The 70,226-nt window shown below is 42.5% G+C and overlaps 6 protein-coding genes across 6 annotated transcripts; 4 read left to right on the forward strand and 2 right to left on the reverse strand.

Moving 5' to 3' along the window:
* Positions 1-2,796: 2,796 nt before the first annotated feature.
* Positions 2,797-12,618, forward strand: cstf2 (cleavage stimulation factor, 3' pre-RNA, subunit 2). Its single transcript, XM_080502529.1, has 13 exons — positions 2,797-2,910; positions 3,141-3,219; positions 3,726-3,895; positions 3,970-4,106; positions 4,988-5,107; positions 5,240-5,362; positions 5,657-5,804; positions 9,707-9,806; positions 10,153-10,352; positions 10,546-10,670; positions 11,478-11,552; positions 12,085-12,229; positions 12,456-12,618. Exons 1-12 carry the CDS (start codon positions 2,814-2,816, stop codon positions 12,208-12,210), a joined length of 1,500 nt encoding a protein of 499 aa, XP_080358655.1. The 5' UTR covers positions 2,797-2,813; the 3' UTR covers positions 12,211-12,229; positions 12,456-12,618.
* Positions 12,619-12,654: 36 nt separating this feature from the next.
* Positions 12,655-21,019, reverse strand: nox1 (NADPH oxidase 1). The gene is made up of 13 exons (XM_080502679.1): positions 20,950-21,019; positions 20,689-20,784; positions 19,881-19,991; positions 19,436-19,520; positions 18,362-18,507; positions 17,209-17,402; positions 16,998-17,124; positions 16,832-16,924; positions 16,491-16,732; positions 14,933-15,095; positions 14,691-14,837; positions 14,480-14,604; positions 12,655-13,593 (listed from the first exon to the last, which is right to left on the reverse strand). The coding sequence occupies exons 1-13, from the start codon at positions 20,992-20,994 to the stop codon at positions 13,467-13,469; spliced, it is 1,701 nt and encodes a 566-aa protein (XP_080358805.1). The 5' UTR covers positions 20,995-21,019; the 3' UTR covers positions 12,655-13,466.
* Positions 21,020-21,553: 534 nt separating this feature from the next.
* On the reverse strand, positions 21,554-31,057 carry xkrx (XK related X-linked). Its single transcript, XM_080502570.1, has 3 exons — positions 30,208-31,057; positions 23,689-23,948; positions 21,554-23,160 (listed from the first exon to the last, which is right to left on the reverse strand). The coding sequence occupies exons 1-3, from the start codon at positions 30,555-30,557 to the stop codon at positions 22,298-22,300; spliced, it is 1,473 nt and encodes a 490-aa protein (XP_080358696.1). The 5' UTR covers positions 30,558-31,057; the 3' UTR covers positions 21,554-22,297.
* A 5,653-nt stretch (positions 31,058-36,710) lies between these two features.
* On the forward strand, positions 36,711-41,743 carry arl13a (ADP-ribosylation factor-like 13A). Its single transcript, XM_080502774.1, has 10 exons — positions 36,711-36,738; positions 37,942-38,058; positions 38,794-38,864; positions 38,941-39,193; positions 39,328-39,433; positions 40,192-40,397; positions 40,509-40,617; positions 40,891-41,164; positions 41,244-41,363; positions 41,444-41,743. The coding sequence occupies exons 1-10, from the start codon at positions 36,719-36,721 to the stop codon at positions 41,500-41,502; spliced, it is 1,335 nt and encodes a 444-aa protein (XP_080358900.1). The 5' UTR covers positions 36,711-36,718; the 3' UTR covers positions 41,503-41,743.
* Positions 41,744-43,249: 1,506 nt separating this feature from the next.
* Positions 43,250-44,478, forward strand: tmem35 (transmembrane protein 35; the record flags this gene model as incomplete). The annotated part of the gene is made up of 2 exons (XM_080502254.1): positions 43,250-43,369; positions 44,113-44,478. 2 exons carry the CDS (start codon positions 43,250-43,252, stop codon positions 44,476-44,478), a joined length of 486 nt encoding a protein of 161 aa, XP_080358380.1.
* Positions 44,479-47,747: 3,269 nt separating this feature from the next.
* On the forward strand, positions 47,748-58,805 carry cenpi (centromere protein I; the record flags this gene model as incomplete). The annotated part of the gene is made up of 20 exons (XM_080502400.1): positions 47,748-47,907; positions 49,060-49,197; positions 49,773-49,891; positions 50,118-50,225; positions 50,400-50,448; positions 50,720-50,766; positions 50,997-51,086; positions 51,184-51,315; positions 52,088-52,228; positions 53,722-53,842; positions 54,008-54,102; positions 54,283-54,400; positions 54,646-54,710; positions 54,857-54,966; positions 55,869-56,004; positions 56,963-57,087; positions 57,602-57,650; positions 57,971-58,189; positions 58,531-58,575; positions 58,683-58,805. The coding sequence occupies 20 exons, from the start codon at positions 47,748-47,750 to the stop codon at positions 58,803-58,805; spliced, it is 2,190 nt and encodes a 729-aa protein (XP_080358526.1).
* Positions 58,806-70,226: the final 11,421 nt, after the last annotated feature.

Below are 70,226 nucleotides of genomic sequence, written 5' to 3' on the forward strand. Positions count from 1 at the left end.
ATAGCGGTGGTGATGGCATCTTGCAACATGCACACTCAGCACAAAAAGGACCCCAAGTCTTAAAGTTCACCTGGAACTAAAAGACTGTGGCAACCCATAGGGGGCTGCAGGGTTGGATGCAACATTTCCTGTCAGATTTTTTCCCAAATGGCAATTGCAACATCTTTTTATATCCAATGTGGTTTTTTCACTTCAATCAACGATTGTAAAATGTAGTTCACATTTTGACACATTAGCCAGGAAAGTCATAAAAAGCTTACAGAAAAGTTTTATGCACCTGAATTTTCTTTTTGTATCAGAAGGAAACTGACTTTCATATAATTGTGACACAATGCTTCATGAATATTCTCAGAAGTTGCACACTGCCTATTTCTGTGTGATTGTTAGATGCCAACATCTTTATTTTATATCACCGCGGGTTCATTTGATTTTTATTTATGTGCTGTTAACTTTTATTACAATTTTTTTTATTGCTTTAATTGACCCCCATGTGACAACCAGCTTGTAAAATTATGATTGTATTTACTACAAGGTGAAAAGTAAACAACCAATCAGTGACAGGAAACAGACATTGGTTGTGAAGAAATGAAAAATAGTCAACAAGGGGCAGAAAGGGACCGCAATTAAATGCAAATGATCACAAAGAAATGCAAAAACCTCAAACTGAAACTCAAAACACTAAAGAAAGACTAACAATATACACAGAATGGGCAGAACTGCAGAACGACTACAACTGGATCACAAAAGTTTAGCAATTATGTACAACAACCAAACCAACAACACTAATAACACACACACACACACACACACACACACACACACACACACACACACACACACACACACACACACACACACACACACACACATTTGTTCACACAAAATGATGCAGAACGTCTTCAAGTCAGCTGGAGACACGATGCAGCCTGAGTGTGTATTCAGATGTTGTAGTGATTTAGTCATTTACACAGAACCGAGCAGAGGTGACGTGAAGCCGTCATATGTGAGATTTCCTTGAATAGAGGTGAGACAGAGCTGCTGATGTCGGTAACTAATGCAAGGAGAAGCAGAATAACTCAAACCATGACATCCTGCTTCTGTGCAGGATGCAGTCAGAAGACAAAACATGTGACACCTTAAAGAAAAACAAAATGGTTCTTTTTGACATTAAAATTACTTTTTTTTTGTTAGTTTATGTTGCGGGATGTAACAATATAATAAGATAACATGTTGAATTTCTGAGGTATGACAACCAGAATTCCTTATTTCTAAAAGTCTCTGTTATATACAAATACAGTCCTTGTTTGTTCAGACTCCAACCTTTGTATACTCATGGTGTTGATATTATTAACATTCAACATGGTTTTTTTAATCAGGAAGTCCCTTTTTCTATTTGACTGTATATGTATTTTTTTAATGGAAGCTGCTTATATTTTATTGATATGTTTGACCAATCACTGTATCACACATCACCACAATTAACATGTTTAAAATTCTGTGTAAATAATATAAAACTAAGCTCTAGTTCCCCCTGTCCTCATGTCAATGTGTCAATGTATGTTCAATGGAACAAAGACATTTATTTCTAAATGTGTTTTTCTATTATCATTCCAATACAAATAGAAGTGTATGAATACCAAAGTCTCTAAAGCAAATCCATAAGATGAGAAACAGCACCACCCCCAAAAGACACATATGTGCAGTACTCGACTGCAAACTACAGTAGCAAACAGTAAAGTCTTTGGCAAACATTTATACACCCGGCACGATTCAATACGACCTCAGTCAAAAAATAGCAAAATAAAAGCCTTTATGTGCTGGTAAGTCATGATTACGTTCTGTTGCATCATTTCAGACTAACGATTGGCAATGCAAATGCAGACACAACAGAATATCTAAGAACCTTTACGAGATATGACATTATTGCAGAAAAGGGTCATAATCATTCACAACACTGGTGGCAGAGATCACACAAATCCACCATTCCTAAAAATCCAAAACATTACAAATCACCAATATTGTTAATTCTCAAACAGCACAAACCATGTACAAAGCATCAATTAACTTACTCCCTGGGAAGATTCAGAACATTTTTTTTAAAAAGACATGAATGAAGGAGGAAACTTACTTGTACACATCCATGTACCAGCACAACTTTGAAAACATCGATCATTTTATTTATGGAGGGAAAACTGTGGAACAGACGAACAGAGATGCTCAGAAAGTATCGATGCAAACAAATGGGGTTCACCAGGTACAGCAAAGAAGAAGGGTGGAATATGTACAATATTTACCTATTTATTTATTTGCTCATTGCTTTCTTGGCTTTGCAGTTATTTAAGTTTATGAACGTTTGTGTGATTGGTTGGAAATAAAAATCACAGGATGAAAACAGACTGACCTGAGAGGGAGTAGGTTTTAATAAGCTTAACTTAAAACTCAAAACACCTAATAAAATATTTGGTTAACTGGTAACTGGGGAATTCCCACCTTTAAGAGATTTTATCATTCTGTTTGTCAAAGCTAAAAATAATTTTTTTTTTACATATCTGAGCACAAAAGTTGTTAAAACAATAAAGTTTTATCAAAAATTATGACCGTAACGACATCATTGATGTCAAATTAAAATACTTTTTTTTAATGGGGAAAAAAAAAAGACTCGTCGTTTTGTCGAGGGGCGCAAAAGGCGACGCACCCTTGTCGTCATTTGATTTATGCCCCGCCCCATAGATATATGCCCCGCCCCTCGTGCAGCCACAAACGGAATCTCTCCCTTCTCGCATCCGGGTGTCGCACTGTTCTCTGTCCCCAAAATGGCGAACGTAGCATCCGCTGCCGCTGTGGCTGCAGCCGCGGCCGCTGCTGCGAACAGAGATCCAGCGGTGGACCGCTCATTACGATCAGTCTTTGGTATGTTTGGTATTGGTTATTATTTCAGTTTGTCCCATTTCTTTTGGTTTATATAAGCCTGCGGTGGATGAAGGAAAGCTTTCGGGCGGTGCACGAGCTGATGGTGTTTGCTGTTAGCGAGGCGCCGACTGAGCACAACTTAACAGAAAACTCTGAATACACTGAATGAAACGATGCGGGTTGTCTGTCGAAAATCCTAACCTCGGCTTCGTTCCTGCTTGTCCTTGCAGTGGGAAACATTCCGTATGAAGCCACGGAGGAGCAGCTGAAAGACATCTTCTCAGAAGTGGGACTTGTCGTTAGCTTCAGGTAATGAGATTACTGAAGATGTAATGTAACTTCTGCAGGTTTTTAGCGACCAAGCCGTGCACTCCTTCTGTGGCTTTATTTCTTTCTATTAAGACACATTGGAGAGAAGGTCTGAGCAGTGGATTGTGGGTACGAATATGTATGTTTGAGCAGAGATAACATTGTTATAGCAAACATCAGTGCCAAACTGGTGAGGCACATGTGGTTGGAGTGGGTTAGGGTTAGTGTTCCAGACAATTCCGGATGTTGATCACCTTTTTGTAGTTTGGTCATTGGAACTCACACTAGATTGTTTATGAAGCATTGTCCACCACACAAGTGTTCCACCCATGTGTATTGTGAAAATACTGCGTTTCCACAGTCCAGATGGTTGTTGACAAATAGAATTGTGAGACAAGTCCCTGACCTTTGCCTATTAAGGCCTTGTAGTATGGTTCTCCCATCTTTTTATAAAGTACTTTGTGGTTCGTTATTGTGCCAATCATTTCGTGCCTGGTTGTTCTCAGGTTAGTATACGACAGGGAGACGGGGAAGCCGAAAGGATATGGCTTCTGTGAGTATCAGGACCAGGAGACGGCCCTCAGTGCTATGCGCAACCTGAACGGGAGAGAGTTCAGTGGCCGAGCCCTCCGCGTTGACAACGCGGCCAGCGAGAAAAACAAAGAGGAGCTCAAAAGTGAGTTGTCGTTTGATTGCGAGATATTGGCGCAGTGCGATGGGTTTCCCTCACGCGTGTGCCTTTTTGATCAGGTCTGGGAACCGGAGCGCCCATCATTGAGTCTCCATACGGAGACAGCGTCCAGCCAGAGGAAGCTCCAGAGTCCATCAGCAGAGCTGTGGCCAGTCTGCCGCCTGAGCAGATGTTTGAACTTATGAAACAGATGAAGGTGGGTATATTTATTTGTGTAAAGAGTTACTTTAACACTCCAGTTTTAACTGGCTGGACAGATTCTGCTTTGTTTCAGGCTTTTCATTGTAATGGATTTAACACATCCACTGATTTTTTTTTTTTGTGTGTGTGGTATTGTTGATGAGAGGTGTACTTCCACATCAGAACCACCCGCGAAATGGGCACTTATGACATTTAGTCATTAGTATTTGTAATTATCTCTGGAGGTGGTGCATTTATGATGTACAACTCCCTAAATTGGGACGAATAATAGAGCATTTCTATTTTCACAAATTGCTTTTTTTTTTTTGCATTTTGATGATTTTGCTTTACCCGCTGCTGTTATCGCGCAGACAAACAACATCTTCTCAAACGCTGCTTAGACTTTGTAGTCTCCGAGAAAATGCGCCGGCAAACGTTTCTCCCCGGTCTGAATCACCTCCAACCTGACAACTGTACGCAGATGCTCTCCCTTTCCTTTCATTAGCGGCGGCTCTGCTGTGCAGTCTCTCTCTCTGCTCTGTCAGAGGAGCTTTATCTTTGCACAGCTGGCAGTCTGCTTCATTAAGCTCAAAGAAACACCACGCTGCAGACATCTTTCCCCCAACTGGGAAAGTGTTTTGTTGCACTCAAGCTTGTGTCAGTAGGACAGCTCCATATGCTGATCAGTGTATCCGCGCACATCTCGTTAGCGTGCATATTGTTGCACTTTTTTTTCTTCTTTTTTTTTTGTGCTGAGGTCACAAAATTTGGGAGTCTGGTTATGTTTCTGAGTATTCGTTTTGTAGTTTCTTTCCTTTTTTTAAAAATTTAGTTTCAGTTAACAAAAAAAAAAAAATTTCAAGAAATTTATTGAAAGAATGATTTTTCTCTCTCCAGCTGTGTGTGCAAAACAGCCCACAGGAGGCGAGAAACATGCTGCTGCAGAACCCGCAGCTGGCCTACGCTCTGCTGCAGGCCCAAGTGGTGATGCGGATCGTCGACCCCGAGATCGCCCTGGTGAGAGGACGCCAGTTCTAAAGAGTTCATTTATTCAACGCAAATGTTAGCTGTCAGTAGATGTGAATTGTGTTGGGTTGTTTTGTTTTTTTGTATTTAATTTTTTTAAAGTTGCTTTCCTTTTGCTTCCAGAAAATGCTCCACCGTCAAACTACAGCTCAGCCTCTGATTCCCAGCGTGCAGGCTGGAGGAGCGCCGCCGGTGAACACCCCACAAACGCAGTCCAGCGTGCCCGTGGCCCAGCCGCAGCCCGTGGTAGGTTCTGTGAAGGTTTCTCCACACGCGGCATCATGACTGAGACAGCAGATACGAGTAGCGTTTTTAAAGTGGGTGTTCATAAACAGTGACTGCAGCTCCTTTATGGTGTTAGTAAATGAGGTGTAGCACTGAAAGACGGAGGGTTTGAAGAAGATGCAAGTTAATTTGACATGAAGCCCATGAGATTGTTGTTCCAATGTTGAAGAACTAAAAGTTGCTTTATACAACATAAATTTAAAAAAAAAAATCTATATATTTATGATTTCTGTTCATATTTCCTCCCTCTATCAGCCTGGAATGCACGTCAACGGAGCCCCTCAAATGATGCAGCCCCCCAACATGGGCGTGGTGCCAGGGCCGATGGCTGTAGCAGGACCAGGACCTGGGCCTGGACCTGGACCAGGACCTGGACCGGGACCAGGACCAGTTGGGCCACCAGGTGACTATCACATGACATGCTTACGTTTGTGGATAAGAATCTTTTCCATCAGTCTCGATGCGACACGTTTCATGTGCTTTCAGTGTTTAAATGTTTCTTCTTTTTTCTCCAATGTTTTCAGTAGTCGTATAAATTGCAATTGAATTAATTTTTAGTGCGTCTCTAGTATTCTGTCCTTATTGTATTTGTTATATTTCGTGCAAATGAATTGTTTAGACCTCCTATTTACAATTACATGGCTCACTTTGATCCCAGAAAAATTTGGTTGCGGCCTTTTAATTTGGATTTTTTTTCGTATTGTAATCGCCTGAAGCAAATTGAGTGAGTGGGCGTAGTTTACAATAGGAGTTCCTATAGTTCACACCGCATCACTACTAAAATATATCGAGGGATGAATTTGTGAGGCTTTAAAAGTGTTCAGAGGAACACGGTAGCCTCAAGAAGACGCATTCAGGAGAAACCCAGAAGGTTTAAGATACTTTCAGTATATAAAAGTTTTGCACGTGCCATGACTGGCTGTGATCACTAGGTGTCACCAGAGCCTTTTGATTAGACGATCTTCCTCATGCATCAAGCGCTATGTGTTCATCGCGACTGGCAGCGATCCCATCATAACCACAGCTTTCGTCTTCTTGAATTCCTTAAGCGCTTTACATTTTCTCGCCTCTGCGTGCGTTTGTCTTCTCCTGCTCGCTTTGGAACGGTTCCCCGCGCTCGCCTGCCTGAGTCTTTGTGTGTGCACGAATGAGTGAGATGACTACATGAGCGCGCTACAAATGCTGCTTTGCCCTCTTGAGTCTTTGTGTCTCCTGTTCTCTTCACTTTAATGCTGGCTCAGGAAACCTTCAGCATTCTCCCACAGGAGCGTCTGGCCAAGCTGCTATCGAGCGGCCTCAAGGTATCACTGTACTCCCGGCGTCGGCTCTGTTCGGGAGCCGCGCCGCGTAGATGTACGGCCCGTCGAGGAGTGTTTAGACGTGCACGTTTTTTTTGTTTGTTTTTTTTTTACAGTTTGTTACACTGAAGTGTCCCGACAGTCACAAAGCAATGTATAATTAAACACATTGCATCTTATTTTGATTTTGTTGCGCAAATGACAATCTTTTAACAAAATCAATGTGATGGAAAACTTCTAAAAGCCCCATATGAGGGTGAAATGTTTGAAATGGGTAAAACACCCACAGCGGCTTAAAACAGTTCGAATCATTAAAATGGCTAAGAACGAATAAAAAGGGTCGATCTTTTTAAATGTCTGAAATAACTAAACGTGGAAACAAAATGTCTAAATACTAGAAATTTTTACACGTCTCAATTCTTTGATTTCATAAACCCGAGCTTCAGGTTTTGGTGAAAATACTGTGGCAGCATGTCGTTTTCAAGGGGGGTCCCTGATAATGTACAAAAAAAATAGGAGCACAAAACGGAAGCAGCTGTACATGAAACTAATAGACTACAAACTATATCGTATAAAAAAACAATTCAAAATATAAGAAACCTCACACGCACAATCGCACTCACACCCAAACACGGCTTCAGGAATTTTTTCTGGTAGAAAGTAAGCAAACACAAAAAAACCCCGCACAGAATAAGATATCAGATGAAAAAAACCATCCGTAAGCAAAGTTGTAAAATGTGATTTAAAACAGGAAGTTTAGGGTCTTTGAGCGAACGGAGGAGGCTCGGTCACGCTTGACAGGGGGTTCGGTAGCGTTTTGGTCAACTTGAGAACTTTGTGTTTTATGTTTACCGATACCGGAGTCGATGAATTTCAGAAATTCTATCGAGCATGAATGTTTTCAAATCAGCAGAGCCGAGGAATGATCTGATCCCGAAAGCACGACTCGGGTCCGTACAGACGTTAGTGACTGGGTGCCTTGTGCAATTGTGAATTCTCTCATTGTCCCTGGATTTTGTTTGAGATGACATGAAGAGACTGCTTTGCTGCAGAACTTCTTAAATATGTCACATTCACCCAGAAGGAGTGATGCAATATTTTGGATGCGGCGCCAATGCACGGGTGTTTTTATGCATAGATTCATCACCAAGTGGCTCCGTCACGCTGTCCCCTCGACGATGCTGGCTGCTCTGATGTGGCCGAAATGAACGATTTGTCTTTTTTTAGAACCGCGCAGCTCCAATTCCGCCGAAGCCAGTTGGTGCAGACTGTGCAGGCATTCCTCCTCCAGCGCTGCTTCGTGTGACTACCCGGCAATCAGTACAAAGAAATACTTGAGATGCTCCGTAGTGCACTTTTAGATTGAAGGAGGCTCAAAGCGCCTCCACAGCCTCATCAGGTCCAGTGGCCGTCTCCGCAGCGAGTGTGCAGGTGTGACTGTGACGGAAAGCTGCCAGATGTGAGGCGCAATCTTGTCCAAAGCGAGAGTTTTATATCCTGCACCGTCGAGGCAAGAGACCCGAAGACAATTCACAGATTCTAAAAGGCCAAAATATCCAACATTTACTTGCTGTCACTTTTTGAGTCTGTCGAGGACATTCGGGTGACGCCGTGTCTTTGCCCCCCGAAAAAACCCCCATTCATCCTCATCTTCTGTGTTTATCTTCTGTTTTTAGCCTCGGTGCTGTTGCCATGGTGCCGTGGGTAAATTTGGGTCATCCAGCTCGGGGAGAGCCGTTTCTTCAACATAAATATGCACTTGTGTAAACAGTGATTATTTCAACCAATAAAATAAAAAAAAAAAATTTTTTACTTTAACGACGAAATAAGACAAGAGTTTACAATTATTTTCTGATTTTATAAACAGTCACTTTAATGGGGGCGATTTTCCCAACATCTTCTTCTTTTGTCCGATCCAGTTAAAATACACACGAAGGTACTTGATTAAAACCTGGGGTGTTGCCAAGACAAAGATAAATTGTCATTTTGTTGCATAACGAGAACTCAGTCACGTCTTTGTCATCGGTGACGTCCACGTCGCTCTCGCCGCACGTGAAGTGAAGCATGTCGCACAGGACTCTCCTCACCCCTCATTGTTCCTGCTCGGAAAGGCTTAAATTCGGATCATCTCATGAGAAGGTTGTTTTGCTTTCTAACAAGTGTGAAAAGTCTTGAGGAATTTTGTCAAGTCACGGTTTTTTTTGGCATCTTCCTTATCGCCCGTGTCTGTCAGTCTGCCCAGGATCTTATGATTTCACTCACAGTGTTCTAGTAACGACAGCCCACGCCCATGTCGGTAATATATGGCCTTTATAAATCTGCTTAGCCGTCAATCTTATCGATTTTACTGTAAAATGTATTGCGTGTTGTTATCTTTTAAAAGTAGGTCCACCGTCATTGGGCTGGCGGGAGCGAATCACAGCTGAATCTGTTGAAAGGCGACGCAGAGTTCACGAAGCAGTCGCAGAGCAAAACGCAAAGAGACAGACGCATTTATACCTACAGGCTAATTAGATTCGCCAATTGGCCTCAAACGAATGGTTTTGGAATGTAGGAAGAAGTTACTCCGGAGAAAAACACAAATTACGCAAAGTCCACATAGAAAAGATCGCCTCGTGTTTTCTAATGATACTGCCATTTGGAATACGTGCGTCTCGGCACACGTGACTCGTGTTCACGCTGCATTGATTCTCAAATAAATGAGTGACAAGACACGAGCAGGATAATCCTCTCAGCGTTTCCCGTGTCTGCGTGGGGAAACAGGTTCTATGTTTTGACCCTTTTCATTATAAGAAGTAAACCACGCTGTTATCGTTCCGCCTCAGTCGGCGTCTCCCCGATCACACCCTTGTATGTCCCGGCATGTTGTGATGTTGAGTGTTGGCAGATTGCGGTGTTCAGTGTGTTTTTAATCGTCTCCATCTCGATGCATTACTCATTGAAACGGCCCGTAGAAAGACGCAACGCGCGCATTGACCAGGCTGAATATACGATGCTCTCCTCTCAGGACCAGGCGGCATTCCCCCCAGAGGCCTGCTGGGAGACGGGCCCAATGATCCCCGGGGGGGAACCCTGCTGTCCGTCACCGGGGAGGTCATAGAACCCAGGTAAGGCGTTCACTCGAATCACCTCGGCAGAGTAATTGCACAAGGCGTGCCTTTTAAGGAGTGCCTTTCAAGACGATGACTATAATCCTAAAGAAAAGTCTGTTGACACTGGTGGTTAAAATGGTAACAAAGAAGAGATTATTCCACAGGTCCTGCAATTAAAAGCCCGACAAACACTTGTTGAACACAGTCGGGGTGCATTAGTAATCAAGTAAAGGCTGAATATCAATATATTCTCATGGTGCTGCTGCCAGGGATCACTTGTGTATTATAAAGATTGAGAATTACAACCTGTGCCAAAGTTTCGATGTTCAAATAGCCAAACGGTGCGTTTGTGTGCATGCAGCCGGGGATACATGGGCGCTCCGCCGCCACATCAGGCTCCACCTGTGCACATGCCCCAGATGGCAGGAGGACCCCCTCCAGATATGCGAGGGCCTCCGATCGACATGAGGGGCCCACCTATGGGGGAACCACGGAACATGATGGGCGACCCCAGGGGCCCCCCGATGATGGAGCCGCGGGCCCCGCCGATGGAGACCAGAGGTAACCGCTCCGTCCTTTAATGCGCCGATTTGTCTGTGTGTGTGTGTGTGTGTGTGTGTGTGTGCGTTTTGAGCCGCAACTGCACTTCCTCACATTCAGTGATCCAGCCAAGCGAGTTGCTTCCTCCACACGGTGACTCGCAGCAGTTTGGTAATGGAGTGTGAACGGCGTCCGCCTCTTTTTCCTCCTGCAGGTCGCGACCCGCGAGCGATGGACGCCCGCGTGCCGGTGGCGGCTCAGAGGGTCCCCATGGCGGCGGGCATGCCGGGCCCCGTCCCTCACAACATGGGTCCGAACGCCCCTCCACCCGCCCGACCGGTGAGCCCTCCACCCGACTCCCCAGTCCCCTGCGTGCTCAGGGTGGCATTAATATGGGGATTTTTTTTAAATCTGACTTGTACACTTGCAAAAATACAACTCTGTGAAGCCGCTGGAGTTTTCTAGTTTTTTTTTTAAATTTTCATTTATTGATCATAAAATGGGATCCAACGTACATCCAGGGGAATAAGAAGAACACAAATATCTTCACTTGCGATTGAACGTATCCAATTGCGCCGCACATTAGGCAATAAACTCCTCGGCTATATAAAGAGTGTTAAGCTGCACGAAGCAAGAAGTGATTACAAAACCACTTCAAAGACTGTAGATATTCACCAAGTCTACAAAGATGATTTAATACCGTGGCTTCCCATTATTTAATACAAGAGCTACGATTTCCACCAACACTGTGCATGCTTTAAAAGATTAATAAAATTGTGTGCTGTTAGATTAAACACTTTTCTTTACTTGTGGCTAAAAGGGAATCATATCACAAAGCAAGACGAATCAATTGAGAGTGAAAGAGCATTTTAAGGTTGTTTTTTTTTAATGCAGCGTCTTGACGCTGCATGTTATGATTGTGCAGCTGCAACAAGAAAACAAAGAGATTAGTGTGTCACTACTGAGCGGAAGTCTTCCTGCTATTTAAACATATTACAATTTACATTTGATACAAGTAAACAGATCTAAGTTTCAATGATTCAATGATGTAACAATGTGACTTGAGGAAGTAAACAAGCTTTTTGCTCAGACTGGATAATTATCCAGGTAAAGATGAGCAGGTGTAACTGGCTGTTTGTCCTGCAGGGTCCTGGTGTTCCCCCATCAGGAGGGGGCTTCAGCCCGGGGCAAGGGCAGGTCTCCACCCAAGACCAGGAGAAGGTAGGTTTTACGTGAGAGACGAAAACACATTTCTAGTTTTTATCAGTTTTTTTTCTAAGTTTAAAAAGTAGAAACATGCAGCTTGTTAAGCGTCCTGATGTTAATCCCATTTCGCGTTTTCATTCACCGAATGCTTGGATTGCGATCGTTTGGCTCCAACAAACGCCGTTTTAGCACGAGACCAGCTTCTGAAGGCCTCATGCTCGTCATCTCAAGGTTCAGCAGACGATTTCAAAGTATATTTGACACAGAACAACCTTGTACAGTTGAGTCTATATCGACTGTTTGAATAACGGCGAGATATAAGGTTATAATTATGCACCTTATACATTACAGTGTATATTAAGTTCGACAATATTTCCCCGTATTGCCACACCGTAACTCAGACGAACGAAGATTCAGGATATTTAAAAACGGCATCAAAAGGATTTCTACCATTTTGTCTCGTGCTGAGGCTGTGACTACTAAAAGTTCAAATCGCACAGTTGAACACTTCACTTTTTATAAAAAAAAAAAATGTGATTCCCCTCAGGCCGCCCTCATCATGCAGGTCCTGCAGCTCACCCCCGAACAGATCGCCATGCTGCCCCCAGAGCAGCGGCAGAGCATCCTCATCCTCAAAGAGCAGATTCAGAAGACGGCAGGAGGAGCGCCGTGATGGAGGAAATGCAGCAGAGGTGGAGTTCTTTTTTACATCCTGGGGTTCACACGAGTGGCTTTGCCTGCTCTGGTAGTTTTGTGCTTTTGAAATGAAAAACACTCCAAAAAAAAGTCTTATTGCTTCGATTTTGAATATTGATGGTGTTTGGAGAGGGGCTCCGCCTTTAAAAGGTTGCTTAACTGTTAGCAACATTCAGGTCTTCAAATTAATGGCTTTAACAAATGTTTTTACCATTTTTCCAGGGGCGACATGAACCAGCCTGACGACGTCTCATCTTTGGAATAGTGTATAGTTTTGTTTTTGTCTTTAAGTGTGAAGCTGATTAAAACAAATTACATTTGAGAGCGATTGTCGAACAGGTTTTTCCATTCCAAAGCCAAATGTCAATAAAACACTGAAGGTCTTCATTCATCATTTTATTTAACAGTTCAGGATTGGACAAGTAAAACAGGTATAGTTAAGAAATCAATCATTCATCACAGCCTACGTGACCGCACATCTTCCTTTTTCATTCCATCACTTCAATAAGGAAACACTCGAGTGTGGCAGGTTATAATCACCCATTGTCTTTTTACAAGAAACCAGTTTCCTCGTAAGACCAGCTCTGCATCCTCGAGTCTCAACATTTTACAACTCTGTAGTATTGCAGTCATAAAACAAGCTTTATACACTATTTACACACATCTGAAGATATTCCAAAAGCCTTAATGGAAGTAATAGAAATTATTCAGAAAAACAGTTTTAGATTGTGGAATCGTCATTTTTCACAGAAAAATTCACGCAGTTTGATCTCGCAAGTATTTTAAGGACAATAAAAGTTCATTAAGATATAAAGTGACTAATATTTTAATAGTAACAAATTGTAAAAAAAAAAAAAAAATGTAATCTCTTCCAGAAGGAAGTGCATTTAAGTGCAGTCGTACTTCATTTTAAAGTGTGCAAAATGCAACACGACACAGAAACCCCCCGTTTTTAACGCTGAAAAGAGCAGAACAGTAACAGTAAGAATCTATGAAGTAATGGATGGTCAAAGGCCAACGCCGTTACGATTCACGGGTTCGTGTTGGTAAATCCCTGAGCAGTGCCGATAAAAGTAACGTGCCACACCTCTGTTTTCCGGGAAAGATAGAAACGCAACAATCCCGTCACACAGCCTTGTCATTAATTAACAGACGACAAAAAAAAAAATTCCCACTTGACAGCCTTCAAATATTGTAAAACGGCGCCTTCTTATCGGCTCGACTCCTTCCTGCTCAGAAGTTCTCCTTGTTGAAGTAAAACTTGGTCTTGCGAGGATCCACGTCCGAGTACTTGGCACACTTCTTCTCCAGGACTGTGGCCAGAGCTTCGGGGCCGCACAGGAAGGTTCCAACCACAGATCTGAAAAAGACAAAAGGGAACACATGGTGAGTTTGATTTACGAGGTCAAGCTTCACGTGAAACTGAGCGTTACTGTGCAGAGCTGAAGGTGGCGTGGAGATTTACGTGCTTCACTTCTACTCCCTGCACAAGTCAGCCCTTGATTCATGGAAGGTTTTTGGAGTCAGTCGAACGGAAATGACAATTGGAGGACTTGATGCCATGCATACTGCGCAACCATTTCAAGCCCTGGGGATTACCAAAATGGCCGTTCTAACAACCGAGGCAAAGCCACGCCTAGATTCACTCAATACGCAAACGTGATTCAGACCTTTAACAAATATATGTGAAAATCCCTTTGGTTTGTGCATTTCTCTAATAAAGTGTCCCCACTGCCAATCAAATCAATGCATTTGTAACTTTAAAACATGTTTTCAGTTTGTTTTTCCCTCGCGTCACTCTGGAATAATGAAATATTTTTAGAATTTTTGAAAGAGATTCTGAATTTAGAATTTTATTTTTTTTAAGTATTCATAAACTCAATATATATTCTAAAAACAAACCTGCTATACACATTGGACACCTTGTTTTAATCTGAATGCATCATTTTTCATAAAACTATATTAACAAAAGATTGTCCTCGATACTGGTTCAGTAAACTAATAATGTTTGGCATGCAAAACCAAGATGAAACATCAAGCAACCTGAATAAAACAAAGGGTGCGTCTTAAATCACAATTCAAGACATTTTTGAACACTAAACACTGCAAGAAGGAAATTAATTTTAATTCCAAACATGAATACTTTAAGTCCCTCAATCTTTTGCGACTTGTGGTAGTGGTGACAATGTGCTGTATAAGTGAAGTGTTTTTTTTTTTTCGTTTGTTTGTTTTAAATGGCCTCTTACGTGGGGTTCTCTTTGCGGATTTGTTCGAACTCCTTGTCCCAGATTGGTCGGCCGTAGTGAGTCTTCTGTTTGAGCCCAGTGATCACGTCGGTGTCGTCGTCGAAGTGAACCATAACGTGCGTGGCCTGTGGTGAAACACAGGAGATAACGCAGGTGAGCTTCAACCCCGACTTTGGCCGGAGCGGCGATTGACCCGAGTCGCGACACTCACGTGACTTTGATCCCAGCCGGTCAGGAAGAGTTTGTAGGTGAGGAAATCCCCCAACCCCCGCTCCTCCATCTCTCGCTCCAGCCCCTGAAGGAGGTCTGCGAACCACTCGAAGGCGTGGGTTTCCCGGCACAGCCAGTAAAAGTAGATCTGAGCCGGCGGGCGGATGAAAGCATGTCAGCAATGCAGCGTTCACAAAAAAAAAAAAATAGAGGGAACAGACGAGACGAGCGCACGGCTGTTACCTTTCTGGTGCGCAGTTTGGGGTTGGAGTTTTTGAACTTGTACCAGATGGACTTGAGGATGGAGGCGAACGGCGTGATGCCGATACCAGCGCCGACCAGCATGGCGACCTCGTAGTCGAACACGTCCTCGCTGGCCGTGCCAAAAGGCCCATCCACACCCATCCTGTCAACAGACAAGCCATTATTTAGGACGTATAAAACTACGAGAGACAAACAAGTTACATGTGGCTTCAACAAAAAACAAGATCGGTGTCGTCGATGGTCACACGGCTTGAATCAATACCACAAGTCATTGACATGACCATGTGAATCGGCCAAACGAGGGTGAACAACACTTTAATGACTTCAGCAGGCTCAAAGCCCATAATTCACATTAAAATCAGAGAAGCTTCATTCTGTAGTGCCCCAATCTGATCATTCTAATCATTTGTGGTGTACCACAGGGTAATGTCTTTAGCCCTTTTTTGTTTTTATTGCAAGTGATTTTTATTTTATTAAAGGAAAATGAAGTCGGCTAAAATCAAACAAAATGCATCTCAAGTAAAGTTACTATAAATCAAACTCCCGTTATCAGTCGCCTCCAGCTTCTTTCACAGTTTGTCCAACAAGATGCTGGAGCCAATCTGACCAGACTACATGTGTGAAAGGAGGTTACGCCCTGAACAGGTCAAAACAAACAAACACTCATTCAAAACAATTTGTCGCCAATTAGCCTCAACTGCACGTTTTTCCAAATGTGTGAGAAAACCGGAGAACTCAGTGGACACATGCTGACTATTAACACCGCGACGAAGCCTCTCCACTCCTCAAAAGTCAAAATGTGCACCACGCAACAAATTTAGCAAAGAGTAGAAAAAAAAAAAATCTGACACTTTCACCAAATCATGCTTCAACTATGGCAGTGACCATCGTCACCGTATCTTTACGAATATCACTTCCACGTCAGTTTCACTGCAGGTTTATTTTAAAACCAGATGAAATCACGCTTACCCATGTTTCTCTGATCTACACTTGTACAAACGTTGATGATTCAGTCTGCCGTCTGACTCAGTGTTGACCTTTGAAATAATTTAACTGCATCTTTATTTAACTCGTTTACGTCTACACACGGGCAAATATGCAACCCGTGCCGCTGGCACATGCCACTCCGCTTCATTCATGGCCTGAATTTCATACCAATGACTTTGTTTAAATAAACTACACCATCCGTGAAATAATAGTAAGGTTTGTGTGTGAATATTACGCAGCTGATTATTAGTTTAGCCATATTCAAGGTACGATCCATGGCCGATTCAGCATATTGAAGATTTGTTTTTACCGAATGACATTTGAAGTCTGTTTTACATAACAATTTACCCTCAAATGCTTGTTTTTTGGACTATTGGAGGAAATTGGAGAAAACCCATGCAAACTCCACATGTTAGTGTTTTTGTTGACTTTAACACACCGATTAGCAGAACAGAATTTTAAAAATAGACCTTAGTTAGGTTATCACCATGTGTGTATTTATGAAAATTCGCCGATGCAACCAAACACCCATTCAAGTGAGGGCACTCACTTGGGCCCCTGCGATCCCTCAGGGAGCTTCTGCATGATGTCGATGAGCTTGTCGGTCCAGTCGCCGGCCGAGCGGATGTGGACGCTGAAGAAGTCCTCCTCGGGGGCGGAGGTCATGGTGAACGGGTGCCACTCCAGCTGCGAGATGCACGGGCAGTTCAGGAAGACGTACTGTCCCACCTCCATTTTGAAGCCGGACTTCACCAGCTGCAGCTCCAACACTTTGGATGGCCGCATCACGATCTGAAATCAAAAGAAAAAAAAAAAAAAAAGAACGTTTAAAGTGGGTGAGAGGGCATCAATAGAAGGATTGAAGATGCAGCGGATCGTCGTCACACGCACCTTCCTGTACGAGACGTGTTGCATGTAACGGATGAAACGCAGCAGACGCTCGCAGACGTACAGAATCATGGGAGCGATGACCCACATCCACGTCTGGAAGAAACAAAGAGCATCTGTGATTACAGAGCGTCGGCGGGTGAAGCCAAGCTTTGCCAAGAGGACAAACCTGTGGGAAACCTCCAGCGAACTGAGGGACGGGACACTCGGGAGTCCGCCCCCAGTCGTCCATGCGGTCCTTACAGAGGGTGTAATTGTGCGGCGGATCCGTTGTGGTTTGACTCCTCACGATGCGTCTGCAGATTTTAGACACGCGAGTGAGTGAAACCCTTCCGTATAAACGATCCCTAATTAAGATCAGATACACAAGGTCCCTGTACCCGGCTCCGTGAAAGACGAGGCCAGCGAAGAAGATGATGAAGAGGTGATGGGTGTACCAGAAGACTTCAAAGTAGCTGCGTCTGATGACCTCCATGGAGGAGGTGATGATGAGGATGAGGCACAGAGTGATGATGACGCCCGTCAGGCCGGCAATGGTGGTGAAGACGAAGTATGTGGGAATCTGCTGCGGGTGCTGAGACAGAAGAACAATGAGATTGTCAGACTGAAGCGTTGGACTCTGCTGCCATCTCAGTCATGCGCTGCCTTCAAGATAATGCACCGATTTCCAATTCTGGTCTTTCATGTTTCCGCCGAGCTTGATCATGTAAAGTTATCTAAACAACAACATTCCCTAGTGCGTCAGACTTCGTTCAAGATAGTTGGTATTGTTTTTCAGCCTGGATTGAACAGGAAAAACATTTTCTGGAATTCTCTCCACCAGTAATTTAACATTTGAAGTGTCCAAATAATAAAGTGCATACAAAACACCATTTGTCACAAACCAGAAATCTTTGTTCTTGCAGGGTTTGTATAGACCGTAAATAATCATGGGTCATGTCCAACTAGTGGATGTGACAAACTTAAGAGTTTCCCCAAAGTCCTGCATGGTTTGGAAATTCCTGCTGTTAAATGATGAAACCTGATGCCAACATAAACTATGAGGGAGCGTTCCTGCTTCTGGAATAAGACAGTCAAACTTGTGCAAATGGAGGACAATCTAAAAAGATTCAAGCAGCAAATCACTTACTGCCGTGTTTGTGCACTTACATGAAAAAAGGTAAACCATAAGCAACTAAATAACCAAACCCTTGAGGAAAGGCTGAAATATCCAGACTTATGTAGTTTACAGTTTGACTTCATGTTTATCAGTATCGATTTAAAAAAAAAAAAAAAAAGTCCCATCATGTAATTGATTCCTTTTTCAGGCAATGTCATTCATCAGGAATTTCTATTGTGAATAATAAGAGCTTGGAAGCTCTTATTATGAAAACACTGCACCGTCGCTATAATACAACTGCTTGGAAGTATGCTTTGAAATGACAAAACGCAAATTCCAATTGTTTTGGATACAATTAAATGAAACAAAACATCTCCTTCCTCCACTTGAGGGGATTTATTTTCTTTACTCCATTGGGAATTGAATTGACTTACGAGGTCGGTGATACGGATTGGGTTCAGGTAAGTGGTGGAGTTCGTGTCGTCCAGGGTGGACAGGGCCATGCTGAGTTTGTCGTAAATGCCTTGTCTGCTGTTGTTGTACCACTCCACGTTCAGCAAGTGGGCGATCATGTGAACCGCTGTGAATGCACGCACACACACGTATATCGGAGAGAGAAACGCGTCACTTCAGCTGCGATTTAGTTTACGAAGCAAGAAGTTAACCAAAATAAAGAGGCTGCAGGATATTCTAATGGGTTGCACCGTCGCCTTATTGCAAGGAGGTCACTTGTGACTCGATAGATTCAATTGTTTTCTAGTTTTAACACATTGCCTCAGCGTTACCCTGAACTGAACGACTGTGTCCCACTCCAGTAAATCTCTGATAACTGCTGGGCTCTCCTCATGCCGATAGCTCCCGATTCGACATGTTTGCACAGTGTGAAGTACAGTGAACACACCTCAAAAATATTTGCTCGAGTTCATGTTATGACCTCGTTTTGCTCTCCTGCACAAACACTCAGCTACAACAATGGCAAAATATAAGATTGAATTACAGAAAACTAAATTCTGGTTTGCTTTCTGGTCTTTTCACGTGTTTTCTTCTGATCCTCTCCTCATACAGTCCAAACATGTTAGGCTAACTGGTTAAAATTGTCCCTGATGTACCCTTTATAAATCAGATTAAAAAAATATAAATCCAGATTTAATAATATGCATGTCACACATAAAGTTGACAGTACCCACAGTCTTTCAAAATATCTTCCAGTGGATCTAAAGGCCTTTATAGACTTTTTCCAGATAACATATTGAGGGATTGTTATCTAGTAGGGTAGAATTTTGTCCTTTAGTGAAATTGCTAAACTAATTGTAATTCCGAAAAGTTTAATGCCTTCAAATTTATTCTCCATATATTCCATTACAGACAAATAGAAACAAATGGTACCAATGTCATAATAAAACAACTCAAACGTAATAATTTTCATTTCAATGTTTTTGTTCTTCCTTCAAAAATACTGTACAGAGTTTGTAAATGAGACTGCGTGAGAAATCTACACGTCGGTTCACCTGTCATCAGGCCGATCATGTACGCCACCAGCTTGTGAAAGCTCAGATTTTTGTCCACTTGTTTCCTCATTGTTCTGCTGCAACACTGAAAACCAAGGAGGAAGAGGACAAGAGTCAAACAAGCCAAAAACATCTTTCCAAAACCTACCAAACCTGTGTCATGCAATGGACCCGAGTGATGGGAGTGGTGCGGTGGAAAAAACACGAGCTGTGCAGTTCAGACGCTCACAGCATCACGGGAGATTTATTTTAGCATAAGACATGTGAGTTTATGCTCATTTGGTGCACGTAAAGCACAAAAATACTGAATAGGTTGACGACAACATAAATAATATAATGATTCCCAACTGGCAGTCAAACTGGTGGAAGGCCTGGAAGAGACAATGACTAGAGCGAGCCTTGCCCTGCTGTGAAATGTAAACGTGAGTAAAGTTGTAAAACGTACCACGAAGTTGCCGCGGACCAGAGACAGCAGGTTCCTGCACACTGGCAGCAGAATCAGCAGGCAGTTGAAGTTGAGGACAGCAGCTGGAGCTCGGGCCCACGCCAGGGCCGGCTGCGACACAGGAGACAACACATTCAGAGGAAAACCCGTGGAAGTCATGAACTGTCAGTGCCTTCAATGTACTTGGTTCAACAATCAGCAATCATTTGTATGATTATATGGTCAAAAAAAAAAAGTATATACATATATAGTTCTGAAAGCAGGGGGAAAGAAAATCCTCTTTTAGTTACCTTTATAAAAACAAAAGAGAATTGTTTCTCTTGATTTGAGTGACTGCTTCAGGCTCAGGGACTTTTATTCTTTTACCCCCCCCCCCCCCCCCCCCCCCACAAGAATAGCACACTACTATATCAAACATTTTATTCAGAGCATGGTCGTCATGTGTCGGTCTGTAATACTGCAATTATTGGAGGACAGATAATTATTGGTGGAAGCCCCAAAATTGAGATTAAGAAATGTTTGTTTACGTGGCTTTTGGCGCTTGATGCATTTATACAATTAAGCTCCAGCTGTTCGGATATCTCTAAATAAAATCACATTTCCACATTACCATTGCAAATGTCAAATACTACAGTTTAAGCATAAAACCATTTTGAAATGTTAATACTTTAATTCAGGCAGCGTTTCTTTTCCTTTACAGTGCCTCTTGTTTTTTTCAGAAGTACGAGAGCCTCCTCTGCCAGTAAATAAAAAAATGATCCAACAGCCACAGCACATAGTTGCTGTATTGAGACCAGTCTGTACTCACTCCTAGAAGATGACGGGTGTAGTAAAACTGTTCCCCGAGGTCGTAGAACAAGTAAAACCAGACAAAGAGAAAGATGTTGATGCCCATCCAGACCACCTGCAAACACAATATTCCGTCACAAAAACTCGAGATTTTTGGACATTTTGCGCACAGAAACTGTGCGTAAAATCAGGCGTGTTCCCCGCAACAACAACAAAATAAAAAAAAAATAAAAAAGTCCATGGAAAACTATACCGTGGACAACTGTGACTAAAAACTCACCAGCATAAAGGACGTGAATCCATGATTGATAATCCAGTTCCCCATGATGGATGTGTTCTCTCCACCCGCCGGCGGTTTACTCGACTCCCCTGCACACCTGCGCCGGATCCTTATAGCTGCAGCTCAGGCCCCGCCCCCTCGCAGGTGTGATGCGACGATGAGCCACGAGGAAGCAAAACCTGCAGCGACTGCCCTGTTGAGGAAGTTTCCCGTCTCGGAGCTGAATGGCTGCATTCCTGCAGGCTGGAAAGTCCAAGGAGTGGATGCACTTTACGCAGGAATGAGGAAGACTCAGTCATGCTGCATCCAAGAAATGCAGCTCTGCTGGCTGGTGATGTGATAACTTTCATTGGATGAATAAAGTTTTATTGCACCATCATATTTTCGCGTATGTGAAGTAGGTTACACCCTGGACAAGTGTCGGGGCCCTTCCAGAGAATCAGATACTCAATTAGATTTATGAATATCTTTATCAACGATCAGCCTGTTGTTTTTTGACTGTGCAGGGGAACTGGACTCATGCTCCTTATTTGCTTACACAAAATAAAAGGACAGTATTCTCACAATCTTTTATTTAAGGTTCAAGTACAATAGTAGTCAAGGCACAATATCAAAAGACAAGGCAAAACATTTTTTCCAAAAGCACTTCATTAAAGTCGAAGCTCATTTAGTGTCAGTCTTTTAATGCAGCTTTAACCAACTTTATGCTCGGAGGACACGCAAATCATATCCTCGAAAGCCTTTTGTTACATCAACTTTTGACTTGTTATGTTTTCCTCCCCAACAATAAAATCTCCAAAAATTAGGCAACTGGTAGACAGTGAACAACGAAAGGCATTCATCGCAGCAGGAGGGTATGAGGAAGATGACTGGATCTCCTTCTGACCTTTTCTTTCCTCCTTTGCAGTGGATGTGTGTGTGCGTAGTGCAGAAACAAACATGTGCAAAGGGGCTTTCACGGTTTGAAAACCCAGAAGGACGTATACACGAAGGGTGGTGGGTGGGTTGGGGGGGTGTCCTGGTCAGTGTTTTGGGCACTTCAGGCAAACTTGGCACATTTCCCTCACACCTGGCTCCGTACTGTCCTCTCTCAACAGCGGGGCTTTGTGCGTCGTCGCTGCATACCTGGACGTGCTACATTCTTTGGTTTACTGGGGCCCCACGGTGCCCCGAGTCCGCATAATCGCACTCGATGAAGACGCGGAGAGTTCGCCTGAATGCCGGACGCTTTAAGTTCCGTGCACCCCGGAGAGAAAAAGGCACATTGTCTATCCTCGTCGCTCGCTATTCCCAGGTTGCACTTCTACGTGAAACAGTTTCTGACCCTACGTGCCCACGGTGACCCTCTTCAGGCCGCCTCCATGATGTCCTCTACGATAGCCGTCTCTCGCTCTGCGAGCCGGCTGCTGAGGTCTGGGGGTTGGGAGGGTCGAGGGTCGAGCAGCCGCAGCGGCTCTTCCGGCGCCAGCACCATGGTGGCCGACGTGGAGTACGTGGACGGGTTCGCCCGCCCGTGGCTCGCCGCGCTGTGCCCGCCGCGGCAGCACACGCAGTGCAGGCAATCGTGGATGTTGTGCTTGAAGAGCCTCCTGAACGGGTGGCAGAACTGGTAGAAGAGCAGCATGAAGAGCACGGCCAAGCTGTAGCAGATCAGCAGCTGGACGGCCAGCAGCGGCGCGCACACGTACTCGTAGAAGTCCGACTTGAAGTGGTACCAGAGGGCGATGAGGAGGAAGTTCTCCAGGAAGCGGCAGGTGTAGTACAACGCCAGGCGGTCCCAGCGCTGCTTTCTCTCGATGAGCTCGCCGTGGGTGAGGTCCAGCTGCACCGCCGACCAGCAGAAGATGTTGATGCAGGCGTAGAGCAGCGTGAACATGCAGAGCACCACCGCCGTGCCCAGCTTGGAGAAGTTTTTCTCCACGTTGTCAGCGAGCGAGCCTTTCCTCGCCCAAAACTCGCCCCAGGGCATGAAGAAGAAGAAAAGCAGGTTGGCCATGCCGACCAGGATCACCCAGTGAGTGAGAGCCGTGCTGAAGAGGACCAGGACCGTGACGCGAGTGGCGATCTCCAAACCCCTCCACACGATCATGCACAGGTAGGCCACGGGCCGCAGCCGCACTATGTAGTCGTCGTATCGGATCTGGATGGCCAGGACGCTGCACACCAGGGCGCCGTACGTGATGGAGATCAGGGTGATGATCATCAGGGCCACTGTGAGCACACACACAGACACACACACATACATACACGTCAAACATCAAACAAAAAATATCACCAATTCAAAGTCTCAACATAAACAAATATCGTGCACATAACTATAAAGTTCTAGAATTTAACAAGGATTTGAAAACACAACTTTATGTTATAGCCCGAATAACTTTATCTTAACAGAAGGTGCGTTTCTTTTATTTATTTTTTTAGATTATATTTATCAGAGGTTCAATCAAGCAAATCACATCTCCCGTCATTGTTCGGTTGTTGGCAGTGGCTGTCATTCTTCTCCTGGTGCTCGACTTTGTAAGCATGAAGCTCTGCTTCCCGTTTCATGTGAAGTTCTTACAACTTTCCGATTAGTTTAGTGAATTTGCACTAAACGATGAATAAATCGATCAAGAAGAGTTGGGAGTTTTTTTGTCTCTGGAAAACTGACAACTTCAATAAACGAATCGAAGCTTGTCCAAAAAAAATAAATAAATCAAACTGCAGTGACTTTTTAAGGATTCTGTGAGTGATTCTTACGTCGGAGCGGGAGGACATATTTCTCCTGGATGGTGGCGTACAGCTGCAGGGTCAGCTGAGGTGTCGAGCCCAGAAACGCTTGGATAACCGCCGTGCGCTTGAAGGCGTTCCTGTGCATGGCCAGCTTGCGCTCCGCTTGGCCGATTTCCCACTCCATGGGCGTCTCCTGGCTTTTCTTCAACCTGATCTTTCTGGAGATGGTGACGTAAGGCTCCTCCTTTTTACCGGCCTTGAAGTAGACTACCAGGGCCTCAAAACACCTGCAGAGACGAGATCAACTTCTTCATGAGTTCCCAGTGGTGCTGCAAAATCTTGTGATCTATGTAGATTTAGGGGCCTTTACTGAAATCTCAAGCTGGTCCATTCATTCTTTTCCAACTTCAAGGCTTTCAGTATTATTTTCACACCAATAGAGGGCAGCATGATATTAGATTTATAACTGAGAAGTCCACAAGAAAGCCCAATTGTACAGGGATCTCTGCATTTTTCACTACATACAGAAAAATAAGGTAAAATAATAGAAGCTTTTAAATCAAGATAATGGTGCAATTAATTGCAGGTTAGGGGTCATCGGGCACCAAAAGCATTGCTGTGGTTGGTTTTGAGTTTAGGAACGTTAAATGGGACTTATAGGAGTTTGACTGTGATCACACACCAATCTTAGAAATGTCATGTGAGCGTAAAGCTCTTTAGTTTGTGAATCGCGGTTAAACAAATGGAGGCAGAGCGACGGGGCTCCAGCAGAGGGCAGCCAGAGGAAAAGAAAACACAGCTCCATTCAGGCCGGAGTGGATTAGCTGGGAAAACTCAGGGTGTGGTTCCCTTCGTGTTTGCAAGGTAAATGCTCTCTGTGTTTGGCCACAGGAAAAAAGAAAAAGAAAAAAAAAAGACCTACACTATTCATGAATAGGTTGAAACTCAAAGAGGCTAAATAAATGTCACAAGTGTGACAAAGTTGTTGCATGTCGCAACGTGCGTTTCTCAAAATATCACCAGAATGCAATTACAATGACCCCAAACACAAAGGGCAGGGCATCTGTATTCAGCGGTGAAACCCCCCCCACCCAGAGCTCTCTTGTCCCACCACAGCACTAAATCTCACATCACTGTGCTGGAATGTGTTTTCAGGCTTCAGCTGTAGTCTTAACTTACAGTGCAGCACACTGCCAAGTCTCCACACTGCTCCCTGAACTGTTTTTCGACCACATGTCTGAGGCCGACCGCAGGAAATCTTCTCATTAATCACACCCCCCCTCTTATTTTCACACTTATACCCCATCCACTTATAGCCACAAGCAGATAAAGGTAAAAAAAAAAAAAAATCTGCACCAATTTCTAGAGAAGACACAAAAACCTGATTTACTGATGTCCTTTGCCGAGAAGTCTTGGCAGCACAGAGGGCTCAGGACGCTATATATGATGACACTGAACTGGAGCCAGTGTGCACTTAGGAATCTGTAGAACGACTGCGAGGCAGACTGAATTTCACTTCGAGAGAGGGGAAAAAAAAAAAAATCCCAGCTTGGCAGATGAATGCATTAGCTCGGGGAATCAATATTCCGACATCCAAGACGGCTTCTTCTGGATTTATCAAAGGAAACCCGGGCGGCTGCTCTGTATTTGCAGTCTAAACATGCAATCTGCTCCCCGCGTGCAAGAACACAGCAACATGGTGTGACAAATAACACAAAAAAAGAAGAGGAACGGCCTTCAAAGGGAAGTTGAGAGACTCGGGGAAATGAGGATATTCTTCACCGAGCGTTCAGGAAATATTCACACCAGCTCTTTAGCAACATTATCTTGTTTGTGGTGGCTTGATGTTACTCCATCAAGCCCGACAGGCTGTGGCAACACAACAAGAAGCCTGCGTGTCGAGACTGGTCTGAACAAACAGGGGTTATTATGTAGTTTGGGCCCCTGCTCCGGGAAAAGGATCAAGTTGAGGAGACGTGTTGAGACAACGACACCCTGGAAATCCTTCAAATTCTCTGTGTATACTCTTTATCTGATAGCCGCAAAGATATTCTTAGCTACGAGAAGGAAAAACGCACAGATCCTCCGGCTCCTCACTTTTCATTGTTGCTCAATGTAGAACTGAAACATCTTGTGATGCTGCTTTCAGCCACGACGTGACAAACCACTGGAAAAAACAAAAACAAAAAACAAAACATACAGAGGATCCGAGACAGGCCCGAGAACGCTCGCTTGAAACGCAAATCCAAAAGTCTGCCTGTTACACTTTGTCATTTATCATCTTTCACCTGTAGGTTTGTCCATTTACCTTAAATGGATGTTTTACTTCTATTTCAGCTTTATTTATACACTCTCACAACACAATCAACTTATTGAGTATTTCTTTCTTCTCTGAGGCTGGATGTATCTTTCATAAACACTAAACAAGGAGCCCAATACAAGCTGAAATCGGCTGGATAAAATACACCGAAAGAAACGTTCTGAGGCGGTAAATGACATAAACGAATGTCTTTTCAAGTGTGTATATAAATGTCTGTCTGTGTGATCAGAACACAAGAAGCACCACCGTCGTTATCCAGACGACACAAGCTGAAATTCCTCTGATAACAGATTCACGAGATCAGCAATTACAGAATCCCCGGGTCACACAGGAAGCCTCCCATCGGATGCGGAACGAGCAGGAAATGAAGGAGGGATGGCGGAGGACAGGATGAGCCGCAGCAGATTAACAACCCCGTCGCCGCTTCCTGGCCTCTCCGCCTCATTACATGCGTGCGCCGGAGACGTTAAAGCCGCAGCGGTACAGACGAGAACTGACTGCATTAGAGATGCAGGCCCGGCGCTGCTGCACGGTTTGGACGCCGTTTCACATCACTGGCACCGGGCGACGCATTCCTGGGCGGAGACGAGACGAGTGCCGGGTGTAAACCTCCATACGCAGCTGCTTTTGGTTTCTCACTTTCTTTCAGATAGTTTTGTCTTTTGTTCGACAGAAAATAATTTCACCGTGTCCACAGAGGCTGGGAGTTATTTCTCTAGCTTCTTCTATGTCACTATGGTGACATTATTGTGATTTATGGTGAATGTCAGGATAGTTTCTGTCCTGCTCCAGTTTAGTTTCCCAGTATTGATTGAATTTTCTGGTTATTTCTATCTTGTTTATGGAGACTGCTCCCCTGCACGACATGCATCAACCTCCTATTTCGTTTTGTCTGCAGCAACATGGAAAACAAAGACAATTTTAATTTAAGTTCTATGAAATTTGGGTCACAGTTCAACTGCAGTTCGCTCAAGGCGAGTTTGACTCAGCCCAGTGAGACATCCATCCATCTTTCACCCACTGACACTGTAATATTACTGAACTGATTTGATGTGTTTTTGCAAACAGCACTTCTGCATGCAGAGATTTCTTTTTTTTTTTTTTCAAACATCCTCAAATAACAAACAACACACAGGTGCTGCAGAGGAGGACGAACTGTATGAAAACCCAGATGACCGAGTGAACAGTTGGATAAGCAGAGTGAACGTGTGGAAGCTGCTCCAGCTCGACGCGGACATGCGTGACTGCTGATGACATCACGTCAGAGCTGCTCATTTGACCCCCAAACACCCAAAAGAAACTGCTGGAGGCTTTCAGTCGCAACAGGACATTTTTCAGTGTCACTCTTAAAGGAATAATGAATCTGAGGCTCCATCTTTCGACACCTCTCCGGTTACGAGGTTTTGTTGCAAGCCCTTTTGATTCTCAAGGCCCAGCCTGGCTTGAGCACAAGCTATATATGTCATATTCATATAGCAGTCCCAAAGAAATAAACATTTTAAATAAATCTACCACCACTGATGCACGTTTCCTGCAGCAGATACGTGCGGCATGCTTCATCGAGGTATTTTAAGCTCGAGGCCACATCACTGTCATGGAACAAATTAAAAGCGAACCAGTATCCATTTTTTTTTTTTTTTGTTGCAAACTCCTTGGCTCCCACAGCGGCAGGTGGTCCAACCGACTCGCCTCCACGCGGCCTTATCGCTCACGTGTTAATGAATGCCTTCAGACCAGACGCACTGACCTTGGGCCAGTTATTATTGTGGGAACTGTAAATCTGCAGGGCGGCCCGGTTGTGTAGGTAAATACTCTCCTCGTGTGCAAAGCCTCTGTGGATCAAATGGTAACCATCACAAGCGGCTTTGATGCACAGCATGACACAATAACGGAGCTTGAATTGAATGTTGTTTGTTCAGCACTGAAGATATGATCATTATCTGCCCTGCATGGTATCACAGACATAACAGACAGCTGCCGAGATAGATCTAGATTTATTAGATGAGTATTTAGTCTTTTTTTCTTTTTATTTATACAATTTTGAAATGTTTTCACTGGTTTAACTGAAACTCGCTCCTTCACATGCATTTCGGCTCCCGTCTCCCCGGCCAGGCCTGCAGCAGAACACAAAAGTTGTCATTCTTTTTACTTGTGAAAGCACACACGCCCTTAAATTAACTCTTACAAAGCCTTGAATTCACTGTATCGGCCCGGTCTGTGTTGACGAATCAAAGTTCAGAGTGAGCGAAAGGCTGGGTGAGCAGTGTAGATTTGAATAAGTCTCCACCGACGGCTGCCTTCATGAGTCACAGTCTGTCAAACTGGTATCGCTGCTGGATCAACTGACACCGAGGTGCTCAAACAAAACTCCTCCCATAACCTGAGGTAAACTCCTCACCGCCGACAGAACTTTGTTTATAAGGACAGCTTATCTGGTGAAATCACTCACTTCTATGCCGACAAACCGTCTTAGGCCAACTCACATGCGCGTGAGAGACGTGTCACTGAGGCGTCAGTCATTTGACTTGAGTGACTCCAGGGGTTTTAACCACATCCACACTCTGGTTTCCAAGTAAAAGACACGGCGACATGGTTGGGGGGGAAAGAAAAAAGAAGTCACCAGTTTGAGGCGCTTCCCTCTTTGAGCGTGCCGTGGGAGGTTGCTATGTTCAAGTCAGGCTGTTTGTCGCATCGAACGCGTTCTCCATCTGGACTGTGATTCGTTTCACAAAACGTCTCGTTTATATTCAGCCCATCATCCGAGCTATTAATGCCGCAACGTGCAGACGGACTGGGTTTATCTGGAGTCTTATTTATGATGCCATTGATTAAAAACAACGGCAGAAGTTTGAGGCGACACCTTGGTCAAAGGTTTACGAGATACTGTGAACTTTTACAAGAGCAGTGGATCTATTTGAAAGGCTGAACATCATTTGTATGGTTTGTCATGGTTACAGTGGTCCAGGTTGGAGAAAACAGTGTTTGCATTCGCCAAAACACAAGTCGTCTTCCGATTAAAGAAGAGTTACCAATACAGTTTGTGTTTGCATTCAACTGTTTTGCATTACTTGCTTCAAAAAAAACTTCAATTTTTACATAAATAAATGTATTTTAAGGTAAAATAAACATACCAAACCCCCAACAGTGATCCTTGGTTGACTGTCATCATAAAACATCTCTACAACAAATACTGACTAATTTCAACTGTCATAATTGTAAAATATTAATCACCGGAAAAGCAGAAATAAATAAATAATTTGTCTCTATGCTGTTGAGCTGCTGCTGCAGCACCGAGACCAGAGATCACTGCAGGGCTTTAATGCACTCTCCAGAGACACTCAATTTAGCTCCCATTAGCTCTCCTGCTCTGGTAATGGGAAATGGCGGCTGTATGTCCAGTTGCTGTGAACAAGCAGGGCTTTCTTTTTTTTCTTTGTCTCTGTATCGATTACTGTGCAAATGACGTCTTGAAAAAGACGACAAGAAATAATAAACGCTCATTTTTTGTGGTTATAAAGGAATCATATATATATATATCTTTGCTCAAAATATCCACACAAATTCAGTTAGTCGTGAATCTGATTGACTGTTACTCAAAGTTTATATACAGATCCCTGTCAAACACACTTTTGCTCAACGAGAACTGTCATCCTGAAGGTTTTTTTTGTTTTTTTTTAAGACTTTGTCATTGTGATGGTGCTGAATAGGCCTGGACATGATGGACAAGAATCAAAAATCAAGGTGCTTGTGAGGAAAAACAGATCATTATTAGGAATCGTGACAACATTGTATAATGTGACCGCTGGTGCTTTGACAGTATGTTTTAGTTGTGGGGTTTCAGATGAACAATTATCAGTAATGTGAATGCAAACAGTAAGCGGGTGAAGACAAACCAGACGGACAGAGAAATGGCATCACTCTGCTGAATAGCAGCCTTCAACCACTGCAAAGAACACTTGTGCCACATCATATTATTCAGGCTCAAAAGACCACTTAGACTGATGTCACAACATCAGAGTGAGATCATAAATCTTCAAGTCCCATTTACATCCAATAACAGTAATGGCCTGCAGCAAAGTCAGTTACTATTTCTATCAAATACAGTGTGAATGGAAAAATCAAAGCTTCAAGGGAAAAAAACTACAGCCAATTATGCCAGAAATACTTTGTGACAGTATATGTGTGTGTGTGTGTGGGTAGTATCTGTGTGTTTGATCCTGGCCCACCTGATGACAGGCCCGAGCAGCAGCAGGTGCAGGAAGAGGACCAGAGGCCGGTCTCGACCCAGATCCCTGTGGATGAACGTCAGGGTCAGCTGGATGAGCACGGCGGGCACCAGCATGAAGGCGATGTTGAAGCCCAGCCAGATGCCGTCTTCGTTCTTGTGGTAAAAGCCGCAGAGCACCGCGGCGGTGACGAACTCGGCGCAGTACAGCACGGTGGCCAGCACGACGCTGAGCGGGGGGCGCACCCGGCTGTGCCTGACCACCAGCAGGACCCCGCTCTCCGCCAGCGCGGAGCCCCTCTCCGCGTCCGAGAGCTCCCCGTCCTGCCCCTCCACGTCCACCTCACACATGTCCGCGGATCGACGCGTCCCGCCACGCGGGCAGGGTTGATCCGAAATCGACGCTTTATTTTCGCTGAGCACTTCCCTTGACGCGCCGCCGCCTCTCCCAACTTTCCACCAAGACGATCATCGCGTCTTTCTCCTCATTTCGCGCAGCGTCGCCGGCCGGCCGTCTGCAGACCACCGTCTCCCCTCCTCCGGGGGATCGTCTAATTCTTGCCGTCAGGTCCCGCGGTGATCCGTAAGGGAGGGTGGGGGTGGGGGGGGGGACCTCAGTGGGGTTGGCACAGTATTGCGCACTGACGCCGCTGCGCCGCCGGGCTGCAGGAGTGGAAAAGTTCAGCCGTGTCACACAATCAGACCCTCGGAAGCCCCCGAACCCGGTCCCGGGTCCTGGTCCGGGCTGATCTGAGCTGTTCCGGGTTAGAAACACAGCAGGGAGGGGGTGTCGGGCTGGGAGGTTTTGGGGTGTCTCCGGGTGCGCGTAATGTGCCTCCGCTGACAGCGTGCTTTTTTTTTCTTTCTTTTTTTTTTTAAGAAACAGCTGCGTCGAGTCGCACAAAAACACACAGCCACACAGGAAACAGGAAGCTTTTCAAAATAAACACACTAGGACAAAGCACGAGTTTAAAAGATCAGTAATCCGAGAAAACTTAAACATTTAAAGCGCATCCGGAGCCAAATCAGACTTTACGTGAGGCGATTTGTTTTTGCAGACTCGCGCCACATATTTGCCATTATAACACATGTATTTTACTGTGAAATAAATTGATTTATTGTTCAAAACAAAACAAAACAACAATCTTAACATAGAACTCAATGAGGTGCTGGTACTGCATATAATAGAAAATACTGTATTAGTCCTCCCTTTAAAGGGGGGCTAGTTAGTTTCAGCCGTTACTTCAATATACGTGTTTTTGGTTTGGAGCTCTTAAAATAAAAGAACTGAACAATAATGAAGTAAATAACAAGCTGAACTTTTCCTGACAGTTTCCAGCAGATAAACAAACAAATAATCAAGTTTTGTGAAATGTTTTTATGTCCTTTGGAGATGAAGAGAAACACGTTCAACACACACGTAAAACAAAAAAATGTCTCAAGAAGTGACTGCTGCTCCACAAAACAATGACCTATCTGACCACGAGGTGGCAGTGTAGGGCTACAATATCCTACTGATACATGCATTTCCTACATGGAGCAGCCCTTCACTGTAATTCTATCAGGCATTATTATTATTATTATTATTATTATTATTATTATTATTATTATTATTATTATTATTATTATTATTATTATTATCATTATTATTATTATTATTATTATTATTATGTTTCTGGGTGTCTTTTGTTTTTTGGGCATTTCAATTGTTGAGGCTCCGCTAAACCATTTCCGAATAAGTCACAAAAAAAAACTACACTTGGCACTCGATAGAGCGCATACTTTCACCAAAGCCGCATTTCTTGATGTAACCTACTTAGCATTTCTAGCCTGTTAGCCATTCGCTCATATCGACGCTAATAACTAGCCTGATAGCAACACCACTGTGCCAAACACTGAGCCAGGGCACACAGATAAACCACAACCCGAGTTATTGTATACGAATTGTAACGTCAACATTTTTTTAATTACTTTCTGGCTATGTTATAACTTTATTGTTGGGGACGGTAATAGAAACAGCATCTGTTGCCATGGAGATGCATAAATCAAAGGAGAGGCAGACACATGAAGATTTCCTCTGGTGCTTTTCTTGTGCATGGATATATCCAGTGCTTGGTGGGGGCTATTTTCAGACGCTCAAATCACTGGCATGTTGCACCAGGCTGTGTTTGCAGGTTCAACAAGTAGAGCAGGAGGTCAAAGCTGTCGTAACCTCAGAGGCTTCTGACAATACTGACTAATGCATTGCAGACTGCTGACCAGCAAGTCTGCAATGCATTAGTCATTCATATGTGAATTGCAGAACTAAAGGCAGTTGGGGATTTGAAGGATTTTTTTTTTTTTTTTTTTTTACTTAAATGCAACTATTGAGTCAAATATTTTGAAAAAAAAAACAAAAACACAATGAGTCAGTGGAAACTGATGATTTACTTTCATTGTTCATATCCATAAGAGCCTGTTTGGAAAATATATAACTAGATTTCACAAAACACCCACCTGTCTGAGCTTATATCTTATATGAAGTTTTTGCATTATGTTTAAACTATTGTATGATTTTTGGAAATACAGTGACGCAGTGGAGTAGTGGTTCGTACACAGTGAGAAAAAACCCCCACGGTGGTTACCTGCTGACTCCAGATTACTTGTGGGTGTGACTGGGAGTGTGTGTGATTGTTTGTGTCTCTGTGATGAGCTGCCATTCGATTGTGGTTAGATCAATAAATATTAATTAAATCAATAATGCCACAATCATCCAAGTTTGATACGTGGTTTTCCTCATTATCTTTCCCAGGGAGGAGCTTCTGTGAGAAACTAATAATTCATACTTCAATCTGAATTCCAAATGTACCAAAAGACCAGATGGGTTGTGCAAGTTGACCATCATTTATCATGGTGGTGTTTTCATTGGCTGTGTGTGTGTTGTATTTATGGTGCTATTTATCAGTAATTGTTTTTTTCCCTGACCTATAGACATTATACACGCATATCATGTGTCAGTGTTATACGCTAACGTGAAATGCACATTATATGTTGACCTTTGGCAGATTTTCATACGCGATTGTCTCAATTTGTGGGTTATTAATACGAGAGAGGACAATAAAGTGTATATTCATCATGCACAAGATAGAACATTTGCAAACCACTATACTCAGTGACAAAATACACCTTAAATTGCATTAAGGAAAAACATGATAACTGACATTCGTTCTGTGAGAAATCTGATTTGATACAGCCGAGGAATGGAAACACTGGGCGAGTCCAGAGAGATCAGATTCTCTGCACTTCCATTTTTAGTTCCTACCAGCGGGGCGGTTGGGCTCTCAGCCTGGTAGTGGTGACCTGCAGGCCAGAGAGCAGAGTCGTCACACGGACAGGTGCAGCCAGAGCCACTCGGTAGTATTTTAAAAAGCTGCACCAGCTTGCCTGCACTTGCTTCCTCATTTTACACGAGGGGAAGAGGTGGTTGGGGATGTTTGCTGACCCGCAAACGTAAACAAGAGCTATCTGTCTGCACGACAAGGACACGAGTCGTAGCGGTTAACATGTCAATCCCAAAACTCTTATCTTCACTTTGGCTTATGTCAGCAAAATCACCCTCAATGAAATAAACGCTGACCCAATTTATTCCATTTTTTTTTAATCTTCAGTGAAGTTACATGCTGGTTTCTTTTTCTTTTCTCTTTTTTTGCGTTTCATCACAGTACAGGTCAAACATGACGACCTCTTCCTGTCTAATCAGATCTTCCCTGGAGTCAGTGACACGAGCTTTGCAATGTGAGGGCGGTCGACACAGCACACAAAGGATTGTCGTTACTAATGCATGTGTTTGGCGAGCGGCGGTGTGGGTCAGTGAATTCAGGCTGCACAGGCCGCATGCTCCGTGGAGCCGAGTTGGGTGGGGGGGGGGTCCAGGACACAAACTGTGTTGCACAGCACCAAGCATGCGGCACACAGAAAAGCCTGTCAGGTCAGTCAGAGTCAACGTCTGGCCGCCTCAAACTCTGTGCTCAAAACTGCACCAGCCTTTTCTCTTGGAAAGTCACATTGTGATGTCAGGATAGTACACAGCCCTCTTATTTTTAGTGCCGATTACATTATCGAGAGATTTGCCAAGAGAGCCAGAAGATCGATTTGTCTTGTCTTTTTATTACCATCGTCTACCTCTAGAAAATACGGTGAATATATAACTAACTGTTTACCCCTGTAAAGTTAATATTCTAAACTAGAATTTGAAAAAGAAAATAGTGAAAGAGGTGAGGTCTGAAATATGTTTTCATTGTGAACAGAAGGCGGGGTGTGGCATGCCACAGTGTGTTTGTGTGTGTGTGTGTGTGTGTGTGTGTGTGTGTGTGTCAGCTGGGATGAGGAGGGCGGTGCCTGATTGGACAACGGCTTAATGACTTAATAAGATAAAGTCTGTGCCTCTGCTCCAAGTCTCTGAAAGATGTCACCAAACATTTATTTATTTATCTCTACTTACCTCACATCTTCAAAGACTCGATTCTCCTTCCTGATGAACCAACAAAAACAATAATATATCATGTATAACTGCTGTCTCAATCAGTGATTATTTTGGTTTGTTGAATATTCCCCAAAGCCAGAATCTCTTGTTGTTTTCTATAACAGTGTATTGAGATTATTATCAGGAAGCGCTAAACACCTCCAGAAATATTCACATTGCTCTAAATAATTAGCCAAATTAAAAAATGTTTCCCTCCCTGCCACTTCCCCCCTGTCCACTTATTAAGGTGTTGATTAATCTTTGCGGCACTGAGCATCTGGTCGATAGAAAAATGGAGCGGATAGAATAATATCTTAATTAACTGCCTTATTCTTCTCAGTAAAAAAAAAAAAAAAAAAAAAAAAAAATTTATTTGCACCATCAACTCGGAAAACTATATTAGAGAAATTGTGTTTTTGCAGCGTGACCAGATCCCGTGAATGTGACGCCATCTAGTGGCCAAAGTGATGTGATGAAAAGTGCTCAACAGGCTTAGTAATTGAATTAATGTCATTATGTAACGTGTGGAGCTGATTATTTTCTCAATGACTGAGTAACGGACAGAGACATAAATACATTGATCTCTTTACAACGCTTCTCCGTGCTGCAACAGACCGTGCATCACATTGGTTATCTTTACAAACACCATCAGTTGATCCAAAGCGACACATGTTCTTGTATTTATCCTTCAGCCTCATCCCTCCTCGTGATTATGCCAAAGTGTGCAGGGAAAACATGCAAAAAGATCCCAACCCCAATTCAGATTTGAACCAGAGGTCTTCTTTCTATGAGACAAGCAATTCACCACAATGTGGCCCTTTTATCACAGTTCAACAATACAGTGTATTCATCATTTTCATTTGTTTTAATTATATTTATTGCATAAAAATATATCTCTCAGCACAAATGTGTATTTTCTGCACTTTTTTTTTAACGGTTTCCTCCCATAAATCTAATATTATAACAAGCAGTAGACAGACCACCACATTTCTACCACTACTATTTTTCCTCTTTTAGTAAGGAACAATACTCAATTGTTGAACGTCTAGTGGTATCATAAACATGAAATAAACATGAAATAAACAAATACACCATGCAGTAACCTCTATAACTACACTTTGAGCTATTCTTTATACTGTCACTTCATGACGAAAAGAAAACAAAACTCAAAGTCCTTCATACGTGTTCATGATTTCGAGTATCGTGATGAACGGAGGAGTAACGCCACTGTTTGTCTTGCCGCCTTCATCAGTGCTGCCTATAGAAAGAGCTGTCGTATTTATTTATGTTTGTTTGTTTATTATTTGTTCATTGATTTGTCTCAGTTTTATTTATTTATTTGTGTATTTATTTATCGTGTATCTTTATTCCCATAAGCGCTATAATTTGTATGGATGATACCTTGGGCAGATGTACCTTGTTAAAAAACAACAACAACAACAAAATCAAATAAAATGCCGTTACTCTTAACAGAGCTAAATAAACCAGGGTAAATAAAGGTAAATGAAAATAAAGGAGATTCATTGTGTCTTCGTCATCCTGTCTCATCCTATCCAGTGACAACTGAAGGCCTCTCTAATGAACTTCAGCTCTAATTTTAACCTCGGTGAGTAAATTGTGGCGTGAGCGCGCACGACTTGTTGCGATGGCAACACTAAAGATGTGCGTCTTCATTCTGGCCAGAACCCCGGTTGATTCCACTGTCATGACTCAGACAAGAAAAGCAGATCACGCCGCGTCACAGATCACCCCACTGGGCAGATTAAGGTTTCCCCGGACAGATTTAGAAACATGCGGACCTTCACTCGGTCGGGGTCGGAGAGGAACGCTGCCCTCCGATGACGTCAGGCAGGTGATTCAGTGAGACTCCGAGAGATTGGCGGAGGAGCGCAAACGACATTTCCCAGGATGCACCTCCCTCGTGGGGTGACCGAGGGCTTAGTGTGAGCCTGATTACTTCTGTGGCTGCTGAGTACAAGATGTTAGTAGAGGCGAGCATCAAAACAAATGCATGGACATAGACTTGCTTCTGTAAGTACTTCTCTAGTTTCTTGTTTTAACCTTAAGATTTGGAAAGTTGTGCGTGTTTTTTTTGTTTGTTTTGCTCACATCTGGTGGTTGCAGACAGACTGTTTATAGTTTATCGCCTGCAGGTTGTCAAATGTTTTGTTTTTAGCTCCTGACTCACTGCAGTTTAACACACGTGCTTCATGTTTGCTGTTCTACACTTTTTTCACCCCCCTAGACAATTTTATAGCTATATTAAGCAAGCTATGTGTTAGAATTAATTTATAAATGCAAAGGCGAGATCTACTGTTCTAGTCTAAGTTTTTATTTTACTTTAACAACTGTTATTGCTCATTATTGAGCATTGCATTATTCCAATGTACTGGTTTCTTTATGTGCTTACTATTCTTAATACTTTATCATGGTCATGGCCACAGCTTAGTCATATTACCACCAGTGCATTGTGCATTTTACCATCCGTGCATGTGTTTTATGTTTTCTTGTTATTTTAAACATGATTTCTTTTCCCCCACACAACCTACACATTGAGCTGGTAGACATGTGATTTATTTGTTTTATGTGAAAAGGCCCTTAAAGCTTTTTTAACTTTCACCCTAAATGGAAATGCAAAGCACTTTTGAGCTTCGTGGCCAAATTCTGCTCTGAATCTTGGATTGTGTCTGTACTTCCACTGAGGTGGACACGTCGATGCCCTCACGCTGTTCTGCTCCAGCCAGACCTAATTTGGGTCAGCTTGTTAACAACTCTAGTTAAAAGCGGGACGTTGTAAACAGGCTTGAGCAGATTATAGAGCCTGAACAGATGCACCGGAAGATCTGCTGGTGTCATTTAATTTTTTATTTTTTTTTTTTTAGCACATGGCCTGACTACCTCACGTGGACTGTTCATAGTTGTATATAAGAAAGCTTCAGTAGAGCTCATTTGGAGTCGTTGAGGAAAGTATCAGCATCAATACTTGCTTCTGTCTCATCACTGATTAAGAAGAAAGTAAATAATCACCTGCAGGATGGAGGAATACGTGCTAATTTTCTATTTGCAGGGATGTGCCAGAGGGACACTTGGCAGTGAGTTTGTTGTTTGGAAAGACCATCTGTAAACCTCTCCCGGCTCAGCATCTCTGCAACGGACTGACTGGCCCTGTTTTTCTGTGTGAAAAAAAACAAAACCAAAAAAAAAAGCAGCCATGTTTCCCCCATCTGTCTGCAGGTACCAGTTCCAGAGAAGATGGTGGCCGCTGTGCACACCTTGCTCATCTCAAGTAAACATGTTCAACCTGATGAGCAACTGCTGCACCTGGTTCTCCAAAATACAGGAGCCAATCAGGTACACACAACTTATTCTTTTTTTTACGTTAAAAACAAAATTAAAATGAGGAGGCAACTTATGTTTGTATTTGATAATATAAAATAAAATAAAAACCCCCAAATAAAATCTATGTTTCTCTCCAATAACCTTTTAATCAAAAATAAAAATCCAACGTTACATTTAAAATTCATTTTAAAAGGGATTTTAATGGAATAAGTAAGCTAAAGAAAAGGAGCAGAAATCTATTCACAAGAATGGAAAATAACCATTTATTATTCCAAATGATAATAAAAAGGGATTTGAGTTAGCCAAAATAAAAAAAATACCCAATTTCCAAACAGAAATTATGAATCTGTTCACATTTTACATTTTATCTTTGAGTATTGCTGTATAAGATTAAAATATTTGTATCATATTGCACAGTTCGTACATTATTATACATTATTCACATACATGCTTGAAATTCCTATGATATAATTGGATTATTATTTTATGGTTTCAAAGAACATTAGTTAGTCCCCTTTAAATATTCTAATTAGGTAATTATTGTTGGCTTACTGTGTATGCAAGCAATCGATTGCATAATAGTCTTAAGGATTTACATTTTCTATTAATGTCCCGTATGTCACAAACCGATTATAATATAATCAAATGAAATTTCTTTTATGAAAATATTTATCATGCAGCATTAAATAACATTTATTCCTGATGGTTTTGCTGTCATATTTCCTGATCTTCTCACCTTGTCGACAGGAAAGTGACCGTTCTTGTGGTTGGTCTTGACAAAGCGGGGAAAACCTCCTCCATCAGAGGGATGTTGAGAGGTAAAGAATCTGAAGCTTCCACAGCTATTCAGTGACTCTTACTATTACAAATCTAATGTGCGTGTGTCTGTGTCAGTTTCCCCTGGTGTGGAAGCAGGGCCCACCCACGGGTGCATCCGGAACGAGCTGAGAGTGGAGAACTACCTGGTCACCCTGATGGATGTCGGAGGATCAGCAGAGTCTCGGGGCGTCTGGAAGGAGCTGTGGGGAGAGGCCCATGGGATCATCTTTGTGGTGGACTCCAGCGACAGACACAGGATCATGGAGGTCAAGGAGGTCCTGGCCGAGCTGCTGGAACAGCCCAGAGTGGCAGGAAAACCAATACTAGTGTAATTATGCTGGAGTTTATTATTAAAAAAAGTCACAGAGGACCAGTAAATGTGTGAGCAGTGACCTCTGCTGGCAGAAGGTGGAAACGCACACAGTGATCATTCACAGGTTTGTTTTGTTTTTTTGCTTTCAGGTTGGCAAACAAACAGGATAAAATGAACGCTTTGCTGGGTTGTGAGCTGATTGAGTTTCTGTCTCTGGAGAAGCTGGTCAACCAGAGCCGCTCTCTGTGCCATATTGTAAGTATTATTCTAAAACTCAGGCCTGCCGCCGGATCACGCACACACAGAAGCATCTCTTAAAAGTTGAATATCATTCAATAGGTAATTAATTTGGCAGTTATTTCTACAATCCAAACATAAGCTAATATGTTTCAAACATTGGGATTTCAAACTGATAATGAAACGTATCAAAAATGTAATGAAAAATATGGTATGAAATAATATATTTTGAGGATCAGCATTTTTGATTTCCACGAGTGATAAGCTACATTTATGAGAAATTAAACTAACAAACAAAAAAATTAGACTTGTATTATTTCAGTTAATGTATAATAAACTTGAATATGTGAATTTCACAGTTTGAATTAGTTGATGGAATAAAATAAAAGCATTTTTTATGCATCCCTGTAACAAGAAAAATGGCATCAAAAATGTATTTAGTAAGGAACTGTAGAACTGACGAGCTGAAGAAATAAACTGATGGTGCCCCGATGAAGGGATGAAAAAAAAGGATCAAATATAAAGTACTGAACATTTATTCACTCAATAACAAATACATGTTCTGATTGTTAATTTCTTTTTTCATGTTTCCACCATGTTACATGTTCTGTGACTAGGAATAAATTTGCATTCCCTTTTCCGTCCATTCAATTCATTTGTCCTGCTAACATATTACAGTGTTCACAGAGGGGATGAATTTGATGACTTAATGGGTGATCTTATTTATTTATTTTTTTTCTTTTAACAAACTGCCACTTTTTACTGTGTCCACTCAGGAGCCTTGTTCAGCCTTAATGGATCTTCGCCGCTGGTCTGACAGAAAGACCCTGCGGGGTCTTCGCTGGCTGCTGCGGGCCGTTTCTCTGGATTATCCAGAGCTGTGTACGCGTGTGGCCCAGGACAGCAGGAGACCGCCGGAGCCAAGGGACAGGGACAAGAACGGAAAATCAGAAAGAGTGCGCAGAAAAACCAAAGGCGAGCGGTAAGAAGGAGAGCTTTTGTATTGTCACACACAATAACCCAGACATCGCATGGGATGCTACTCTGAGAAAAGAAACTTCATCTTAATTCTTTTTTTTTTTTTTTACATCAGGATGCGCACCAGCAAGTCGGACCTTCGTCAGGTTCATCGGCCAAAAGAAAAAGAGAAGAAGACAAAGGGTGAAGGAAAGCTGCAGCCCATTCGGAACATACTCCAAAAGGTATGAAACATATTTCAAATCCTAATGTAAATTTTTAATTGTTAAAAAAAATTCGAGAAATCAGCAGCACAAGTGATGTTAAAGAGGCCAAAGCTAATAGATTGAAAGAAAAAATGCACATTATGAATATGTTTATAATGCAGATGAATGTGATTCTACAAACAGTTTGAGTTTGTAGCTGTCATGGCACTTATGAGATGAACTGAATTATATATTATATATATATTCTCTACAACCACATGAACAACATAGTAAATATATACTCTCTTTCAGGAGGCAACGCTGAAAAAGTCTCTGAAAACAAAGAGGAAGAAGACTCCGGTCAAAGTTAATGAGGAGAAAAAAGACCAAGATCAAGCCAATGACCAGGAGGAGGAAGAAGAGGGTGATGGGAATGAAGGAGAGCAGGAAAACTCCTGTCACAGAGATAAAGCCAGCAGTGCCCTGATCCCTCCCAGGAAAGGCAAACTGAAGCGCAAAACGAAGGTGAAGGAGGAAACTCTGGACATGATCGAATCGCTGGACAATGACGAGAAGCCGCTGAAAGGTTTGTGAACTGTTATCAACAGACCGCATGTTGTTCGATTGTTCGCCAATTCAAAAATCTAATCCCCCCCCCCGCATAGCTAAAGGAGAAAAGAGAAAGAAGAGGAAGAAGATTGTGAAAGTAAAAAGAAAAAACAAGATCAACACAGAAGAGATGAATGGAGATTATTCTCAGCCTGTGGACCTCTCTGCAACCTTTGGTGAGAATCGGTCACTTTTCCCCACCGCACTCCAACATTATGAGTTTAACTTTTAAAACCTGATTCTTTTCTCTCCGTAGATCTCTACAGAAAAGCAATACAGGCTCTGAAGGAACGTCAAGACAGTCAGGGACAGTGAGACCGGATCCTCGGTCTCAAGTCCTGAAACCAGAGAGTGACGGAAATGGGCACAACACACTTTATCACTTCTATCTCATACCTTTATCACTGAAGATTTTGTCCTGAGCCCTGAATGTTTGGAGTCTCAGACTGCAGATTATCATGTGTGGTGAAGGGGCAGGTCTGAAAAATCATGTAATAAATAGAGAAAATTAGAATTCCAGACATTTTGAATAGGGATGAATAAAGATGGCCAGTCAAGGGTGATTTGTTTATATCTGCTGATTAACTAAGTGAAATGCCATTTTTAAGTGTATTTTGTGTTTTTTTTTAAGATAGTCTGAGCATTTTTAGCAATGGCCAGTGTGACATTGTTGACAAGCTGAACAGACACCGTGTTTAATAAATATTTTGTCAAAATATGTTTATGCTATGTCTCGTGTTTACTTTATATCACCAACGAGTATTGTTGCGCATACAAGAAATTAGTGACACAAGTTGGTTTCACATTTTAGTTGCAACTTTTTACTGTTTTGTGATTAATCAGGCATTTCAGAGCATTTCCCATGTCTGGAGAAATGGCTTATCAGATGACATTGCAGATTTGGACGTTTGTGCTGTGGTTTCTTGCTTTAGTAGAGATAGTTTGGACTTTTACCAGCATTGGCTGTGCTGACATAGATTTTAAAAATGAAAAAAAATATTCGAGTTACTAAAAATTTACAATATCCTCAATTGCAGATACTAAAGTTTTTAGTTTCAGTAGCCTCTAACTGGTATTTCAATAAAGGTCACCTATTTATATCACTGAATTTTGCACCAGAGAGCATCATTGAAATCAGCTTTATGTTGAGTTTGGAGTTAGTTTCCATAGTGATTGTTTTTAGTTTTGTGAAAAAAATAGATTTTCACCCTGTATAGCCTTGCTCCACAACAACGGAAAATATTAACCTTTGCCAATGACCAGGGGGAGGAAGAAGAGGGTGATGGGAATGAAGGAGAGCAGGAAAACTCCTGTCACAGAGATGAAGCCTTTATTACACCTTTAACCATGTGTCAGAGCAGAGCAGCCTAATTGTGGGAGGGTCACAGACAGGCCCTCCCTTGACTGGGATTGGCTCAACCCCTGATGACACTATAGAGGGTTTGACCTCTGATTTGCTTGTCGGAGCAACGTACTCTTTACTATTTTATTTTCTACTGCAAATGGATGAATGTGTTTTGGTTTGTTGTTCTTCACTGATACTGATATTTATTTTCTTGTTTTTAACTGGATTTTTATGAACTTGAAAATTGGAAAGGTGTTGACAAATGCAATATACTATTATTATTATTATTATTATTATTAATAACAAATCGTGCTTAGAAGCACAGTTTGTTTTTGTTTTGTATTTAGTGGTCGCAGTTCTTCAGTCTTTTCATCCGCCATTGTTGTTGGTTGCTAGGCAACCGGAAGGCATCAGCGGTCGAGCCATGCCGTAAAGCAACACAAAAAGCTGTATTCCCTCCAAAATGGTTTCCGCGGAGCGTTAAAAGATGTTGTCGCAGTCACGGCGTCGGTTTAATAAAAGCGTGAGTTTCCGCGGAGTGAGGCGGTGAACGGTTTTCCTCCAGGCAGCGGCGGCGGCGGCGGGAGGCAGGCGGGGACACCGCGCCGCCATCTTTGTGGTTCCTCCAGAAGCCCTTCCCCCTGGTTCATCCTCTCTCCACCGGGAAATACAGTCCCCGCTCACCGTTCAGCTCGCCGGCTGGCTTCACGCTCGAACATGGCCTCGCCAAGGACCGTAACCATCGTGGCCCTTTCTTTCGCCCTGGGTCTGTTCTTCGTGTTCATGGGCACCATCAAGCTGACGCCGAGGCTGAGCAAAGACGCCTACAGCGAGATGGTGAGTACCGGGGAGAGTCCGCAGCAGAAGAGGGGGTGAAAGGCCATTGTTCTGCGGCGGCTGCACAGGCGACAGCCTCCAATGATCTGCAGAGACGCTGACCTAAATAGTGAGGGGTAAAAAAAAAGACGGGTAATAACTGCTCACTATTCCGCGAATCTCCGTTTTTTTAACCCCCCCTCCCATCTGTTTGAGAATCGTGCACGGTTATGTAAAATGTAAACCAGAATTCGGCCTGTATGTTGAAAGATAACAGACATCACGGTGTCACCACAGGTTTCACGCATTCATCAGCAATGCTGCACGCAACACGACATCTTTCACTCGTGAGCCTCTGAACGTTGAAGCTCGGATGGAAACCAGATAATTGCACGCAAGTCGTCTTTATTGTTTATCTTGAAAGATGCGAGTACTTGCAGGTTAGTCAGCAGATTTGGAGGTGACTGTTGGCTCTTTATTTTTATTTTATTTTTTTGCTGCTCAGCACATGTGTTGCAGTTGCCAAGCTTCTTGATTCAATTTTGCAGTTTCAGAGGCAATTCCAGCAATTTCTACAAGATGCACCTGCTGGTGCTGATGCTGAAATGTCCTGTGATGTCAAACTTCAATATTCAAAGATGATCCCTTAACTTCTCTTCAGTCTTGATCACAGCCGCAGTGATGGATGATTCTTAATTGTGTTGACAATTGAGTTTTCAGTCCCTGAGACACCTCTCAGTGTGTTTTTGTTGTTGTTGTTGCAGAAAAGAGCCTATAAGAGCTACGCCAAGGCATTGCCAGGTCTGAAAAAGATTGGGATCACCTCCGTCCTGCTACGCAAGATCATCGGCTCTCTGGAGGTCGGCTGTGGCGTGGTGCTCACCCTGGTGCCGGGCAGGCCAAAGGACGTGGCCAACTTCTTGCTCCTGCTGGTCATGCTGGCTGTGCTGTTTTTCCACCAGCTCGTCGGAGACCCGCTCAAGCGTTACGCCCACGCTCTGGTCTTCGGCATTCTGCTCACCTGCCGGCTACTTATTGCCCGCCAGAGCGACGACCGGCCGGAGAGAGAGGACAGCAGAGAGGAGCAGCACATCAACGATCAGGAAAAGAACAAGGTCAAACAATCCTAAAGAATCTTACTTTTTTTTTTTTGGGGTGGTGGTGGGGGGGTTCAAGCCACAGCAAAGAAAGCCAGGTGCGCCTCAATGGATCGTAGTAATTCATATCTTGAAGGAAACAGTCACACCTAGTAATAAAAGCCCTCACACTCCTCCTCCGTACCGTCCAGCTGGCTGACTGATTACTCTGACCCGCTCTTCTGAAATCTTACTGTGAAACGGAGAACTCCCGACCCGTACGTCCTCTGCATAACCACGAACAGTTATACCAATGGAAACTGACGCGATCAGCTTATCGTCACACTAGTTGGTCTAGTTTTCCTATTTATTCCAGTCTTACACTGTGTTAAATGTTTGTGTTTTTAAATCAAATGTGAATTTCGTTTATGTTGGAAGTTGATTGGGAATGCAGTTTGTTGTTCTCTTTTTTGAAATACTCTTTGTTTTTCTAATTTGTTTTTTTTATTTATTTTTTACTGTATTTAGGAGAAAACCGCAAATGATTTTAAAGCATGTTGAAATTTGTCAGGAAAATACGACATAAACCAAAATAGGCACGGTTGGAAGGTTGTGAATCAGTCCTTGTATTACAGTACGTCTTATTTTGGTGCAGCGTTACTCGACGGCGACTTAAAAAAAGAGAAAAACTTGTAAATCCTTCTTCTGTCCTTTTCATCCCAGTAGATTTTTCGCAGCAGTACGCATGACATCCTTTCTCCAATACTTTTTCCCCAAAGTAAAACGATGTGAGTATCGTCTTCCCCCTTTCAGTTTTCACAAAGTTATTTCGGGGAAATGGACGTTTGACTCGGGTGTCTGCTGCCAGCTTGCACAGCGACACATTCAAATCGGTTTCAATATTTTTGCCTGTTAAAATGAGGAATTTTACAATTTGTAATTCACAGTTTAGGTCTTAAATTTCCACTCGTGTGGTTCGGTTTTAGTTTGTATTTATAAAAAATATTAAAATGAAAGCATTCCTGTTGAGATTTTTGAATGCTGTCAATTTTACGATTCACAATATTTCTGTAAATGTTAACTTCAATAAAGAATTGGAGGTGAAACTGACTGTTGTTTCTTTTATTCTTTTATTACAGTTATTTCAACATCTGTATGTCGGACCAAAAGCACAGTGATGCTAGGTTGTGCTTATCACCAGTTTGTTGCTTGGGGTGTGTCACATTAAAATCCCTCCCCCCATTCTTGACCCCAACATGGGCAGGAAATGAGACTCCTTTTCCATCAATGGGGTTGAAAGGGCAAACGGCCAAACTGGAAACATAAAGATCTTTCTGTCGTGTATTTTGTCGTCGGGCCAAATGGTGTGGTTCAGTCATCACTCCTGTGGAGATGGAAAACTGAGCAGATAAATTCTGAAGTGAATGTTAAAGTTAAGAGGCAGCTGTAAACCTAATTCTCTGTGGTGTGGTGCAGAATGAAAGAATATACATTTGATGGGTCTCACATTGTCCGTTTGGTACAGTACGTTTTTTTAAAGGAGGTTTAGATATATAAGAAGACAGCACCTTATAGATTTGGGTTTCCAAAAGTGCGTATTTACATTTGTCTCAATTCTATAGTTTATTGTACTTTATTATAATAAAAAATGGAGGACTAAACACACTACATATCATTTACAACACATTTATGCATATCCGTGTGTTGTGCAGGATAACTTTTGATCAGAAACTGTTTGAATATTTAATGATTTGAGTGCAACTTTGAAAGGCTCACAGCACATTTCAGTGAGCAGAAGGAGGCCTCTGTTTGTGGAAACAATTTAAACCTTATTCTGTTTGTCTTATCATTAAGAAATAATTTTTTTTTCATTATGTTGGCTGCATCCGATTGGCAGGAGGGGGGCTATAAACTGCAGGTTCTGAAAGACTGAAGGGCCATTTCATAATATTTAAAGAGCAGAGGTAGAGGCTGGCTGGCTGTGAAAAAGCACTGGACAAACAATATCGACCTGGAAATTGAAGGTCCCGTGATTCAGACAGGATGGGAACAGCAAAGTTATTGAAAAATATCTGCTGGAGCGTTTGATGATAAACATGAACAGGAGTGGAGGTCAAGGAGAGAGTACAGGCAGGGTGGACTGGGATAGAGATGAGTTTCAGACTGATCTGTGATGGAGGATCGAAACTGCATCATATGATCTACAATATAGAGGAAATTTCAGCCTCTGCTCTGCTTCTGCACAACTGTGCTGAGCCTGACTTTTCTGACTGCACAAAAAAAAACAACCTCCTGAACCTAAAGCAAAGAAGGGATGACATTTGATGTGCCCTTTTGTACAAGGCACACATTAATATTTCATAACGTTTGTCTGTACAGAGCCAACTCGTCCAAGGTGTTGCCTGACCTTCACCCAGCGGCGCTAGGACAGGCTACTGCAGCTTCAGGGGAGTCCAACTTGTATTAAGGAAGAATGAATACAAACGGAGGGAAAAAACATAGAACAGTGGTGATTTCCTCAATCAATGTCAAAATAAGAGAACACTGGAAACAAATACAGTATTGACAAACCAGGATTCACCCAAAACCTTACATGTTTATCAATAAATCTTGGGAGACAGCCTAACCATGTGACAATTACATTATTTCATGTGATGTGTACTGAAAGGATCCTGCAGCAAATTGCCATACTCTATTGTTGCTGCTTAAATACCCTAGTCTGAACAGTTGTAAAATGTATTCTATTGTTTATATTTCAAAAGGGACAGTTGGAAAAATACACCAGAACACTGTTTCATTGGAAAAATCCCACTAGGAATGTGGCAAATGTTACTACCTTTGAAAGATAAAGAAATTTAATAGAGTGGTTGTGCATTTTACCTGTTTTCAATGATTCAGTAGATTCAGTAGTTTACACCAAATAAAATGTGTGTAGAGCCACAAAACACATTTAACCTTTAAATTCCGGGTTTGATAGAAATATCAGTTCCTTATTATCCTCCCCTGAAGAAGAAGACCAACCAGAAGGCATTATAAAGAATAACTAACTCAACGACTGCCACAAGTACCTTCTGTGAATAGAATAAAAAGTAGGATGGCAATTATTATTTCAATATGATTTAGTGAAAACTTCAAGGAGCCCCTACAAAGGGCTTGAAGGACGCCATGGTGGGAGAGTAGCCAAAGACTACAACTCCCAGAATGCCACGTAGCGGAAATACCACAACAGGCATGCGCGGGGCAACGGTCGCGCGGAGTTTTTGAGTTTCTTTTTGAATGGCTGAAAACAGACCGGAGTTTTTTCCTCTGTTAGCAATGTAGAGATGGCAGAAACACACAACCTGTCCGCTTCAGATCATTCGAGTCTCGACCAGAGTGCGTCCAGCCGGAGCGGTAACAGGAGTTTGAGGGTCGCAGAGCAGGAGAAGAGGAAGAAGGAGGCGGAGGAGCCGTTTGTTCTGGCCCTGAAGTACTTCTCTGACGGTGAGGGCAGGGTGGGAGCCGACGGTGTTGTTGTTACTGCAGCTGAGAACTGCTAAGGAAACAAATAATAAAAAAAAAATAGACGACGATAGAAACAAGCCAAGGGTTGCTGTTTATTGAACTTCAAAGTGTTTACATTACTTTTTGTACAAACCGAGTGAGTCACGGTCTGCTCGCTTGATTTAAAAGTGCATAAAGGGACAGGAGTGGTAAATAACGCAATTTCGAATATTTTCATATTAAAAGTAATCTTATTAACTACATATTTTGCTCGATTACTGGTAGATTACTGGTACTAATACTGGTACTAATATTAGAAATGATAACAGCAGTACAAAAACAAAACAAAAAATAACCAAGCAAATTAACATCCACAGACCCAATGGGATGTTGAGTACTAGTGGTGCTAGATGAGAACCACGAGGATCTCCAAACATAGTTTTGTTTTGCCTAGACGTGAAACGAATAGTGTCAGTATTTTTTTTTTGCAGGATAATACCCAGTTTAGCGGCCCTAGAAATAACCAAACTAATCTCTGGTCATTCACATGAAACAAAGAAGTAGGACCAGAAATATAATTCAGTTTAACATTTTTCTGATGTCACTGTTTAAAAGCATGCCATTACTTATCTCTACACTAGTTGTCTCAGTGTTTTGGTGCATGAAATACTTACCCATACTAAGATTTTTATCCATCTATTTTCTGTAATGCAATCCCAGTTGATTGTGGACAAAGGCAGAATACAACCTGGACAGGTCAGTAGTTTGTGAAGGTGCAAACCGAGGGACAAGCAGTAAGAATTAAAAACAAACATAGAATTGTAGGTGTGACAATGTCTACAATCAGACCAATGGTCAAGTTTAGATGCACCAACTTACCGGGGTTGTTTTTCAGGACAGTGAGAGGTTCTCAGTGAAGTTCTCCAAATTCTTGGACGCCTCATGTTGCAGTTAACATGAGCTGAACTGTGAGAGCTTCCACCTTGTTGTAACGTTTACACACAGTGAACACTATGTTGGGCTAATGACAACAGGATAAAACAACATTATTGCTCCATGTCTAGTTGTCCAGCATTAAAACTGTCGAGTATTTCCTCTTGTTTGTGAGTATTTTAAAAAGCACACAAACATTATTTCCTGTGTCTCCTGCAGTGGAAGCAGGGACTCCAGTGACCGGAAACGATGACTTTGAGAAGAACCTGGAGCTGGTGGAGAAGGAGGCCTACAGCAGAGGGCTTTCCCCTGAGGCCATTTCTCTAATGCTGGAGTTTGCCATGAGTCTGCGAATGGGTAAGGCTGTCACTTAGCTGGAGCATCAGCATTTACTGTATCTCCGTATCAGCCGGAACTGCTTGACAGGGAAGCCTGTAAAACCATATCCTTTGCTGCTTTATGATGTTCTTTTTGACAGACTGTCACTTTATTTTATGAGTAGATTACTTTTACAAAAGCATCTCGGTGAATTTAACACATTTATCTCCCTGCCTGTCTGTGGATGGGAGATAGGACAAACCATCCATGCTTTATTCTACTCTTGGGGCTGGAGCTGATGGCAGCTGACTATAGGTGAATGCAGGACAGACCCAAGACTGTTTACACTGAACTCAGAGCTGTTTATGAGTTTGAGTAGATGTTTTTAGACGGGAAGGGAACTGGACTACCGAGAGAAAACCCACATGTGCGGAGAGAACATGCAAACTACACTCAGAGAGGCTGGAATAGAACTGAATCCTTCAGTCAAAGAAACAAGGCACAACGTAGAGCGTAGGCACGTCGGCACAATTTGACAAGTGTGCATTGATATCCTGGGCAAGTGGAAGCTTTTATTTCATGTTCAGTCTTAATATTTGGTTTGGTCTCTGTAGGCAATCCTCCATGTGCACGGGTGCTGAAGTGTCTGATTCCTGCATCTGTGGTGCCACAAGAGGCCGTTGTGAGAGCGGTGGTTTGGCTGAATGTTGGGACAATGCCTGTGGGCACGCAGGTAAATGCAAAAAAAAAACCTCATTGAGCTCATTTTGTTGAACAGAATTTATTTTTTTGTATGAGACATTTACCTATATTGTTTTTAATGAATGATGTCTTGGAAGAAAATACTATGTTTTAAATTTTAGTGGCCTGCTGGCCATGAATATCCTTCGGTTTTCAATGACTTGCGCAGTTTTTGAGACGAGAAACTTCCGTTTTCTTTACTTTGACGTATTTTACAGGTCCTCTTCATAAAGTGGGTTTTGACCATGTTTGATATGATTGACGGAAAGGACCAACTTCGAGCAATTTATGGTTTCATCTTCAGCTTCGTCATGGATGAAAACCTGGTGAGTGATGACATTTTGAGATATGTTTCTCTAGTTATCTGTCCATCTGTGCTGCTAAAACCATGTATTCCATCATATCTGCAATTAACCAATGAACAGCGAGAGTTTACGTTGTATCCGCATAAATCAGTGAAATGATATTTAAATAAACCGGTCCTTTCTGTCTCCTTCCAGTGCCCTTTTATCTGCCACCTATTGTACCTTCTAACCCGAAAGGAAAGTGGTAAGCAAGATGTTTCTAAGCTTCCATTTCAAGTCTGTATGATTTTGAGCTCGTAACAAATATTCATATATTTACCAAATTAGTTGTTGTAAATCACCATTTGAAAACTCCTTAAATAGTTTTGCATGGCAGCATCCAGATTGTTCATATGTATTCACTTAACATAGGATCAATGTGCTGCCATCCTCTTTTTCTCGTTCACTTCCCGTATGTCCCCTTTTCAAATGTGGTTTTCTGAACATTTCTAACTGAATGGTTTTTGTCATTGCAGTGCAAGTCTTCAGAGTCAGGAAGTTACTGGAGCTGCAGTCTAAACTGGTAAACATCCTGCGTATTTGATGCCATCTACAGCCATTAATCAAAGTGTTCATATTGGCTTTCCCCTCCCCGTATGAAAATTCATGACATGCTAAATTGTTGTTTACCCTCGACACATCATTCACATAATCAAGTCGCCTTTCCGTACTTATCGTTCCATCCCGCGTCGTTAGGAAGCATCAATCACAAATGGAGCTGCAGAGTCAATATATTACTGTTGTTTTCTATAGGGACGGCAGCCTTTTCTCCTGCACCTGCTGTCACTTTACAAAGTGTTTCGTCCCGAGCTGGTGTTGCTCTCCATCCCGTCAAGGATGAGGGTTTGTACACGAATTGTGACTCCTCATGCTGCTTTCACTCTCCACCGCCATCGTGTCTGAACCGTCAACAAAACTGAATGCTTCCTGTTTTTCTCAGAGTGGATTTAGAAACCACATTTCCCCCTGGAAATCAGCATTGATCGCTGTCCAGAAGAGGAACGGTCTGCAGGTCGCTCCCAGCATCAGTCTGGCTTTCACAAATAAGGAGAAGAGCACTTCTCGCAAAAGGGTAGGGGAGTGCGCTTGAGCTTCTGGATAGGCTCATGTTTCCGTTCGCTATCCCTCCTGGTATAATTCACTTACTGCTGGTTTCTTTGTAACTTCTGATTCTTAGTACTTTTATCATCTCTGAAACATGGAGACGTTATAGTAATGTTTAGCTTAGTTTTCCATTTCTCGCTTGTGGTTGAATTCAGACGCTTGAATTTTACTTTCAGTTTTAGCGTCGATATTTGTTAAAAAATACCCATGTGGGATGAAAATTGCAAGATTTAATGTTGATGTTTTCACATGCCAAAGTTTGCTGATTTGTTATTATGACATTTCTTTCTGCTATGTAACAAACTGAACACATTCATATTACTTCTTTAGCACTGACTTTGACAGTTCATTGATGATTGCATTTTTAAACAATGTTTTAAAAAAAGGATTTATTTACTATTTATGTTCTTGCATGTTTATTCCACATGGGGTCACTGTAGTGAGTTTTCAAAGTTGACGTAATACCTTGAGTTTTAAAGTTTCTGAAGAACGGTTGACACACTGAAGATCAATACTATAACATACTAGATTGAAGTACGTAAGTTAAATAATTCTGGTAATTAGCAATAATTCGAAAAACATTTTGTGCTTTATTTACTACATTCGACCTTCATCAAATAATATAATAACATTCCAACAGTTCATGGAGTAGCAGCTATACAATTCATGTAATTTATTATCAGTTTATTAAGATTTCTTTGTCTTCGTCTTAGCGCTCTCTTCTCTTGTGGCTTTTTCAGAAACACGGTCACTTGGATTTGCCAGCGTTGAGAGCAGCCGTCAACAGAGATCCTCAAACTGAGTCCTTCGGCAGAGAGCTGGTCCCCATGGTGCAGATCAACTCTTTTGCTCAGATGTTACAAAATATGCATCGCATAGAGGTACAAGTTCTTGGAATCTCTTACTATTCCACCTTCTTCTCATTTCTTCTCTCAGCCTCCACATTTAATCCCTCGTATTTAATGTTATGTGCCAGTTTGACTCAACTGGCAGAGCATGGCATCTTCTTTAAATTTCTATGTTATTCTCTTATTGGTCATTTCATGCTGCAAATGTGTGAGGGACCATCTTGCGGTCAAAATCTTGTAATCAGTGACGGAATAAGGGGGGAAAAAACGTGATTTATTAACACCAAACCTTGATGTGAAGCAAAGAACTGTTATTGATATTGTTTTTATGATTGGCACATTATTGTAAAAGGTTTCGAAAACCCTATACTGCCTTCTTGGAGGTGAAGGCAGAAGAGCCCCACAGAAAGAGCATTTAATATAAAAATACACACCCACACGTCACTTTACTTCCGCTGGAGCTTGATGTTTGTGATGTGTTCTCACAACCACAGGATGGCGCTGTGGTACTGTTTGCTTGTATGTTGTAATGCCAGAAATCACAGCAGAGGTGGCCTGTGGCTCCATGTAATTTATTAGAATACAAACAGATTGCAGGAGCAGAGAGCTTGCATTTTTTTGTTTTTAGACATTTCATTTTGTTTTTCTGTTTTATTTTTCCATCATCACTGTTTAGTCTGTGTCATATGAGCAATGAAAGCAAGAGACCAGAGATGAGATCTATCCAAGTGACGCATGGGGCAAAGTTGGCAAAACAAATGGACATTTAAAGAGGCCTCGCCATAAATGTCTATTTGCCCTGCAGATTCAGTGACCTGATAAAATGATATAAGTCATTTTAAATGGCTCACAGAGTTTTATGTGCCATGCTACATAAATTCACCTCTTTCGGTGCACTCAAAGCTCACGTGGAACAGTCCGGGGTTTTTCGCAGGACAATGGCCGCCCGCGTGTTTATATACACAGGCAGGAAGCTCCGTGTCGCATAGTGTTGGGGAAGACGGATGGGGGCATTCAATCTGCCGCATAAACCCCTTCAGCAAAGACATTGACAGAAGATCATTGATTATTTCCTTCTCAGGCACTGTTCCTGTTGTCAAAAGCAGAATGGTGCTTTTTCAGTTTAATGATACGCTTGCTCCGATATTATTGAAGAGCTGACTTGTGTCCATTTACAGTCTGTTCTTCTCATTCGGATTTATTTATTAGAGTGACAAATTACACGTGTCGTGAGGCTCATGCACAGTACCGGCCTCTGGAAAGTATTCAGCTTGCCCTAGTATTGCCACGTATAGATTTTACAGAGTTGAATTGTGGCAAATTAAATTAGAAGGACTTGGGCATCTGCTGGTTCTTAATCTTTAAGTAAACATTTTCACTGATGAGCCCTGTCCGTCTCTGTAATTTGACATCTGAGTGCGTGAGCATGGTCACCTGACAGTTCTTTGTTATCCATCCAGTTTGGCTATTTTAGCCTCTCGGTTTAACGTTTCCCTTCCCGTCTCTGCATTTTTCCCCTCCACCAGCTGCCTGCTCAGATGGGCTCACTGCTGGGTTCCAGTCTGGCCCTGCAGTACCTGGACTGTGTGCAGGACGAGTCCGCCCTCCTACGCCTCAATTTCTGGCTGGGCAGTGCTTTACAGGAAGGTAAGTCGTCGGGGACGTTGAAACGGGGACTGACACTTTGAAATGTGTGCTGTGACCTCAAGTTGAACCTCGTCATGTTATTAAATGAATTCACAGTGCATCTTTATTCCCTTGGCAGTTTTCCTTTTGTTCCTCCTCTCAGCACCCCTTTAACTGTTTTTTAAGAATTCCTGTTTGCCGGCGATGGAGGAGCCGCCCAGGATTCAGAGGGAGCGTTGCAGTTTCTGAACAAGTTGCTCTCTGCCCAGGACTTTCTTCAGGTGAAAGTCACCATTCATGCACCGTCAACGGTCTTTTTTTTTTCAATCTCAGGATTATTCTCTGTTGGTTCCTGTTCTTGTTAACTTGAAGCCACATGCACAACTGTGTGCTCATAAGAGAAACTCCAGTCGACGATTGATTCCACCTCGATGCTGATTTGTCGCATTTTCTCCCGACAGGAGGGGTTTTCCAGTTCAGAAGCTTTCCTCTACAAATTTCTCAACGTGTGGGACGGTGCCCTGCTTCGTCCGCAGATCCTCGGCCTCCTGAGCCACGTTCCCGTCATCCCCAGCTCCCGTGGGTTTTTCGCCTCTTTTACTGACCACTTCTTCCTCGCACTGCGGTTTTCGTTCTCTGTCTGTCAAACCTACAGTACATGCCATTACTTTCCTTCTTGACCTTGTAGCCCACCTCAATAAAAACAAGGCCACATCCTTATATTGCCAGGGCCTTTCATTTTGCTCTATATACTAGTGGAAAGTATGGCGCTTTGAGTTATATAACACGTCCAACTGACCTGTGACCTTTTGTCTCCTGTTCAGAAATCAAACGGCTTCTGTTTGAGCCCCTGATGCAGCTCTTCTTCACCTCCTCCCTCTTTTTCAAGGTACGCCAGAGTCTTGCTCCTCCCGCCGTGCAGGGGCGATCAAAACCTTTGTAGAAACGATGCAGTCGTATTTCTCCGGTACGTGTAAAGCTTCACTACACTTTTTTTCACTGCGACACGCTTTGTGTTTTTGTGTACGGCCGCAGTGTGGACTGATGGAGTGTCTGAACAGCATGTTGTCCAAGTGGCTGACCTGGCACTCGGTGTACGCTCTGGAAGATGATCTGGACATCAGCCTCAACAGTCACACCTCCATGTGAGTTTTACATCCATTTCCTGCTACTTGTTTACGCCCTGAGCATAAACAGGCAATAGACCTGAAACACATTACGAATTTATTAGATAGCATAAAGGTTATGGCTCTTGGAAGTTGTATTTTTGCACCAAGAAAAGTCTACGAATTCCTTGTATAATAAAAAAAAAAAAAAAAAAAAAAATTCTAGGGTGTTGCTGCTATTTTATGCACTATGTGTTATTGCTAGAATAAAAAAATATCCATCATACTATACTGTGTCTTCCAGCAGACTCAACAACAACATGTCTAATGACAAGGAGAAGTAATTAATTGTGTTTAATATCAAATTCAGTTTAATGGCAACCCTCCTGCAGTGTTATTCTCAGTGACATTAATCTTTGAGTGAAGCGTCACGCTTCTCCATACACTAACCTTTCTGTACGAACGCAGGCTATTTGTAATCTGCAGCTCAGGTAGAACTCTGTATCGACACGTTTTCTCCATTTTTGTTTTGCGCCCGTTTGTTCATCCAATCCTTGAATTGCATAAGGTTTGGAAAACAGAAACAGCCAGGGGAGTGATTTTAGCTCATGTCAATCTTGTTTAAACACTTGGGCTTCAGGACTTGTCCTACACGCACAATAAAACATCAGTTGAAGCGAAGATCAATTTTTATTCACTGCCATTTCCAAGGTCACCCCGGTATTTAACCAGAATGCAACACATTGAAGGTTCATTGATTATAGATTGTGTTTGTCTCCACTGTCCAGGCATCACTCGATTCTTTGTTTTACCTTTTATATAGCGCTGGACTGCTGCAGTGAATAGTTTGAGTCATTTTAATTTGACTCCTCAAGATGAAAGCTGCTCGTGTGTGTGTGTGTGTGTGTGTGTGTGACTCTCTTCTCTGCCCTCTGTCGCAGAAACATGACCTTGACGGGGTTCAAGGATTCGGTGATGGAACTGATTGACTTTGTCGGCCATCTTGCGTCTGTGGGCCTTCAGCTTGAAGACAGTCACTCTCTCCTCCTCAGCTTCATCCTGGACTTTTATGAGACGGTAAATCAGCTGAAGCTAATCATTAAACCTGCTTCCTGTGTGATTTAGCTTCATAGCAAAGGGATCTTTTATACTGTTTCTGGTGTCAATTCAATGGTGCAAGTTCATATTGAATTATTAGACAAGGCTCAGAACAGTGTTATTTACATGATGTCGACTTGTCATCGGTTTCCTTGTATCCACTTCTTCAACGAGTGAGACATTGATACTGGTGTCACATATGATGACACAGTTCTGTATTTTTGAGGGCTCACTGAAAGAAGTTATTGATTAGTTTGCAGTCACAGAAATCATGTCCTAAGATGTTACTTTAAATCATAAGGGTATTTATTTTTTTTTTTTTGGTTGAGTGGCCAATCTAGTTGTGTTGAAAATATGAAGAAAAGTGAGAATTATGACGAGATTTAAATGTTGTTTTTTTGACCCAAATTATTGTTTTTATTGATGTTATTTAACCTGTCCCAGTAACATTCACTTTTTCGGATTTTTCTGCTTTGGCACGTTAAGCAAATTTTAAAGGGCACATCATGAAGTAACACTCATATTTCTGATTAATCACCAAAACAAAATCATAAACGTTGAATGAAATGAGAAGAAAATAAGTCTCAAAAACTAGTTGCTTGGCAACCTTTCATTATGTTTCACGTCGGAGTGGAGCATGTTTGAAACAAGAAGGAAAGCTCTCAAAAGCTCTTTTCCGTTGCTCAGTACACATCTTCAGAGATAAGGGATGATTTAAGTAGCATGAACAGTAGTTCTTGGCTCTACGTGACACACCATAATCGCATAATGCCAGTGTGATGCCAGGAATAGCTTCACAGATCCACTCCTAACAAAGCAGAGTCATCGTCGCAGCTTCATACTTTGTGTTGCTGTATCTGCTTTCCACTTTTTGTCTTTTCTTTTTTTTTTTTTTTTTAACTCCCCATGGTTGTTTACTGCATTTCTGTCCCTGCAGGTGTGTGACACATTCCTCAAATATGGCCTCCCCCTTGTGGTGATGCCTCCGCCGGGGGTTTTTTACCCAGCGCTGTTTGCCACTGACCCAGTCAGCGTGGACAGACTGGCCTACATCATGCACAGGTGGGGGAGGTTTAACAGCACTTCCACACATTTATCTCAAAGCAATACCATAAATGTAAATGTCATATTCATATTTGATGAAAGAACAGACCTGGAATCTTGTAGCTTCGTTGCACTTCCATGTTAATGTATGATTTATGATAATGAGAGGCAGAGAGGCCTCTCATTATCACTTAGGCTCTCCTGTGCATCATTTGACTCCATCCATCCATCCATCCATACACACATCCATCCATCCATCCATCCATCAGCGAGGCAGGGTGTACCCTGGACAGCGACTCCAACCTTTTATATGAAATACTCAGCAGTGTGTTGGTTAATTGACTTCACCTCTGGAATCTAAAATAGTGCTACTGAAGCAGGGTATAAAAATACTCCATTGGAAGAACGCTGAAACATAATTGCATGCTTTTTTCTTTTTTTTTGACAGACTGAGAACAGGGTGTTTTGTAGTGATTCATGAACACAAGGTTCTGCTGTAATTATACTTTTTTCTTTTCCCTTTTTGCATCAGGTACAAAGTGAACTTGACATCAGCCAAGAGTCAAGAGCAACAGGGAGCGGTAAGTGTGAATGTTTACTTCTGTGTTCTTGCTTCGCGAAAATGATTGATGTGAATAGATTTTTGTTGCAGAGCAGTGCTTTAATCCACAAGTATCTGCCGGAACCACGTGACCTTAGCACCTCAGATGAGGGATTAAAAAGTCTAAATGTAAATTCGCCGTTGGCTATGATTTTATATCTGAATTTCAGGCTGCCTGTATCGTCACCTCGAAATCTCGTCACGCCATCAAGAAATGCCACTAAATCCAAACAGTCTACCATACGTCTGTTCAGACTTTTGAATCTCGTTCCTTTTGATCCGTTTTTTTTTTTCCCTCAGCAGTCTTTCCGCATCAGCCGGCAGACTTTCCGTGAGTTCAACCAGTACCTGATCAACATGGTCAACTGCCTGTGGAACTCCAAAATGATTCAACCGGGAACGGGGGTGCAGCTGGGAGAGGAGCTGCTCCTCCGCAGTGGCGTCCCGCAGCACTGGATGAGCTTCGACCTCGTCCGCCACCCGGCCTTCATGGGCTACGCCTTCGATTTCCACCAGAAGGTGAGTGAGCTTTTATTTTCTGTCACGTTATGAAGTAAATCCGACAAGAACCCTCCAAGTGCCTTTGGACTACGTTCGGCGCGGCGGCGGCGGCTCTGTGCAGCTCGGCTAATAGAGTTCGACTCGTGACAAATGTGGTATTAATGTATCTTTCATAGATGATGCATTAATACAGAAGGACATTTCATTATTAATGGGCGCTTGCATGAGATGTAGTTTTCATCATGTTTAATAATACACGTACCTCTTTTTGGTGCGGCCCATGTGCAACATTCAGTGGTGATCCTGTGTGATCTACCAGAGCTGCCTGACAATGAATATTCATGTTCTCTCTTTATCAGTGCTGGCCGGACAGAAAGGACACAGACCTTAATTCCATAAAGGAGGTATCTGAGGTTTCCTTTTAATTCCCTGCTTTTCATAGACCTGACCTGAGATATCTGTGATCACGCAAATCTTCAGACGTGACTGATTGCGTTTCCGTGGTTTTCAGAATTCCAAGGCGTGGAGCTGGTACGTGGAGTATCTATTGAACCAGGGTTTTGACGGCCTTAAACTCTTCATTCAGACTAACATCACTCGGCAGCCCACAGCAGGCGACGTGCAAGACGAGTAGCACAGAAGGAAAAGAAAAGAAAAACATTTGGACCGCACCCAGTTTTTTCAAAGACTTGTACATAAACCATCTCCTCGACTCTTCTGCCTCTCCTACTTGCAAAGGATCAAAATAATGTTTTTTTATGTACATAGATTTGTGTTTTTATGGTTGTTTATAAATTTTACTTCATACTGTCCACTTATCAATAGCAAACCATATTGCCCCTTTGTGTTAACATTGCTGTACAGCTTTCCATCTGCAAACCCTGACTCTCGCACATTGTTGAAATAAATAGGAAGCAAATAGAACTCAGCTGTGAATTATTTGTTGCGTCTGCCGCACATACACAAGTGTCAACATGCGATTTTCCTCAGTCAAAAGGCCATCAAGTGCCTGAAGTAAACCTGCGAAAGGGCTGTTCTTAAATTCAGCAGATTTCCAAACAATGACATCACCTGTACAAACACGCTGACGGATGAACTGCTTGTAAAGTAGATCTCGTCCATATCAACTTGTGTCTGCAACAAGGAATTTGTATTCGTCTCCAGCTCTCCTCAGAATGAAGTATAACGGCCTGAAAAGTGCAAATGTGTCAACAAGTTTGGTGTGGTAAATAGAAATGTGGTTTTCACCAATGAGGTTGAGTCACTATTGCATCACTGTGAAGAATCTGTCCTGTCGAAGCACAAATGCAGTTGGTTTCACGTTTGCTGAGACTTAAATGGTCACATTGCTTGCAAAATAGCGTCATAAGCCAAACTGAGGGCGACTTTATGAACGCATCCAGCCGTAGGAATGATGCGAAACGGAGAAGCAACAGGCTCCACAAAGAAAAACAATGTGGCCAAGAGGATTTCAAACGTTTCAGCTGAGTGCTTCCAGTGACACAAAGAACTATTATATCCTATCATTGCACATTTGAACAATATGATATAATATGACTGGCCACAAAGGGAGAACAAGTTGTTTTTTTTTTTTTTAGTTTTGGGCATTTGGGTATCTTTAACATCCTGCTCATCAAGTCAATTTTCTGTCAACATGAGTTAAAATGGTAAAAGGACGTTTACCAGGCACATTTTAAGTCCCAAACTTACTTTTTGAATTCAAAGGTCCTGCTTTTGTCACTCTTGTAACTGATTAACACATTTGAAGAGACAGCAAGAGTGACTCAAATTTTACTTTGTCGGTGAGTATATATATGTATACATATATTTCTTTTTTAATGAAATAATCTATTTTGGACAACAGTGTCAAAAGTATGAAGCTATGGATTAATTATGATAGTAAATTGGCCCTTGGAGAGACTTTTCTGAAGTTTTCCTTCCCTGCAGGTGAAATGGGGTTACGGATCTGTGCGGATGTGCTTCTTTAACCTTGAGGTTTGATTTGGTTGCTCCTGCTGCTCTCGGGCTTGTTTGTTTGTTTGTTTTGATGAGCGGACTTTGTCTGGCGGTGGACGACGTGAGCTGTGGAGCCACCTTAAAGGAAGCGGCTCGGTGCGGGTGAACGTCACTCGGTGGGATCCTCCGCCGGCTGAGCGCTGCGCTGCGCCGCGCCGCGCCGCTCCAAGTCTCCGCCCGCGCAGCGTCGCGCCGCGCCGCGCCGATCTCCTCACTTTCTTCAGTCTCCTCCGCATTCACGGGAAGTAGCTCGTTCCAGCAGCATCTCCTCCCAACAGCAGAGTGTGTCGGTGCTACCTGAGACACATCTTCTACCCGGGCAGAGGAGAAAGAAGGAAAGAAAGAAAGAAAGAACATAAAAAAGGTAAGATTGTTTGTAATGTGAAGTGATTGATGCAGAGCGCGCGTAACGTTACGTTGAATCCGGCACGGCTGTGGCGCGCGTCTTAACGCGTCTTTGGGTCACTCTGGTGTGTGATGAGATCGAAGCTGGATGATGTGCTGCAGTTTTTTGGTTTTTTTTGGTGGGGGGGTGGAGGGGGGCTCCGTGCCTCGTCCTGGCCACAGTTTGCGGGATGATGGATGATTGGTGGAGGGGTCTGCCAGGTGTGATCACTTCTAGTGCGCGTTTGTTTCATGGAGACAGAATAGACCATCTTCTTTCCTGCAAGTTGCAAAAGCAGCATCTTTTTTTTTTTTTTTTTTTTTGCCCCGGACATTTCTGCCTCATCAGTTCGCATGGGTGCAGACTGACGTGTGACGGCAGACTCGAGGTGTTGAGCCGGATTTGAACTGTGGATGTCGCGAGTAATTATGGTTACAATTACACGCTGTGCGTCTTAAGCCCCGAGACTCCTCCGAGGGGCCCAGGCGACGCGACGCAGTGTGGGATAATTTAGGGAAAATATTTAGAGGGAGGAAAGTAATCCCATGTGCTCCCCTGGATGTGACGGCTAGTGGCAGCACGTATTTGCATACAAATGTAAAAACACACAACGTCGTCGGTACGTACAACTCGAGCTCTGGTCGTCACTCACTTCCAGTGCTATTTCAAGTTTTCGTCGCGATTTCGTCCCAGTTTTTGCAGTTTTACCACCTCAAATCAGTCTAATATTGCTAAAATCTCACGTCTGTTCTGTTGTCTTGTTACTTTGAATTCTAGTATCAGACAAAAACAATAGAAATACTATTTAAAAAAAAGTCTTTGAACATCAAAAGCATTTCTCCCTCTTTTTCTGGCCAAACTGTCTTATTTCGTCTTTGATAATAAAGAAGTCCATGGACTCATGTTCATTGCTTTGCCTGTGATGGAATTGAAAAGTCCCTGGAAGTTTCAAGATGGCTCATTTTGGGTTTTCGTAAAAAGCCTCCCAGAGGAGGCTCGAAGTGACATTTTAGTCTTTTCTCCTTTCCTACTGTAGTTCCACACGACCTTTCATCATTATCAATCTGCATTCATTTACAGCCACTTTGAATATTTTTCATGGACAGTGGTCTTCCTGTGGGCACAGTGAAAAATCATTTCCATCAGAGCCCAAACAGAAAGTGGGGTGAAATTTTAATGTGATGATAGACTTGCAGATCTTTTGATCTTGACGACTGCAGCAAATTATTCGGGGTCTTAGTATTGGATAAAAACGTTGTTGTGACGTCCACAGCAGTTGACATGTCCTGAGATGCAGTTTGTAACCAGATTTGGCCGAACTGAGTGTTTCTTAAGGCTCCACACAGTAGTGAGCTATAATTGTGAAAGACTCTAAAAGGATTACCAGCCGTGCACTATTGTCACTGCCTCTCCCCGTCTACATGCCTCCTGGTTATGCCATTGCAGCACTCTCCCCGCAGCTGTATTTATGCAGAATATAGATTAAATCAAACAACATCCACCCATTTTTTAACATCGTTCATGCATTCTGTGCTGTCACCACTTGTAGCAGATGATGTTAAGGCGCTGGTTGTGAGCCTGTTGTTCCATGGCAGCTGTGTCAGATGAAGTGCCTCGTTACTATCCATGTGTGAATTTCAATTCATGTCAAACAGTCGAAGATCTATATTTAGGTCCCCTTGCTGGACCATCTCAGCGACTCTTCCATCATACATGCGAATTGTTTTTCCTTTCAGCTATTAATTAACGTCTTGATAACCACCCTCATTGATATTCCATTACTACTCTTGTCAACGTCATTGAGCTGTTAATTTGAAATCATTTCAACCATCTATGAATTATACACAGCTATAATTTATCCATTTATTCATAATGTTTAACAACCATTTCAGCACACACGAATTGCTGCCATCTCATTGGCCTATAAAGCCTCTTTGTTCATCATGAATAAGAAAAACCAAAGCTTTTGAACCCACTTGTACACATCTTTCCTCTGACTTTCTCTGCTTGAATAACAACAACACTGATTCTATGCATGTTGGGAACATGTGGAAATCATATATGTAAGAAATGTAGCGGCTTATTTGACAAATTTCATACATTTCTTCACAGTTCTAACAGTCATCAAGATTAATCTTATAGTAATAAGATTTTCAAGGTTTCTTATGGCTTGCTTTCATTTCATCTCGTGAATCCCAAACATGTATTTTTTTTGGATTTTATTATGTTCGGAGCAAACTGTGTTAAAAATTGTCTCGGGCATGTTTTTCTATTAACCCCCCCCTTTCCCTTCTTTTAATTCAGGAGAGTGATCTGAAAATGTCATCCTCTGTTAAAGTCTCCCCGGGGTCTTCAGTAACTCTAGCCGAGCGTTAAGAATTAGCAACCTACCAACTGCTCAAGTGACATTACATATTCATACCCAGAAGATTTGTTTTTTTCATTTACAATGAAAAGGTGATTGCAGGTCAGGTGCTGCGGTCGTGAATAATCAAGTCTGATCCTGTTTATATATATATATATATATATATATATATATATATATATATATTTTTTTTTTTTTTTGTTCCCCTGAATTGAGACAAGCAGTGATGAATCCACAGGCCGTGACCCCGGCAAAGCTTCGTAGAGTTGAATTGGTCAAACTGCTGTTGAGATTTAATTACAGCCAACCCCATCTTTGACATCGCTGGTCTCACCTTGCTCTCTAGCGGGGCGGGTGACGACCCCACTGATCTGCTTTTCCTCACGGCGCCACGAAGGGATTCTCTTCTGTCGCGCCGCCTTTTGCGAGTCAACTTCTTCTCTGAGTCTAGGAGGTACTCTCCATCGGTGACATTTCTCCAGGCTGTCCTCGTTCTTTACACAAGTCGTAATTAGCAATAACTATTCCCACAGGAATGCTGCACACTCTCAGCATAACTGGATGTGTCAGAGCTCTTTGCCGTCCGTCAAAAGAAGCCATTTGTTGGTCTTAAATCTTGCACGGTATGAAAAACAGCCTCGGCTTTGAAAAATAAATATTTGGATCTTGTGAAGCATTAAGTGTGCTCAAAGTTTCTGATCGTTTACTTCCACTTGCATGAGTTTCAGGTTCTTATTTCTAACCATGCACACAGAAAACGTGTCGGGTGGGGGGGGGGGTGGGGGTCCCGGATGGCTGCTGTACTGTGTAATTTGAACTCCCTCGTACACCTGATTGTAATGAGCAGTTTCTTATCAGGATTTCTACTCGGCCTTTTCATGACACATTCATTTTAATTCAGATTTATTCAGAAAGTAGAAAGAATTTTCGGAAGTAAGGTGTCCTACTGGACGCAGTCATCCAGGTGAAACAAGTGTGTAGCACAAACCGAAAAGGGACAGCAGGAACCAGGCTGTTCCAGCGTCCGACAGTATGAGTGACGGACATGCCGGACTACTCATTGTAGGTTCAGTGTTTCACTTCATACTCGTCACGTGATGAAGGGGAGTAATCTGAAAAAGCTTGTCAGATTACAACCGCCTCATGCGAGTCTTCTTACTCGAGCAGGGTTTTCTAATTGACAGCCAGGTGATGGACTCTATCTCGCCTGCCGTCAACTAATCCGACATGAAACAGTCAAAACTGAGACACAATCGAGACGATCCATCAACCCAAACACAAAATACACGTTTGAAAATAGCTTTAGATAAATTCCATGTCGTCTATTGAATAAAGGGGTAAAGAGAGATTGCATTTTATTGTCGACTGAAATCTGTGGAAACGGTGAAGACGGGCTCACAGACGACCAGCGTCACGTTTATGCAACCACAGAATGCCTGAGATGTCAGATTCTAATTCTGCCGGCTGATTTACTGTTGGAAATTGCATGTTGTGTCGCGACGCCACCAAGTGTGACTGCTGCTATGAACTACAGCTACTAAATATAAGCAGAAAATAATGTGACGATCAAGGCTGAACCATTGCTGCAGCAAAAAAACGTTTTTTTTTACCCGAGAAAGTGAAAAGATAAGACGGACAGTATTTACAGTTATATTCTCTCCACATACATAGTCACTGTAAAGCAATGGCAATGTAATTTTAGCGTTTGTAATTAGATGTTTTATTTCAATGGTGCGATATAAAATAAAGTGTCGGTCCTCTTTAATTGTTAATAAAGCTGGGAGCAGTTTTCTGTGACCTTTCAGGTAACCTCTATTTTAAACACTACTGACCATAACAAAAAAAAGTGGCAGCAGTCACACCCAAACACCTCAGGCCTTGCTGGGATAAAAATATCTCTGTGGCACTGTCAAGTGTCTGTCCCTCCCGAGACTCAGACGGACGAATAGTTGTTGTACACCTCGGAGCATCATCATTCCAAGCTCTGTGGCCGTAGAACAGGTGTGCTCAGTCAAGCAGGCCGCAACAGTCCCATCATCTCCCCGCACCTCTCCATCATCCTCGCCCCGGCGCCGCGAGATGGCAAACTGGACAAATGGTGTAAGAATGGGGATAGAAAAGCAATCTGCTAACTCCATAAATTCCTGCGGCTGTGGTAACTATCCATGGCCGTCGTGACTGCGAGCCATTATTTAGAATCTGGTAACCGATGCCTCGCTATTAACATTAAATGGCTTCGGTGTCTGCAGGTTGTCGCCGGCGACACGTTTACGCCGGTTATTTACGGCCGGGCGCCGCAGGCCTCGCTCTGGGAGCCGCTCCGAGGGCCAACCTGCAGTCGTGGCTCCCGTTTGGCGAGTCGTCCTTAATGTTGGGTTGACGGAGAAAAGTTTTCGGGGACGGGATAACTGGCCACCGGCCCATTTTGCAGTTTTTGGGAAAAGTGTGCTGAATGGCTTGAGTTTGCATGCGGGCGGATATATTTCTCTCTTGTCGTCTGGATGTCAAGTCTGTGGCTTCAGCAAAGCTCGTGGGAACACTGCAGGGGCAGCAATGCTGGTTGATCATTCTGCCACTTCGCTCCGCAGTGACATATTCCACCAACTGCCGGATGGATTGCCATAAACTTCAGTGCAGACATTCACAGCCGTGTGAGAATAAAGCCTCCCGACTTTGTTTCTTGTTGTGCCACTAGCAGTTCACTTACGCTGAGGGATATCTCCAGATGTATTTGATAGATTAGCAGAAAAATAAATAAAGTTGTTTTGAGTCCTACTACAAGTAGATTAGTTTGTGTGATATACACACTGTACTCTAAGAAAGCTTTCCATACAACCTTTCAAAAAGGCAGCAAGACATACGCAGACGTTCTTATTTCCTTGTTTCATGAATATCAAGAGGGCCAATTCAACGCTTGAGGTATCTCCTGCTCTAAACTTTTCTCTCACAGTTAAGACACAAACTCAGAGATTTGTGTTTATTGAAAAACTGTCTTTTTTTTTTTTTTTTGTCTTCACAGCACTTTTTTTAAGCAGCTAAGTGTTTCTGTGCTTTTCAAAACATTCTCATGGATAATGAGCTTGTCATTCTACAGTCTGTTGCAAACTGAACTGAAAACAGAGTTACTCTGTGGTCGATAGCAGAGTAAATGAAAGTTACTGGGCAGTTTAGTCGAAATTTACAACCAAACGTGTGTTTCATAGGATCAATACCAGAAAATTGATTTGCTATTTTTTTTTCACGTCGAAGATGATTCTGATTGTAAACATGAATCTACTTAATACTGTCTTATCCTTTTTTTTTTAGTTGTTGCTGTCACTTCATGACCTTGTGGCTTGAACAGTTTTCGAAAACCATTGGACAACACAGTTTAAGAGATTGATGAATGGAATTCCATGTAATTTAAAGTTGTTCTAAATCAGATGTTTGTGAGCAGCTCTGAAACAGCCTGAACTCTGTATCATGATTTTTTTTTTTTATTCATTGTTGTAATAGGTACCAACCAATTGACTTTTTATTGATTGTTAGTCATAAATGTGTTTGCTGAAGCTGATTTTTGACATTTGAATCACTGCATTGTTCCTTTCAGCTTTTATTGTTGTGTCTTCCAGTGACACCAGTGACAAGCGCCTGATGCCTTATTGAAGCTAAAATACACTTCAGTGCTAAAAAAGCCATTTCCGCCTTTGTATCAAATGTTCAATCATTGCTCAGCGATTATGTAAATGACTTAACGATCCATTTCTACTTAAAATAAATGTGCGTCATTCAAATGCAAGGCTGGATTTAATCTGTTGCGACATGCTGGAATATTCAGCTCTCCAGTGTGGATCCCCAGCCCTTCGTTGGCACTCGGGTCAATAACATTACTTCAGCAGTCCCTTACGGCTGCTGCCCGCTAATTGGACTTAATGGCTCCTGCACTGACTGCAACATGCGTCTTGCGGCTGCTGCTGAGTTTGTTCCTGTGGTTTTGTGCTTTTCCTTCCAAACCTCCCCGAATAAAAGAAGCGCTCCCGCACCGGAGCCAGTAAATCTGACTCTGCGGTGGACTGATGGCGCCCGCGTCAGTTCTCGTTAGGGTGACGTGGCGTCGGCCCGCCACTCGTCACACTTCATCTTCCGCGTGCTAACGGCCGCTAATTGAAGCCGACGTGATCTGATGTACTGATCAATGTGGTGTCATGGCTGACAGCGTGAGCGCGGCCGGGCTGAGCTGTTGGCTATTGTCTGGTAACTCAACGCCATCTTGGTTTATATGACGTGACATCTTAAAATTCATGGAGGGTATTACTATTATTGATAGAGGGCCAAGGTAGCAAAGTTAAATTGCTTCATTTAAGTGGTTTTTGTCTGAGATTACCGCACGCACGCTTTATTTTGGAAAGCAGACCACAGACAATGTTACTTTTACATGTTATAAGAGGAAGCCAAACAGCGGTATTTAATTATCTTTGGCCTAATTTAAGAGAAATGTTATTAAACCAAGCTTTTTACATTTAAACTTTCACAACATCCAATGGTTGTTTTTTTTTTTTTTTAACTTGTACTATTTTTGTAAAGAATTTGAGTAAGTACAAAAACTTCGATGTTTGTGAAGGCCACAATTAATATGTACTGCCCGAAGGCCAAATTGTGTCCACTCGTGTGCGTTACAAGAAAACATGGGAATTTCTTTTTTCTTTTTTTTTCTTTTTCTTTTTAGCATTAATGCTGTGACTACATAGTATATCAGGTTAAAGTGGTGTGGTATAGTTTAGACATTATTATTGCCTCATGTGACAATACATCTGGTTCATGTTGGAGGTGAAGTTTCTCCTGTGTGTGAATGTGTGTGTGAATGTGTTTTCCCTGCAAAGAAATGGTGACCCGTCCAGGTCGTATTCTACTGTCACCTAAAGTCTACTGGGATTGGCTCCACACTCCTGTGGTTTATAATCTTTTAACCCATCTCACCCATAGCCCGTTGTTCTTGTCTGAAATACTACTTCTGTTTTATTTATTCTTCAGTTTCTAACTCCTCGAGACCCCAGTCTGGGTTCAGTATTACGTCTGTGTGATTTGGCACATAATCCTGTTTCAAAACATTTGCAACATTCAAGTTGTCATTTCACAAAATAATTTCTTGTCTTTTACCTTTGAATATTTAAACTGCTCAGCAGAAGTGTAGCGCTGGTAGTTTGTACCCAAACATGTGAAAGGACTCAGAATTTGTGAATTTATATGTAAATGATGAGTGAACTGGGAGTTCTTGTGCTGTTTGAGATCTGCAGTGCTTTTGTGAAACTGTCTTCTGGATGTCCTGCGTCACAATCAGAGCGAACACTTTTTTCTTTCCTTTAAAAAAAAAAAAAGAAAGAAATATTTACAGACTGTAAAAGTGGATTGGCTGAGTCCGGTGACAGTCATTTGGGAGACATATTGGCATGTTTACGGCAATTTGAAATCCCTGCTTGCCACACACAAGGCTGATGAACTCATTCAGAGTGACTCCCGATGTCCTTCTTCCTCCTTCAGGCTGTGGCAGCAAAGTAAAACAGTTGTCAATAAAGTGGTTTTTTTTTTCTGCCAATTCCTCAAAACCTTTGGACTGGAACAGATTCCGTGTATCGTTTCTTGGCAGATTTAATTTTAACGTCTTTTTTTTTTTTTGCATGATGAAAATAAGTTAAATATGCACGTGAGGAAATATGTAAGATTCCTATATGTAGTGTGAAATGTCTTTTCATAAATCCCATTTATTATATTAATTCTTAGTCGGGCTAAAGTGGCTTCATGTGCATGTGGTTGCTTCACTGTAAGAAAACCCAGATTTGATTTCGGGCAGAGGGTTTGCACGTTCTCCCCGGACCTGTGTCTTTTTCTCCTACCCACAAACATATACTTGTCTTGAAGTGGTTGATAAGTGTCTCTATCTTGGTCGTATCACTACCAGTCTGTCCAGGACTTTCGTACGTTGTATTGAAAGGAAATTGCTGCTTGTCCGTCGTCGCAGTCTTTCTTCTGCAGCCTTCGATTCTCAGTCCCAGGCTTTTAAAAATAATTTTGACCATTGGGTGTTCTTGGTTGAGACTTTGTTGGAAGGACTGGAGGGAGGTGGAGGTCAAAGGTGAGGAGTACGTACTTTACCGTTTGTCCATCGTGAGCTTGTATCGGCTCCACATCTCGGAGCCCCTCACTTTGATGATGCCGGCATAGATCTCGATGATGGATTAACTTATTTTCAACGGTAAGTGGATTTCATTTATATAGCGCTTTTTGCCTGCTTTAGCAGCTCTCGGAGTGCTTTAAATTGTTAATCACGTTCGCCTAATTACACACGCGCTCACGCCAAAGGAGGCGGCCGCCGTGCAAGGCGCTCAGTCTGTCCATTGGGAGCAGTTTGGAGTTCAGCGTCTTGCTCTTGCACTTTGACATACGTATAGACAGATGGAGATGGATGTAAAACCTTCCAATTGAGATCAACTGAGCCACAGCTGCCCCTTATATTATTATCATTTTACTTTATGACTAATCAATATTCTGAACACTGGGTGGTATTTTGTCAAATTTGGTCATTTTTCTTCACATTTTATTCGCTTTCAGACACTGTGACTCCACTAATTGCAGTTGGAAACAGTCCAAACTTTACCCTTCGTCTACAAAATTTTTCTTTTTTTTTGGTTCCACTGTTAATCAGTGTGTTTAATTTTGTATCCCATTTGATTATGCCATCGCACAGCCAACAGCTGGTTCGTACAGGTTCTGCTTTATGACCCATGCATTCCTGCTTTGGATTCGATGTTGGACGACTATGGCCGGTCTTCAAAGTGAACTGGACATTTGCACCTTGTTTGATATTCAGGGTTTGCTTTGTACGCAGTAAATGAAAGCCAGAAATGGTTTGTGCTGCTGGATACGATCGCAAGGTCATTGAAATTGTTGGAATGAAAATGTTCCTGTGATGCGAAGTTGCTTTCATTTTCAGTGTCTTGTTGAAAATTGGCTCTCGCCGGTGTAATGAGGCTGAAAAACAAACCACACGTTGTCACTGGAGACCTTTCTGCACGTTTGAATTGTATGGTTCTTTTACGATGTTTAAATGTTATGCAACGTCTTAATAGATTTGTTTAATGATCATGCTCAGTGACCTGGTAATTTTCCAGACCGTTTTCCCTATAATAACCTCCTGGGGCTTTTTTCGATTATCCACAACAAAAGAGACTGCTTGTGTGAAGATTTTTTACTGACATTGAATCTGAGACTGTAAATAAAGTGAATTGTTGTGATGGGGGTTAGATACAGACAAA

This window comes from Blennius ocellaris, assembly GCF_963422515.1.
Source record: "Blennius ocellaris genome assembly, chromosome: 9".
Classification (NCBI taxonomy): Eukaryota; Metazoa; Chordata; class Actinopteri; order Blenniiformes; family Blenniidae; genus Blennius; species Blennius ocellaris.

Coding starts and splice junctions, on each gene's coding strand:
- cstf2 (XM_080502529.1), top strand. CDS start 2,814: ATGGCGAACGTAGCATCCGCTGCCGCTGTGGCTGCAGCCGCGGCCGCT. Junction 9,807..10,152: donor GGGGAGGTCATAGAACCCAG/GTAAGGCGTTCA, acceptor GTGTGCATGCAG/CCGGGGATACATGGGCGCTC. Junction 10,671..11,477: donor CCCCTCCACCCGCCCGACCG/GTGAGCCCTCCA, acceptor TTTGTCCTGCAG/GGTCCTGGTGTTCCCCCATC.
- nox1 (XM_080502679.1), bottom strand. CDS start 20,994: ATGGGGAACTGGATTATCAATCATGGATTCACGTCCTTTATGCTG. Junction 18,508..19,435: donor CATGATCGGCCTGATGACAG/GTGAACCGACGT, acceptor GTGCATTCACAG/CGGTTCACATGATCGCCCAC. Junction 17,403..18,361: donor CAATCCGTATCACCGACCTC/GTAAGTCAATTC, acceptor CTTCTGTCTCAG/CACCCGCAGCAGATTCCCAC.
- xkrx (XM_080502570.1), bottom strand. CDS start 30,557: ATGTGTGAGGTGGACGTGGAGGGGCAGGACGGGGAGCTCTCGGACGCG. Junction 23,949..30,207: donor CTGCTCGGGCCTGTCATCAG/GTGGGCCAGGAT, acceptor TCGTCTCTGCAG/GTGTTTTGAGGCCCTGGTAG. Junction 23,161..23,688: donor ATATGTCCTCCCGCTCCGAC/GTAAGAATCACT, acceptor GTGTGCTCACAG/TGGCCCTGATGATCATCACC.
- arl13a (XM_080502774.1), top strand. CDS start 36,719: ATGGACATAGACTTGCTTCT. Junction 39,434..40,191: donor GCCGCTCTCTGTGCCATATT/GTAAGTATTATT, acceptor GTGTCCACTCAG/GAGCCTTGTTCAGCCTTAAT. Junction 41,364..41,443: donor GGACCTCTCTGCAACCTTTG/GTGAGAATCGGT, acceptor TTCTCTCCGTAG/ATCTCTACAGAAAAGCAATA.